The 72089-nt window shown below is 31.5% G+C and overlaps 3 protein-coding genes and 1 non-coding gene across 5 annotated transcripts; 2 read left to right on the forward strand and 2 right to left on the reverse strand.

The window, feature by feature from the left end:
• Positions 1–2025: 2025 nt before the first annotated feature.
• On the forward strand, positions 2026–2098 carry Trnaf-aaa (transfer RNA phenylalanine (anticodon AAA)). Its single transcript has one exon. It is a non-coding gene; the product is annotated as a tRNA-Phe (tRNA).
• A 9780-nt stretch (positions 2099–11878) lies between these two features.
• LOC139516559 (transmembrane protein 151B-like) lies at positions 11879–40033 on the reverse strand. The gene is made up of 2 exons (XM_071306738.1): positions 39889–40033; positions 11879–13592 (listed from the first exon to the last, which is right to left on the reverse strand). Exons 1-2 carry the CDS (start codon positions 39919–39921, stop codon positions 12006–12008), a joined length of 1620 nt encoding a protein of 539 aa, XP_071162839.1. The 5' UTR covers positions 39922–40033; the 3' UTR covers positions 11879–12005.
• A 6241-nt stretch (positions 40034–46274) lies between these two features.
• On the reverse strand, positions 46275–48957 carry LOC139515266 (uncharacterized). Its single transcript, XM_071304831.1, has 2 exons — positions 48430–48957; positions 46275–47798 (listed from the first exon to the last, which is right to left on the reverse strand). The coding sequence occupies exons 1-2, from the start codon at positions 48955–48957 to the stop codon at positions 46275–46277; spliced, it is 2052 nt and encodes a 683-aa protein (XP_071160932.1).
• An 812-nt stretch (positions 48958–49769) lies between these two features.
• On the forward strand, positions 49770–58492 carry LOC139516534 (arpin-like). 2 transcript variants are annotated; one of them, XM_071306702.1, is made up of 6 exons: positions 49770–49929; positions 51378–51453; positions 55106–55235; positions 55573–55788; positions 56478–56626; positions 58203–58492. In XM_071306702.1, exons 1-6 carry the CDS (start codon positions 49841–49843, stop codon positions 58209–58211), a joined length of 669 nt encoding a protein of 222 aa, XP_071162803.1. In that variant the 5' UTR covers positions 49770–49840; the 3' UTR covers positions 58212–58492. The 2 variants fall into 2 exon arrangements, with proteins under 2 accessions (XP_071162803.1, XP_071162804.1); XM_071306703.1 differs by having other exon boundaries at positions 56529–56626.
• Positions 58493–72089: the final 13597 nt, after the last annotated feature.

The raw sequence follows: 72089 nt of genomic DNA on the forward strand, positions 1-72089 counted from the left end.
ATAAAACTAACTCTGAATTTTTGAAGCTACGGGTCGTACGAAATTGCCCAAATTTGCTTAGATTGTTCATGAAAAAACAAAGGTTTTATAATATGCTTTAATAAAAATTAAAAAAAAATTGGTGTCACCGAACTTGTTTTCTTGCTACAAATAAAAAATTGAAATTTCCCTATCAGTCACGTATAAATCTTTTACTAAAAGAGTTATCTCCCCTTAAATAGCCAAGTTGAAAAAATTATTCTAAAAACACAAATATTTGGTATTTATTTAAATATTATGAATAATGCAATAATTCACCAAGTTTTCTTTCTATAAATAAGCAGTCTAACCTATAAATTGCCAATTTGTCTCAAAATTTGCAGATTTGGGCAAAGATCTTGACCGATTGTGTACTGTGATTGTACAATCCAAGATGGCGGTATACCATGAATGTACCTTAAATTTTGTAAAATTTGCAAAGAAAGAAAAATGGATATGAAAATGGCACAACATAATGAATGTAAGCATTGTCATTTAAAATCACCAAAAAATTCATTTTCAGCAGAATAATAAGGGAGCAACCATTTAGCTTCAAAGGGGGGAGGTATGTTTTTGTTTTGTTTGAGTCAGATTTTTTTCATGGAAGCGCTTCAATGCTATCAATCAAAATTATTTGGTCAAAATTCAACACTAGAAGTTATGGGGAAAATCTGGATTCAGAATATATCTTTTTGTCCTCTGCTTGAACAGAATATTTTTCTTCTCATTAATTTGGGAATCAGAATATTTTTTTAAGAAAAATACCATACCACCTCCTGCCTTTTGAAGTTCAATGATCGTTCCCTAAACATTTTCTATCTGAATTTATAATTTTATTTTAGACAAAAACAATATGTAGGACATTCGTCCTGAACATACATGAGATAATTGCCACTGGACGTTAAGCAACCAACAATCAATCAATATATAGGACATAGTCTTGGTATAAAGCGGGCATTTAAGGTAGCGCCTTTCTCATATTTATATCTATCGTACATTGTAGTCCTTAAGGTGGTATGGGAGTATAAAATAAAAATGATAGAATTTGTTCATACTTTGCCAAAACGTAGTATCTATTGATATATGTTGAAAAATATAATAAAAATGATAGGTCTCCGCGCATTTTTTCAAGCTACAGAACGTGACAAAATGACACATTTTGTATGGATTATTCAGGGAAAAACACCATTTTGTTATTAGAAACTAAACAAAATGATAGAATTGTTAAATACTTAAGGAAAAGATATCTTTCAGACAATGCTTTGAGAATATCAAAAGAAAAAATAGGGTCACCGTACGTTTTTTCCGGCTAAAATACAAAATAGGAAAAGTCCATGTAGAATCCTTCAGAAAATGCACTGTTTAAGAGTTACTTTCCCTTAAAATGCAAATTTTAAAAAAAATAAAAACTCCCAAAAATAATCAATATTTGCAGAGATATTTAATAATTATAAGTTATATTCTTATAAATTGGTTCTTTTAAATCAACAATCAATTTAAAAACTTCATTCCTGCATCAAATTTTGCTTACTTGATAGAAAATCTGGACCTTTGGTTTTCTATATTTTACAATCCAAGATCGAGGAAGACACCCATACCACCTTAATGTAACATTAATAACGCAATGTAACCGTAGACACAAATTATTGTTACATTCGTAATAAATCGGTTCCTTACCCAACCATGTCATCCGGTAATTAGTCTCCAATGTAACAATATTTGTTTATTATTTTTACATTAACATGTAACCGTAGCCAGGATCTAATTTTTTTACCTTATATTGGAAAATGTGACGTGGATGTATTGATGAGACCTCGATTGTAAACAAAAATAACCTTTTTGCACTTAACTGGGTGGTGCAAAATTGGTCGTATAAAAAGAAAGTGAAATCCAATATGGCAGACGATTCCATGCAATTGGTTAAATTTTGAAATTTGTATGATCTTTTTTCACTTTAAGCAAAAAACCATAGCTTTATGAATTGAAATTTCACATTTCCAAACATGAGCCTCCATAGCTCAGTGGTTAGAGCACTGGTTTAAAAAATCAGGGGTCGTGAGTTCGATCATCACTGAGGGCTTCTAGCTAAGCTTTCGTTGATTAACGGACATCAATGAAGTTTAGTTTTTTTTTAATCGGTGAATATGATTTTGTTTACATCCCCTAAGTTTTAGTATGATGCCAAGGTTTGACATACAACATTGGGAGCTGAGTGAAATACATTAACACAAAATATTGGAGGTTATAAAACGTGACTTAATTATGGCAAGCCGTTGTGAAATTTATTACCTATTTATTAATATTATTAAATCGATTTTTTAATATTAAAAAATACTTTCATTTTTTAATATTAATAAATGAATATTTAATATTAAAACATCATTTATTAATATTAAAATATCATTTTTTTATATTAAATATTCAGTCTGATTTTTTAATATTAAATATTCAGTCTGATTTTTAAATATTAAATATTCAGTCGGATTTTTTAATATCAATAAATGAATTTTTAATTTTATTAAAAAATCAGCATCAATGTTACCTTTGGCGTTAAGGCAAACCAATCATTATCTGTCAAACGCTTAAATGATGATTATTGGACAAGTCGGTCCGGAGAAATTTTTGACCGACAATGTTAGGTCAACTCGGACCATCTTATATCGACCCAGATAAGTAATTAAGGAAAGTTCGAACTATTTAATGATTATAAACCATTAAATATTAAATTTTGAATTAAATTTTCTTTTAAAATCGTGCATTAAATTTGCCAAAATAATTTATAATTTATAATTTACCACTGAATGTATTTTTTTTACTCTAATGGTGATAGGCATGTGGTTAAATATTCTGCATTGCCCCTATCAGAGCTTTGAAAAGATCCATTCACATCAATATTTAAGTTTATGAAAAAATCAAAACATGGTGTCACATTCATGTTTACCACTGACTAAATTCTCGATCGATTTATTTACTTGGGCCAACATAAGCGATGTGTAGGTATTTTTTTGTTAGTCAAATAGGACACGGAATTTCAACCCTTCCATTTTTTACATTTCAAATATCTGTAATACTATTTCCGTAACCTGGAGTCTTGACTAATCAAACATACAAACTATTAGTCCCATGCATACAGTTGCCTTGTTGCTTCTATCAACAATTTGACGTGTCTAGGTTAAACTAAAAGTACAGTGACACGATATTTCTTTATAGCAATATAAAGAATAAGGAGGTGTTATGTGATTGCCAATAAGACTATTCCACCAAAGTTCAAATGAATTGGGTGTAAGCAATTATAGACAACTGTTCGTCCATCAACAATAAGAAAAACATAGGGACATAGTTAAAAAAATAAAATGGGCACATTTGTTTCGAAGTTGAACTTTTGACATGTCAAATCTAAAAATTACGACTTTAACTCAAATTCTTCACTTTATAAATCTCGAAATGTTGACTGTAATGGGGCCCCAGCTTGTCTGGCAAAACAGTCGATGGACGTCAGAGTAATCTCTGACTATAACATCCGGTGATCTGGTTGACCATGACTACTATTATTTATCTGCTACAGAATTCCCAATATCAAGTTACAGTGATAATGACGTTGGTTATACTGTTGAATTTGATCACGGTTATTCCTGTAGCTAACAGACAAATGCAGGTGAAATTCAAAATTTAACAAAAGTTTTAAACCAAATAAATTTATTTAAATTCACAATCTTTTAATTCTGTAGACTGTACTTCCTTTGACAAACTCTCAACAAATCTTGTCATTAATTATCACACATATTTACCTTATACAGTCCTATAGGACCTAAGTTTACTCATAAAGGAGACTTGAGTCCGAGTGATACATTTAGGTATATATTGTATGCTCCCATATTGTCCAACATGTGATTTTATGGGAAGATGGAGTTATGATAACCCATGATAATGCCATGACTTTTTATAGGTATAGAGCATGTTACTTGGAAGTATGTGGGCTACATACTTTGAAATTCAAGCTGCTGACACATTATTTGGATGCAATATAACTAACTAACTTTTTATTACTGAAAGTTTCAAAGAATGACAAGTATTTCATTCACCAAATAACTCGTGCGTTTCTACGAAATATCAATGTGCAATTTTGTGAATTAAAGGGAAAGAAGATCCTTTTGCGGTGAACTCGCCCATGTCTTCTTTGTCATGACCAGTCCACTGATACTGACGCCGACATTATCAAGGAGTACACATAAAAGGAAAAATGCACAAATATCCAATAAAATAATTTACACACCGTTTCTTGTGTATTTCCTGCCATATCAGTAGTTGCATTTATATATAAATGAGAAATAATGTAAAAATGGTAGATTTTTGGAGAAAAACTCAAAAAGTATGGAAAAAACAAACCCAAAAATGTTGTTTTTGGCCCCTGACTCCTAAACTGTTGGTACCATAACCCCCAAAATCAATTTTAACCTTCCTTTTGTGTATTGAACCTTCTGGTAAAATTTCATAGAGATCCATTCACTTAAACTGAAGTTAATGTTCGGAAACCAAATGTGTCTTCGGACAACAACGACGACATGATAGCAATACTTAAAAGCAAATTTTTGACATGTTCCCCATTTCCATTCTCAATTTTATTTTGCCGTAGTTTAAAAACTTGAAAAGTAAGCTAATAAAACAAAACGCACGAAATGACATAAAAATTACTCTGAATTAGTACATGAAATTGATGTAGAAACCCAAAAATAGAAGATGATCAGGAATACATTTATACTGCTGAGCAGTGATCTCCCATCAAATTTTAAATAGCATCCTAGAAAATTGCAAAATCTTTAGATTTTCAACTTAACAATCCTATTTATGGTTCCTTAGGCTGAGATGAAAATGAAAAACCTGATCAAAACATTATTCTAAAAAGGCTCACTGTAAATTCGAACTCTTCTTTTAACAATCAGAATGATTCTCTTGCTAATCACATATATATGAGATGCAGGAAACTGGGAATATAATATGAACATCCAGCTAATTTAGAAAGTAAAAATAATTCAACAATACAAAATAAAATAATAAAAACAGCTACAACTTTTAAATATTGAGGAAAAAGATATTTCAAATCATTCACCTTTTCATGAAAAACAACAAAAAAATAATTTAATAAAGTTATGGATTGTATATTAGTATTCATAGTTTTGAAATTAAACAAATGTTTTATTGTTTTAAGGTAGATCATAGGTATATATTTCATCAGATAGATTTTTTTTTTATACTTAATGCTTTTTCCAAAAAAGTATGGGTCCCCGTGCTATTTGTCAAGCTACGGGTCGTACGAAATTGTCCAAATTTGCTTAGATTGTTCATGAAAAACAAATTTTTGGGCATAAAAAGAAATCTATGAGATTATAATATATGATATAATTTTGAAATAAAATATGAGAAGATAGGTTTTATAATGTGCTTTAATAAAATAAAAAGAAAAAAAGGTGTCACCGAACTTGTTTTCTTGCTACAAGTAAAAAATTAAAATTTCCCTATCAGTCCAGTATAAATCTTTTCCTAAAAGAATTATCTCCCCTTTGATGGCCAAGTTGAAAAAATTATTCTAAAAACACAAATATGTGGTATTTATTTAAACATTTTGAATAATGCAATTATTCACCAAGTTTTCTTTCTATAAATAAGCAGCCTAACCTGTAAATTGCCAATCTGTCTCCCAATTTGCAGATTTGGGCGAAGATCTAGACCGATTGTGTACTGTGATTGTACAATCCAAGATGGCGGTATACCATGAATCTACCTTAAATTTGGTAAAATTTGCAAAGAAAGAAAAGTGGATATGAAAATGGCACAAGAAAATTAATGTAAGCATTGTCATTTAAATCACCAATAAATTTATTTTCAGCAGAAAACAATAAGGGAGCAACCATTTAGCTTTGAAAAGATTCAAAATCACCAATATATGCATGCAATTTATCAAGTACTTCCAACGAGTTTTTGACGCTCCAAAAGTAATTAATGTCACTAATTTCAAAGGCCTTATTTGAACAATTTATTATCAGATTTTTTATTGTACCATGGGAACAAGTAAGTAGAATGGACAATTTAGTAGTGGAACAATGGCTTGGAGATGAAATGAATCTATATTTGTAAGGTTTTTGTGTAGCTTCGGAAGCCAGTACATAGTTAGGACTTTCATTATATTTGGTTCTGCTTGTAAAGAAGTAGCTCAAAGTTTGTGTTTGTTACAGATGTCGTTTTCTGGAAATAAAGTCGTTGGAATGTTGGTGAATTCGTGAATCCTTTTGCAGAACCTCAATATAAAATTTACGTCAAACAATAATTATATTATTATTAGCAGCTTTATCAGCCGGGACAAACACAATTTCCTTGGCTAGATCGTTTAGTTTATGTTTGATTATTAATCAGTACGTTTATCAAACTGTAAGTTTTATTTGTTCAAACGATTTTACCGGAAGTCAAGCACTTCCAAGAGCAAAGAAGCAAGGTCATTTAATTTCACATTTAGATATAAATTGATGATAACCCTTCAATTAACAATCCAAACTTTACTGATTGAGTACCATATATATATCCATCAGAACTAAAAATTAAAGAAACAACAGACACGACTTCCCCCGCCATGTTTTAGACTTATATCTCGAAATTGACATACATTGTCATCTCAGTACCAGAATCTATGACACACGAGACGATTTTAAATTTTGAAATATCAATTTCCCCCATCTTAGAAGCAATATGCCTACTTATTCTGCATATGGGATATACATTTCCTAACTTATTCAGTATAAAAGAACATGCAGCAACTACTCTGACTTTGTAAAACGTCGACAGTGTCTGAGCAGAAAGTTGATTAACCAGGGGTGTGTCATAGAGAACCTCGTCTTTTTTTGTGTAAAATAAGTTCATTGGAAGGTACCAAGATCTTGTTGATTAATATTCCGTATCAACTTAACAAATAATACACGATGCCTTGAAGTACAGATTATGGGAACTGACGTTGTTTATCATCTTAATAACTTATTATAGTATTCTTTTATTTGTCTTTGCAAATGTTACTTTCACTTTTAAGTCTATTTTGAGTGGTATCCATTTGATGTGGCTCTGTACTTATAATTATTGTCATATCATAATTGTTTTATTCTTTTCTTTCATTTTTGCTTATATGCTGTGTCTATAGGCCTTTTTGTGTTTCTTTGTTACATTTGACGTGGCTCTGTACTTATACATCCCGTCATTGTGTTATTGTGCCATGGTAAATGTTTGCTTAAAGTATCATTTAAAGCGTTTTTAGGCAGATGCTCAAATACTGATATGAATAAATGTAAATTTCAGTTATACTTGTATATAATGTAAAGGATAAAAGCTTAAGTTGACAATAAATGATTTGACTGCTCTTTGTTAACACTTATTTTTCTAAAATGTTTTGTGTTCTTAGTAAGCACAAGTCTTTAAAATGTTAACCATTTTGATTTTCCAACAAATAGGGCTTAATTGTTAGTGTCTTTCGTGTGCATATGTTTGAAATAAGTACATTTCCTTGATTTGACGTCCAGCAGTAATGCTGTGTAATATGTTATCTATTTTCTATATATCCATGGCACCATTCTGCATTTATTTGCAATAAAATATTACTAAAACAGGCATGAAAATGTTACATTTGTTCTCAAAATATGACCAAAAGTAGAATTTCAATCCAATAAAGTATACAGAAGATAACATTGATGTTCCCATATAAACCCGTTTTGAAGGTTTTATTTTTCGTTTTCTATGTAAAAAGGAATTTTATTGCATTGTAGTGTTCATATTTTAGGAAACACATTTGAGTTAAAATGCGCAACTACAGACCTTTTGAAGTGTTAGCTTAGATTCCTAAACCTCTAATTCCGGGCTTACCAGACGACGATTATTCCCGCGGTTATTCCAGACACACGTTTCGTGTGCACCAGATTCCGTATCAAACGTTAATACCAACCATTCTCCTCATAAATTAGTAGTTAATTACTATCAGAGTCAAGTTTATTATCCTATTCTTGTTTTGGCCATAATCTATACATATTTTGTATAAGAAGCTTAGAATTCCATTAGGGACATTTTGTACGTTAATATAAAGTAATGGGAAGACACGATACAAGGAAGATACATTAAGCTGATTAAAATAAATTGTTATTAAGATGCCTTTGTGTAAGTAATTGATCGGCACTTTCCAACAGCTGTCTTTTGTTATATACATTCCTGTCTTCACGAGAAGTATATGCATAGAATAAAGTAAAATCACAAAAATACTGAATTCCAAGTAAAATACAAAACGGAAAGTCCCCATTCAAATGGTAAAATCAAACGATAAATCACATCAAACTGTCATATTCTTGACTTGGTACAGGCATTTTCCAATGTAGAAAATGGTGGATTGAACATGGTTTTAGAGCGGTAAACCTCTAACTTGTATGACAGTCGCATCAAATTCCATTATATTTACAACGATGCGTGAACAAAACAGACATAATAGGTAAAATTGTTAAAATAGGGTTACAGCATGTTCAAGATTCTAAAAGAATAATGGTAAAGCATGAGAATTAACTACAAACATGAATCAACAGTAAAAATGACAATATCAGGTATTAAAGAATTGGTTTAAGACTAATAGATACATTTTATATAAACCATGTAGCTCATATCTTTCATCACAAAAAAGTGATTCTTTTGAACGTTCTCGAGCATTTTCGAGTTAACATTTCTAGTAATCCCAATTTTAATTTGACTAGTCTCCCATAAACGTAAATAGAATATGAGCTAATTAGACAAGTCCATATCATTAAAATAAAATATGCATTTATTACCGGTTAAAGCAACAATGTTATAGCCTCTGACCGTATCAATTAAACACTATTATAGTAAGATTTTTGGATGTATGAACCGCAATATGTTTTCCCTGTAGGGACGAATATTCACTATTATATTGTTACTTTCTGGTTTTTGTCAGCTAAATATTCTTTGTTGTCTAGAATCATGCTGTTGGAAGAAATTTAGGAGAATGACAAAGTGGTAAACTTAGGCAACATTAGTTTTTACCGATGCTAAAATCTAATAAATCAATTCTTACAATACTGTTCTAGGTAACAAACAAAAACTGACTGAATGAGACCTGGTACGTCGACAGTGTCAACTCGGTTTAAAAAATTTGCGATTTTATCAATAGTCATATATTGATTGGATGTTGACATGTTTTTTCGTTTGGTTATTTTTGTTTGCGTTGTTAAGAATCACATGTAATGGCAAAACTCAATAATGATTCGTCTAAGTTTTTGATATTTTTTCTTTATATTTCTTTGACCCTTCTTGGAAGTTGCGGCGTGTATAGTTCGTGTCTGTATTGGGTCGAAAGTTTCAATACACATAATCTTTAGATATTTTGTAAATTATGAAATTAAGGATCTCGATACCACAGATAAGTTTAGACCTCTACTAAATTTTGTCATAGATTCAATATTTGATTACATACAGAAACATTGTTACGAAATACCAATAATTATTGCGATGTTCTTTATAAGCCCTTTCATCTGGATAGGTTCAGGTAATGCTATTAATCCTTTTATTAAAATTTGTTCTTAAAGAGTATCCTTTAAATAATTCATTAATATCTTTGAGTATTATATTCATTGGTTCTAACATTGGTAATGCATTTAATAAATGATCTCTTAACCAAACATATATAAAAGCGCGAGGTTTTGCTAGCCACAAAACATGGTTCAACTCACCATTTTTTCTGAAAATGTCCCGTACCAAGTCAGGAAAATAGCAGTTGTTATCTTATAGTTCGTTTCTGTGTGTGTTACAGTGTCGTTTTTTGTTTGTTTCACTTCAGTGTTTCTGTTGTTTCGTTGTTTTCCTCTTATAGTTGATGTGTGTTCCCTCAGTTTTAGTTTGTAACCCGGATTTGTTTTCTGTCAACCGATTTAAGGCTTTCGAACAGCGGTATACTACTGGTAAAGTAAATCACTTGCATTCTTACATCAATATTATAGTAAGGCAATGTCAAGATCATGCTTGTCTGTGATACTTTAAAACCTCTTATACTGAATCCTTCAAATGTGTTCTGATGGATATTTAAGTCTAGAAACACGGACTATGACGGTTTATCTATATGTTTCAGCTACTGCGAGAACTTTTACTTCGTTGTTGTTTTGGTGTATTTAGGGGGAAATGTATGTTTATGAAAAGTCTTTGCTTTGTTCTAATGAGTCTAGGCCTTTCTCGTTGATATTTGCAATTGTCTTTTGTTGCTGTTGCTGTGCTGAAATACTACTGTTCAAGGCATGATGGATGTTTACTCCCGCCGTATCATCATGTAAATGTCCCAAGTTTTTTTTTTTTACTACATCGGTCAGATTTTTAATCTGTAAGAACATTTTTCCAGGCTTCGTTTTGATTGATTCGAGCAATTCGGCCATGGTCGGAAACATGGAGAAAAAAATCTAGAAATGCAGATTTTACAAAATATAAAGAGAATCAAGGATAAAAACTAGGTGAAAGATATCATTGACAATCAAACATGAGTCAAATACGAACTGACATTGCATATCAAAAACCGAGAAAAAAATAAAAGACAAAATTACATGTATACAAAACACATCATAGAATGTCTAGTGAGAAAATTCTCGGATTTGACATGACATCATTGTTCCGAAAATCCAAAGGATGCTAGCAGAATACTTTGGAAACAATAGGGTTTTGAAACTTCATGTCCAGCCAATACGCAAATGAATTTATAAAAAAAGCATTGCAATACTTAAATAATAATCAAAAGGGTAACATAAAAATTCAATACCATAACAGGATAAACACAAAGATTTCGCTGTTTTCCGATGCTAGACTAATAGTCTCCAAAGTATTCGTTAAGACTGATGAACCACTTAATCAATGATATCAGATATATCTTCAATAAAGAAATCTGCAATTAATAATGATATATTATTTTAACTGTAGCTGTCATTTGTGATAAATTGCCGTTTTATACTATCCTTTTGGAAATCTACGTATTTTCTTTGAAGGCAATTGTAACCATTTTAATCTTTTCCCATATAGCAGACAAAACTACAGATTTTTTCATTGAATTGAATTGTGTCTGAAAGTATGCCAACATGTTACATCATTGTGTCATTTGCTATATGTATAAGCCAGACGAACAAGCACTAATCAAAGGTTTGGCTGTGGGCGAGCGCCTGATGGATAATAATGATAGGGTATTGATACAGTCACGGTATGATAATGCTATATTAACCAATGAAGCACCAATAAACGATCCAAATTATAGACATGCATCAGGCTGCCAAAAAGGGCAAAGTTTAACTCTATATTGTATGTTCACAGAAAACAATTAACAATTAAAGAAACTTTTCAACAGCCTAGCAAATGGCTTTAAGGTATGCTGAACTTGAAAAATCAAATGTACTTTTGCAAGGAGCTTGTTTTACCTATTGGTTTCTAGTGGGTATTTTGTTTCTCAGTCATTTATGTTTTTCTACGTTGTGTTTTTAATAACCGAGTTGTTTGAATTCTGTGCGATTGTCACACTAGCGACAGGTTAAGTTAGCTATAAAACCAGTTTTAATCCACCACTTTCTACATAATGAAAAATACAAGTACCAAGTCAGGAATATGACAGTAGATTTCCATTTGTTTGATGTGTTCGGGCTCTTGATTTTGTCAATTTATACCGTACTTGCAACTTTGAATTTCCCTTGGAGTTCGGAGTATTTGTTATTTTACTTTTTTTTTAATAGATCGCGTACGGAGTGGTTTTTTGAATTATTTTCATAATTATATAAATGTGCAATCTGTGAAGAAGAGAAACAGAGCGTGACAGTGTTAAATATATTAACATATATTAAATATTATTAAACATTGTAATCATGTTTGCATAAAAAATGTTAAATAAAACCTAATTTGGCACGGAATTAAAAAAATATAAAAGATTTATATCAAAATCAAAGTGATGTTTCCATGATAGTTATGTACGGTACGCTTTCAGACTGGGGTGTAGGCAGTCTTTCCATTTCGTGTAAAGGAGATTTCACTTTTGGCAATGGACGAGTCATCACTAATGCTTCATTGTATGGCGGCGGTTCCGGAAGTGAAATATTAGCAGGTAATTCAGATATGCTTGATGTTGACCTGTAGAAGTTGTTGTTATTACCTGTTCGTGTTAACCGAGCTGAAGAAGTCGCTGGATTTAGTCGGACAAAAAAATCTTGCGGTGATTGTGGTGAGGAAATATTACTCTGTGTACCGTCGTCCCTCCGAAATAATGTAAACATTCTTCGAGGTTTATATCTTGATGTATTCGAACTAAAAGTTGCATAGTTTGAATCCATATGCATACAATTTTGTAAAACAAGGCCTTTGTTTACAATAGAATAACTCTTGCATCGTTTTATAAAAGGAGACGTATCAGACAGATTTCCATCAACTTTATCTGTCTTCGTCAAGGCAGACAAAGAAGTGAATGTTAAACTTCGAGGAGTTCTTTTATATTGTGAATTGTTAATATCATAAGACATGTCTGGTGCTATCAATAAGGCTTCCGAATAACTAGGTATCATTGCATAATTTTTTTGTATAGTATGTTCTAATTCTACACTTCCCATGGTATTAACTCGTGTCATTCGACCGGTTGTTGTAACTGGATCAATGTAATGTGTACCAAACAATTTATGAACATGATAATGCATATAAGCCGTTTTGTATTCAATAACAACACGAAGTGGCCAGGATAATAGCAGAATCGATGCGATCCAAAATAAAACTTGTGACACGTACCAAGGAAGATTATCTGGATCAGAAAAAGCGATCATATATTCCCTAAAATTGACATTCAATAAATCCATTCCTTCACGCGTTTCCATAAAATCATCCCGTCTTTCGTTGTCGTTGAAAAATCGACTCCTTTGTTCGTCGAATTCATTTTCTGATTCTGAACATGTATAAGAGTATCCTTTTGATAACCTTATTTTCGTTGCAGGATAGGTTTCTAATTTTGACAATACTGGTGAAATATCTTTCACACCACACCGTGAGAAATTAAAAGCAGAACCAGCTGTGTGAGTGTTTACTCTCTCATAATAGACCTGAGTACTTGTATAGGAATCTCCATTTCTGTATCGGGTTATGTGTCGTGTTTTCCTAACATAATGATAACAGAGAGCTTTCCACCATAAAATCGGAACGGCATCTCGCATGCTATTTATCTTGTCATAAACAGTGTTAACATCCACTTTATATTGTAATTCTATTCTAGTGTGACAATGATAGCACTCAACCAAATATACAAAGTAAAGCATAATAACAAAAGCCACCGGGATGTAAATGTAACCGGCGTCACATGGGCTAGTCTGTTTTGTTCTGGTATCCGGTATGTAAGAAGTATAAAAGTTGACAACAAAGGTAGTTACGGTAGCCAGTCTACAATACACTATCGCTATGAGGCATCCGAACATCAACACAGTCAGAATCAAACATTTCCAATGTGCATCTCGTCTAAGGGAACCACAAAAGGACTGTCTGATTGGTTCTAGCTGAAAATATACAGATTAAATTTGAGTTAATATTAACTATAATTGGTATGTAAAAACAAAGAAGTGTCAAAGAGATAATATATGTTAACAAAAAGGCGGAAGATACAAAGAAAAGACGACGAAAAGACGTACAAGTCAGCAAATTAACTACTCATAGAAAATCAAAGACTGAGCAACACGAACAATACCAAAAAATGAGAGTGAACTCCAACCAAATGAATATCAAGCGTTAAACCAAACGTCCTCGTTTTTCGGTTTCCAGGAAGGATCATGGAAGATAAATGATAATACCAGTTAATATCTTGACCTCCTTATAAGTTGTGCACTGAATTTACATCAGTTTTCGTTCAATCTTGTATTGCTGTACATCAGTTGGCAGAAACACGTTTAATATGGTAACTAATGGTTGTTTACATCTACATCCTTTGGTCTCTGGTGGATAGTTGACTCATTGGTAATCATACCACATTTCCATGGTAACTAATGGTTGTTTACATCCACGTCCTTTGGTCTCTGGTGGATAGTTGACTCATTGGTAATCATACCTCATTTCCATGGTGACTAATGGTTGTTTACATCTACGTCCTTTGGTCTCTGGTGGATAGTTGACTCATTGGTAATCATACCTCATTTCCATGGTAACTAATGGTTATTTACATCTACGTCCTTTGGTCTCTGGTGGATAGTTGACTCATTTGTAATCATACCACATTTCCTTATCTTTATATTAATTGGAATGCTTAAGGTATGTACCAAATGAGAGACACCCTTTTACACTCCCGACGTGATTGCGGTATATTCTAAGAGTATATATTTAGACATTTGTTTATATTTAATAATCTTAACATCTCAATCAGATAAAGAAATATTTCCTATTCATCAAAAGAATAGTTCCGAAAGCATTATGCATGTAAAGACGATACGTAGGGATTAAATGGAATATATAGATGATTGTTTCTAAAACAAAAACCAGTGGAATGACAATCAATAGGAATTCCCTAGCTTACATCAACCTGAATGACATCTCCTGATTTGTGCAAAAACAGAATTGACTAATGTTACAGTCGCTTATTTGTTAATTGAAAACGTTCAGGTTAAATTTTTTACCGTTCCGAATGAAGGTCTTCCTGGTATAAGCTTTGAAAGCATTGAATTGACAGCATAAGTGAAAACATCGACCTTATGGATGACACTGATGCTTGTAGTTCTTTCCATGAAAATATAAATCGCCAGTAGCCTGAGCAAGTTTTTTTTCGCAGTAGAATGGCTTTATGATATTGAATTATTAGCTTATAAATTATAAATTAGGTTGCATCTCAATCAGAATGGTTGACCTTGGACTTCCGGTTCCTTTGAAATCCCTTTTGCTTCTAATCTTCACAATAGTAGTGGTTTGTAACCAGAGCTTAATATTGCAGCGATACGTTTTCAAGGGAATACACTAAAATTGTTCTGATGTATTTCTATCATAAAAAGTATGCAAATTAATGCGATTTGATCACGAATTTCCATTTTCTTGTTAACATTTTAGAATATATATCAAGATGAATTCACGTTTAGATGGTTGAATATTTTCCCCAAAGTAAAAGCGTAGTTTTATTCCATAAACTCGATTAATGTGAGATTGATAGAAATGTAAGAGAACCTGACACCTCAATGAACATCATTAAAACTACGTGAATATTTTGTATCTGAATTCCCTAAACATTAATTTTGTATATTTGAAATTGATGTTCTAAGAATCACATAATCATTTTTACAGATATTCATTCAATGTAAATAAAAAATCCAGACTTTTTCTAGGTCTATCAAATAGTAGGTTATTGAGAATTTTGTGCATTGTTAATTTGTTTTGTTCTTGAACTACTGTGATTACAAACCGGCATGGAATTAGGGTTACTTTCATTTAGAAAAACTGAAATATCTTCATCAAGAAGATAACATGTATTTCTCTACTCTATACTACTAAGTATTTCAAGCTCTTACTCGATCTAGCTAGACAAATTGTAAATAAATTCAAAAGAGACTGCCAACAATCTGACAAAAAAAAAAATATGTGAAGGGAATAATAAATCAATTACATAAGTTTGTTTGAGTTTTAAATATTTACTGACAAACCGTTTCGTTACAAATCAAGACAAAATTGAAGATTTTCTACTATGCAGATGGTACTGAGTGGATATGGAAAGAAAAAAAGAAAACAACGCGCTATTGTCAGTTTGAAGCGCTTTTCATAATTTACTTTCAACCGGAACGCGCAAAGAAAAATATTCGAAAGCCAAAATGTGATAAGAACCGAATAGTAGAAGGGCTTCAAGAAAAAAAGTACTTAGAAAATAGCTAAATCATCTAAGATCAACTTTTCCCGAAGAAGGTAAAACCAGTCTCCACTTCTATATGATACAGCAATGCCAATCAGAAAAAAAGTAATTGACAGTCAATAAAATATTTGTTTGGATCAAATATGAAAGGCAAATATATGTTTAGTTTAAAGATATTTTATTTGCGTAAATGTGCAAAAGGGATGAGACACATTTCCGTAAATAAAATATGTTTAAACTAAACATATATTTGCCTTTCATATTTGACCCAAACAAATATTATATATATATATGTACCATCTAATAAAAGATTTACACTTGCATGGAAAACACAGAAAGGTACAGAAGGATTACAAGCCAAATAAACGAACGTCTGATTAGGCCTAGTTCTATATCAATTACTGAAAAATATGAATGAATTAAAGAGTATTACAATTGAAGAAACAAATCAGATCGTCAAAAGAGGTAGGCAATACAAAAGGACAATCAAATTAAAAAAAATTAGAGAGCGACCGTCTGACACACAACAAAAACATGATTTTATTTTGGTAAATTAGCCAAGCATGATTCGTAAAAGATCAATTATAACAACGATATGAAAAAGAAAACACGTGTAGTATTATTTCATTTTAAAATTACAATCGAAAAAAAACTGAATGTATTCGTTTTCCCAAACTAAATCTACACAGAAATAGGACACAATCGGTAAACTCACAGGCCAGACGACTTAAATGGTATCCTAAGATCTAAACAATTGAAAATATGTATCTTGTAAGTTGAAACACCGAAACACAAGTACACGGACCATTTCAGTGATTGTTTGATATATTGATGACACGTTGCATCACGAAGTTCTTACTTTTTCTTTTAAGAAATAATACACAACGTTCATCATTCAAAGCAGAATATTATGTAAAATGATAATGCAGTTGACAAATGAGCACGACAGTTCGTGGTAGGGGTAAATCTAGAGACGCGAGTCTGATGCATGAAATTAATGGCATGTTGTTTTAAGTATTGTCTTCATTTAAGAATGCTACCATAAATGACAGAAATTAATTGCTTATGAAACAAATATCATTAATTTTCCTTACTATGCAAAAGTGCACTCTATGTTATATTAATGCGATGAAATGTTATCTATGAAACATGAAGGAATTGTTACTTAATGCATCTGATTTCCAATCGTTTGATGTGTTTGAACTTTTGATTTTGCCATTTGAGAAGAGTCTCTACGTTTTGAATGGTCCTTGGAGTTCGGTATTTTTGTTATTTTACCTTTTTCCAAAAGCATTCTCCAATGACTGTTTCATTGCATTTGATAAAGATTATATTAAAGAGAAAATTAAAATTTACTTTGAGAAATAATTTGTTACTTAAAAATCGTTCTTTCAAATTCCAAAGTGTATACACAATTCGCTCTGCATGCGATAAACCGTGAAATATAAATAGTTTTCGCATTATAAAAATCCGAAACAATCTTTGATTGTAAAATACTTTCTTCGAAACTAATGTTCGTGTTAAGATTTATAACTTTACACGAGATTGGAAGCGAAAAGCAGACGTTGAATAATCGAAGTAGACCGAAAGCTTTAAACACTTCACAGCTTTCCATCAACTTTAAATTACAATAAATTAAAGTTGATTGATAATTGATTAACATCCCCGGTGAATATTACCGTCAAAACGAATCAATATCCAAACATTATTACACGAAAGGCGATAATGAAATGCTTTTTTAATTATCAACATGGAGTCTCGGTAGACACTAAGTCACCTTCACTACCAGTATTACAGTTTGCTTATAGAAAGTGACAATTATCTAGGGTATTCGATTGTATTGACAATGTATGAACAAATGTTCATATTCGGAGAAATCTGTAACTGGCAATTTCATTACTAACAACACTGTCAGCTGTCATGGATGACAAGCTGACAATATTAATCATTGTCTACTTATCAATCTTTGTCAAAACCTTAGACTACGAATACAAAGACACTTTACAGAATTCGTTGTACCTCAATTCAATAATCTAATTGTTAACAGGTTTTGTACAAAGTCTAACAGTTGGGGGTTTTAGAACCATGTCAATACCATGAAAACCACTTTCCCTTCTCTTTGCGGTAAATAGATGAGAAATAAGTTGAATTAAAAAAAAACACACACACAAAACCAGCAAAATGTAATTCGCAATAATCTGTTTTCTTTAATGGATTTACCATATGAAAAAAACTTTGAATTTCAAAATATCATAATCCAATTATGTTGATATAACCTGTTGTTAAACTAAATAATTTGTATTTGATGTTAAAAAAGCGGTTCGGTTTATAGATAATTGATTGTCGATTTTTAACGAAAAATTTGTACTCAATGCATGAAGGCCTTGGCAAAATATTTTCCAACAGATAAACTATAATATACTGAAATTTTATATCACCTTAGCATACTTATATTGATGGAATTCCCTGAAAGGCAGATTTAAGAGTTCTAGGGTACTCAACCAATACTTTTAGGCGAATCATCATTGTATATAAAACATATAAAACATCATATCGATCAAACAACAAATATTATCAGATTTTGTTGATTCTCAGCTTGAAAACTTTTGAAACCTTGACCTCAACTCCGCGTTCTGGCAAATACTTATAACGTCATTTTAGATGAGTATACGTGTACCTGATAATCAACGAAAACATTATGTTTAGCTTTTGAACGCATAAGTACGAAAGCCTGAACAATTCTAAAAAATATTTCCATGGCTAAATTGAAATTGTTTAAAGATACTGAGGGAAAATTGCTAAATGAAAAAAACCTCTATGGCAATCAAATATTGGAAATATTATTGAACATTTTATGAAACAGAAAAAATAAATGCACTTTATATTTTTATTGAGTCATAAACTAGACCAGACGTCAAAATTTCTAGTAGAAACGATCATAACATTATATATACCGTTCTGTTAAACAGCAGTTAATTCTGGCTTACTCAATGAATAATTTTGTTTGCTGTAGCTAGGAATTAGAAAAACAAACATTAAATCTCGGTAATTCAATTTACCTCATGATATCACGCTATTTGTGTAAAGTCGGATTTCTATTTTCCGGAAAGATTGTAGAATTCAATCAATAATAATAGTTTTTAATCTTGAAATTGAAAACAGAAATTATCCAGGTGTTAGTATGTTGTTAAATTGATGATTTATAGAAAGAATGACTGATTCAACAACATTTTTTAATCACTGCAAAAAAGAAAATCTTTATTTTTCCGACATTTTGTTAATCTTGGAATTGAAAACAGGAATTAGCCAGGTGTAAGAATCTGTTTACATCAGTGATAGAAAAAGTCGAATTCTTGAATGTCTGTATAATTTTTAATCACTGAAAAATAGAAAATTAATACAACATTTTTTTACAACTTTCTTTAGGATAAAATAAAAATTACTGGAAGAAGAAGTGTTTAATTTTATGCAGTACTTGCATGCTCTAGACATTTCTGCGTAGTCGTTCGGTTTTGGCTAATTCTGTGTAGACTACATACTATTCACATGAAGCTGCTATTATTTTAGAGAATGTGTATAAAGCTTAATGATAACGTCAGTGGTAACAATTTTAATATTGAACTGGTTACTTATTGCCCTATGCTATAACCTCCAATTTTCGGTTAGGATCGATTTAGTGAATATTTAGTTATTTATATTGTGTTTTGGTTGTTTTATCTATAGCTATATCAGTTTATTTTCGACTCATGACTTTGAATGTCCGTTTGATATCTTTCGTTTCTGTTTAAATAGTAAAGTCTTACAAATTTTATAATTGCTACAAATTTAAAAGGGAAGTTTATATAATCAAAAAGTTAAAATAGTCCTATTGGTTCTGTCAAACAAAAACAAAAATCGTTGAATGGTTGTAATCATAACTTTGGCATTACGTTAGTTAAGAGTTTACATTCCAACAGAAACCAATGAAAAACTGGATATATACGATAACTTATATTCAATATTATGTATTCCTATGACAATAACCCCAGTTCAAAATCCCAGAAAAATAGAACAATTGCATTACAGTCATAGAAGAAGATGAAAAATTTCAAATTAAAAGATGAAAGATCTTATATTTTTCTTTGACAAGAAAAAAAAGTGTATATCTCAGCTATGGAAAATATGCAGTTATTGTCGATCTCATTGTAATTTCAAGAAAAGCTATGCATTTAATTCATAATAAGTAAAAAAAAATATCATCATGAAATGTTCAGAATAAATACTCATTCATGTTTTTCAAATGTCATTTACTTTTACAGGACGTTTTACAAAACTTCAAAAATAAAAATAAGATATTTCATAAGTGATTTTATACTTCTGATGTCAAGATATTTCTAACTTACAATATTATCATATGTGATGTTAAGCAGAGACGGTTTTTGTTGCTAGACCTCTTCTTGACATTCACATTGGTTAATTTATTTCTCATTTGGTACGCGATCTCATCATTGCCCTCCAGAAATTAAAAAAAAAACCACACAATAAATGATTCCATGCCACCATATTAGAATCCCTCTCTAAACAGTGAAAACAAAATCAGAATTATAATCAGCAGATATAATAATAAAGTTTAGAACGACAACCATACTCCGTTGAAAGGGAGATAGCTGTCGACATTAGAAAAGAATTAAGACGTTATGGGCTACAAATTTCAAAATGGAATCACCAATTTTATCTTTGTTCAAACAAGCAGCGATTTTCAGTATCCAACAAAAGTAATGAACCGGATTAAACCTTATCTAATGCACTCCATATTCTGCAGCTTTGATTTGAATGACAGTTTGAGAGATTGTAATTCCAACTGTGGAAATAAATGTTTTAATGTTTATTAGTTCGACTATCAGTTTTTGATAGAATTGATCTAAATTTACAACGGTTTATATTACGGTAATGTTTAAATGGCTTTTTCTTGTTTAGGTAGCATTTTCTTTTATTTTTAACAAAGAAACGGAAAGATTGTATCACATTGAACAGCTTCGGGTGGAATCGAACAATTGCAGAAAATCGAAATACATTTGAATTCATTATTGATTAAAATTTCAGCATTGACAACCACCATGAAGGAGCAATATTTTTCTTTAAAAACAATTGCATACAATGTATTATGTTGTTTAAATTATTTGCAATAGTGAAAAAACTATTCTTAAATGCTTTACAGCTAAAAGTTATTAAATGTTTCCAGATTAATAACACGTAGAAAAACACTAATATCACAAATTTTGATAGCAATCATCGAGATGATTGTTATCATCAAGTAAGACTAGTACATTGGAAGTGAAATAAAATCAGGAATTAAATTAAAATTAAGGTTCTTTAACAAAATTAATTGATACAATGTCCTTCAATTTTTTAATCCTTTTATACTTATTGTTTTCTCTTTTACATTTTTTTTTAATACATTTGTAAATTTGACGGTTGTAATTGGATAGACATAATCGGATCGCCTATTCTGGGCATCTTATAAAAATGAGATGAGGTATGATTGTCAATGAGACAACTATCGTCCAAAGGTTAATTTAAGTAAATGTTAGCAATTATACGCAATCGTACAGCCTCCAGCATTAAGAAAAAAACTCCTATCGTTTATTTGGCTAAAAAATATCCGACATGTGAAGTATAAAACCATTCAATTAAGAAAACCAACAAAACAATTTGCGATAAACGAATATGACAGATACGAAAAAACAACCATTGAGCTACAGGCTACTGACTTGAAACAGGCATATATAAAACATGGCGGGTTTTAAACTAGTTTAAACCAGTGCAAAAAAATGTGAGTCTAAATAACAAAGATTATCTGAGTGATATATTGTTTTGAAGAAAATGATTGTTTAAACATAATGTTACGAAAAAGTCCTATGAAATTATCATTTATTGAATAACTATTATTTTTGAAAATTTGGTACAATAAACAATTTAGTCAAGATGACATTTATCTGACATAGAAACACTCATTAATTTTAATCAAAAATATAATCGTGTAGCTTTCTTAACATCTGTTTGCATGCACATGGTATGAATCTCAAAATCCTACAGAGTTTCAATTAGTCAAGAAAAACTTCTCTGTGGTAAGTCCTGCATTACTCCCGATTTAAGTATTGATTTAAGTTATAAGTCGAATGAGCCAATTAAAAAATATAATCACGCTGTGCAAGCATTTTAGGGATATAAAATAAAAGAGATCAACAGAGGATATTTCCTGTGTTATTTTTTAGAGTTATTTTAGAATAAAGCATTAACCATAATTGGTAAAAACAACTTAGAGTAAGCTGGGTTTCAAATAGAAAAAAAACGTTCTGTTACAATATATGATTTTTACCGACAAATATAGAGTTTTCTTTTAATAACGTCGATCGAATGTCTGAAAAATGATTTTATAAAATCAATGTAACATTAGTATATCGTCTTCAATCACCGCACATCTTCTGCTTGATATAAAGTTATCAAAAAGTATCATTTACAATCAATGGTTAAACGTCAATCACACTGTTTATAACAATATCATAAGATCACAAGATCGATTGTGGATCATTAGAGATAATACTTTCCCTTATACAGACACTAACTACACCCTACACGTATCAAAAGCTTCCTTTACTACCTCTGACTACAAAACACTATAATTTAAAATAATGTTCTACACGAATTTGTCTATTGATCTCTTCAATCCAAATTATCTGCTCCATAGATTAAGGCAGTTAGGGCAATGGCTACTATTACGATGATGGCAACGTTGCTAGTTATGTAGACGTGAAAAACACCTTTAAATTGACATCATGTTTGAAATTCAAGATATCGCCACTAAAATACCAAGCGGCGTTAAACTTTAACATTTGTTCCTGTCATTCTTAACGTATATTTTATTTTTGCTTTTGATTTCCAGCTTTTTTGATTCAATCGCAAATGATGTAGACTAAATGTGCGTCTACTGTAACAAATTATAAGCCTAGTATTTTTTAAGAGATTTTACTCTTGATTTGTGTTCTAAGGTATTTGTCTTTATTTGTTTAAGCATAAACTCAAAACGATACGAGATTGGGTGCGACGATAGAGAAAGCATATATATTACTCACGATGTGAATCAACACTCAATAATTATGATACACATGAGAAAGGGTACAATCGGTGTTATTAAGCAGACTACCTTTCTGGTACATTCAGATTAAAGTCCGTGAAAACATGTCAATTTTGAATTGAGACACAGACACATTGTATAGGTCAACTGATATCGTGACATTCGCAATTCACAAAATCCATAAACTGGAATAGGATACAAATAGTTATCAAGGTACAAGGCTTATAATTTGATACGCATGACGCGCGTTTCGTCTACATAAAACCCACCAGTGACGCTACAAACAGTTAAACTACAGATCAGACGATTTTTTTTCCGATATCGTAAGATCTAAGACCTAAAAAAATAATTAATAAGTATTTTCGATCTAGTATATAACATTGTCATTACTCTCTGCTTCACGGTTCTATTTTGACTTATTCTTACCGACTGCCTCTAAAATACTAACAGAGAAAAATGTTCGGTATTTTTTTCAAATGAAATCTAACATTTTACATGACTTTTGCATAATATGCTTTATGATGTTTAAACACCACCATACCAGTATCAAATAAGTAAAATAGATTGCTTTTTATTATCATTTAACATAAAGAACTCTGTCCACAACTAGTTCTTTTAAATGGTGGGGGACAATTTCGAGCAGCTGTTCAATAACTAATATGATCTTCAATGTGAAAATCTCGAGTCGTCTTTAAGACAGTTTAACAATATTGGTCAAAGATTGTTTTTTTACCAGTACACTATCTTACAAGAAAATAATGTAACATGACACAACATATCTAACAATAGTAGTGTTGCAAAATTAAAAACATGTGCAACTTAATGTGTTCACTGGGATAGGCTAAAAGAAGGCAATAGACACCCACGTGTGGTTAGACAAAACTGTACTTCAGTAATTTCTGTTCAAGGGAAAACCCGATTGAAATACACTTTGTCAGAGGATTTCCCACGTCGACCTTTCTTTTATGTTTTAAATGATTGCGATGTTTTCCCTTTACTTTTTGTTCTCTTTGCAGAAAATACAAGAACATTAAGTTAATGTCAGAGATTGAATCATATGGGACTGTACAAGGGATGAGTAATAAAAATAAATCATGGAAATGGAAGCATTTGTGTCAATATGTCCTTGTCATTCTGTGATGAATGAATGTATTTAACGTAATTTGAAAATTGAATTAAAATAAAACATTACACATATCAAGAAGTTATTTGACATTGCCGTATGGAAATGGAAAATATATCAACCATTGTTATATATTACTTTAAAATGTTATCAAAATCGATTGCATGCTAAATCATGAGCCTTATATTGAAAAATATCTTGAGTTATAGACTGTGGCTGACGGATAAAATAGCATATCTCCGGGTAACGGTACCATGACTGACAAGTAACGTTTTGTTTTTACAATGTGAACGAGTACAATGATGTAAAGTTTTCTTGATTGCTACTTGGACCATTGAATAACATATTGAAATAGTAGCAATTAATAACATAAATATCTATATAAGTTGTATATCATTTTGGATTTCAATATATGTTGTTTGTTCAGTCAATCAAAAAATTATACAGATAAGATCAGATAACAAATGGTTGACTAAAATATCTTCCATTATATTTATGATAATTTAAAAAAATGTATAGTTCATCTTACAAACATGCAAGATTTAAATATATTCCTTCGAATCGCCAGCTCAAATAGGTCAGTCAAACTTAACTTTCAAAATCAATTCTTAAGTCGGTATTAAAAACCTTGACTAAAATCAATTTGGCCCTTTTAATTTTTATAACATTTTAACAATGTATTTGCTTTGACCCTTTGACAAAAATGTAAAAATTTCAAAACATTTGAATCACATACTTTATCGGATTTTTTTTTTTTTTTTTTTTATCTCAGCTGATTTGAACAGAGTTATCTCCCTGTAGTGGTATGTACCACCTTAAGGTTCATGTCTATGTCGGGTACTGTAAAAAAAATAGAACTCTATAGAATATAAAAAAAATATATCGGAAAAAACTTAACAGTACAAATGGCACTTGAAAAAAGAACATAAAAACATTAATTGAAAAATTGTGAATGATAAACAAACGCTTAAAGAAATATTTGACATCTAAGATTATACAACAATAAAGTATGCTGAAAAAAAATACTGTCTATATATTTTCAGGCAATTTTTTTTCGTACGATTTCATGCACAAGATATTCGAAATACAAAAATGTGAAAGTAGCAATGTTTCGATCAAGTCAATCAATAATTGCCTATTTACTGTATTAGACCAAACGATGAAATTATCATATAAATGTATTGCTAAAATTTGATATTACTAATCATGTGTTCTGATTCATTCGTGGTTAGTGCCATCACATTTTCGATTAATAAGTAAACAACAACTATTCTGCGTTATTTATGACAACTGACATTGGCGAAAAAGTAAATCTTTTCCATTTTTTGTAATTGAAGCACGATCTTTTTTAGTTTGCCTGCATGTATCATGTATCTAATTCTATTTCAAAGCTTGAAAGAAAACGTATTTCTAAGTCACGATGTGAATATATGTCTGGACACATTGAGTAAGGTTATTCTGATCAATCAGCTCATTGTTCTATTCAGTTACACGTCATAAAACAATGCATGTAAGCATTAATATAATCATCTTTGAATTACTGTTAACCCTTTTTTCATCGTATATTATTTGTTTTTTGGCGTGGCTCGGTATTTTTATATGCCGCCACTGTGTTATTGTGCTATGGTCATTTTTTTTGTAAACATGTCTATCATTTTATCTTATGTATTTGTCCATAAAATGTCTATATATATGCAATTTTGTTTTTCTTTGTTACAAGAGTTATTTGTTTTGTTTATAGTGATTAAGATTATGATTAAACTTATCATAGATATACCATGATTAAAATTTTGTATGTGTGCAAGACGCGCGTTTCGTCTACAAAGGACTCATCAGTTACTCTCGAATAATAAATGTTAAAAATGCCAACTAAAGTACTAAGTTGGAGAGCATTCAGGACAAAAAATCCTAAAAGTTTTACCAAATACAGCTTAGGTAACCTATTCCGGAGGTAGAATAGCTTTAGTATTCAAAAAAGGAAAAGATTCGAAAACAGTTAATTTATAATTATGGTCAAACCAGTGATAATTCATGTATACACAGAAATGCTGACTACTGGGCTGGTGATACGCTCGGAGAATGAAAACTCCACCAGCAGTGGCATCGATCCCAGTGGTTGAAATTATTATCATCATAGATACAAGGATTAAAATTTTGTATATGCGTCAGATGCGTGTTTCGTCTACAAAAGGCGCAATATTGACTGCTGTAGCTCAGTTATTTACAATTTTACCTATTATGTTTTGCTCACACATTGTTGTCAATAAAATGAAATTCTATACAACTTTCATACAAGTGAGAGGTTTAGCTGGGTATAAAATCAGGTTTAATCCACCATTTTCTACATAGGGAAATGCCTGTGCTAATTCAAGAATATGACAATTGTTCTCCCTTCGTGTAATGTGTTAGAGCTCTTAGTTTTGAATTTTCCTTAGAATACGTTTTTTTTTCTATTTTACTTTTTCCTACATAAAAAAGCATTACCAGAGTGTGAAAGAAGAACCACGGAAATCGATAATAAGTACGATTTGCGATCACATTGTTTGACCGATTCTAAGTGTCGGTGCCTCATCTCAAAGGCGACATGTTTCTGCCTAAGATCTTTAGATACCATTATAGTCGTCTTATTTTGAAATTTAGAAAAATGTATTATATTACCGATTAGGACATTTTGACTGAGTGTGAATTCGCAAAATGGATGATCCATGCATAGCAGGAGATGATAAGCTGTTGACGTACCGCTCTCTTCCCTTTTAGAGTCCATGTAATTCCGTAAAGTTATGTTTGTTAGCTTGATAAGTCTCTTTCCATTCGATTTAATAGGTTTTAGCATCGGTAAATTACTGTCGCCTTAAATCATAGGTATGGGCAGACGTTGAATACATCTTTTAGTTCTAAATTTCACCAGAAAGAATCATGTTCACGTTGGCATTATTAGTATCATTGAAGATTGATACATTGATTCTACATTACCTTATGCCATAAGAAATTTTCGAAATGACAATAAAGATAATCATCAATGTAACCATTGATGCAACAAAATGTTACATATATATTCTTAGGTGCATCTACATTATATTAGTTTAAACATGTTTAAAAGCACGTTTTTTATAATATTATCCGTCGATTTATGACTTGTATGAAACTACTAATAAACTAAGATTGCAAATCCCTGTCGCAAAATTTACCTTAACTGAATGAGCTTATCCTTTAAGTTTTAATAATATAAAGCTCAGAAATTTGCTACGTATTTATCCATCTCCGGCTTTCAAAGCTAAGGGTTGGAATATTCCTGATGAAGACAAACCAAGAAAACGCCTAGAACGCGGGAAATTGTTTACGTGTTATTCTATACTTCCCAATTTCAGTAAAGTTAGATATATGATTTTCCAATTCTAGAGAACAATCAATCGACCACTCAAATTTTGTTTTAGATTTATTTACCCTATCGACCACTCAAATTTTGTTTTAGATTTAATTACCCTTTGTTTGCTTCTTTTCGGTCGCTTGGTATTATATCAATTCATTCAAATTGACAAAAGTCTCATTGCATTTAAGAAGGTCTAGATACAACTTTTTCACCTTTAGCGAACCTGATATAGGTTAATATTGAAACAAATATACTCCGAATAGAAAGTAAGTAATACGTATAAAAAATAAACCACAAAGGAATTGATATTTACATTTTTTTTAATTACAACGTTCTTCTGATTGCGTTTGAGTATAAAGTCGAACAATTATCTCTATCTCGGAAAGCTGAAAATCAAATGATGTACGCATAATGCTTTATATTGATCTGTTTTACCTTTTTATTGTAGCAAAGGAACTTGTTTTCATATGAAGCTTCCAGGTTGTCACATAAACAACTATTAAATACAGAAAATCAGCTGTTTTTAATATTTTTCAATTTAGCGCTAAAAGACAATTATTTGATCACGACAAGACGGAAATTTGAGCACCTATTTAACGACTAGAGATACACAAATAAGTCGGCCCTATGAAAGCAATGATTAATTGAATGGTGTCATGTTACAAAAAATATCTTGTTGGAAACAATTGGTTTTCAGAATAGTAGGCAATTTAAGGTTTGCAACACGTAGAATTTAATCATAGATCGGGTGACTAAACACATTCTCAGCTACTCAATTTGTCATTTCAACAAATCATCATTGGCTTAATATACATTTACCATCAATTCATATATATTACTCAGAGAATAAACTGTTCGATCATTGACCACAAGTATACGACTGAAAACAGTAAATCTATTTTGAGATTTAATTTTTAAAAGGCAAAAAGCGGTTTCCCAAAGTGAACCATTTAAAGTAAAACAATAAAACATAATATCAGCGTTTTTCAGCGCGTCTTCGTTTTATATTTATAAGCTCATTTTTTTCATGTAGTCCATTTTAAGCCTGGTATTTTTACTTTTACGAATATTAAATCAAATCATAACAACGTATTAGGGATTTAGATAAAACATACATATACAGTTAACCTTTCTAATGCACCGGATTTATTTAATCAATTGTTGGTGTTGTGTTTGTGTTTTCATCTTTCTCCACCTTATTTGTGATCTTTTCTAATTCTACATAAAAAATCCCTGTACCAAGTCCGGAAAATGACAGTTGTTATCCATTCGTTTGATATGTATGAGCTTTTGATTTTGCCATTTGATTAGGGAGTTTTCCACGGAGTTCAGTATTTTTGTGATTTTACCTTTTTAGTCCTTATCTGACTTATGGATTTGTTTGTCTACTATTTATTTTCGAACCTGGTTTGTTTTTTCATGAGTTTTACTGCCTTAAAAATATAAAAACAACAACATGTTATTGCAACATCGTGCAGATATTTCACGAAGCCTTTATCGACAATAACACACAGTAAAGCAGACATCTTTACTTTGGGAAAATACTTTGCTGTTGATTGTTTTATCAACCACATAAAGTAGCAGTTTATTGATAATCTTTGAAATCTTTCGCACATAACCAGACGATCGCATTACGATACATAAAACAGTGGTTTTATGGGAAAATGTTTGACTCATTGTTAAGTAAAACCCAAATATATATAATGTTAATAATAATGAAAGAGAAACGCGTTTTCATTCATATTTTCGTCTAGAAATTAACATACGGGAGTAAATATACAACTTAATGTCACGACATGTTTGAACGCTGAATCTCAACTAGCACAATACAGAGAATTAAGAAAACTCTATAAAGTCGAGTGCAGAAATATATAGAAACAAGTTCAAAACTCATGTACACGTAAAAGAATAATATGAATTCAAAACTATGATTGAAATAAAACATACTGAATTCCTTGATTTCAATACATTTCGTGATGTATCCTATTTAAGAGATATAAAAAACGAAACGGTCGGGAAAACAGATGAATGTAAAGATATATGACCAAAAGGTGAACAAGTAAAATAACAAAAAAAAAACACCTAATATCGACTTTGCATGATTTAATTGCAATCTTGTCTTTTGTGAAATGTGTTTATTTATCAGATGGGTGTACCATATCGAAGTTCCTGAGTCACAGGTGTTTTGCTCGATTTCGTCCTGCTTAACCTCAAGTTTTCTATGTAGTGTTTCTTTTTAAAAAAAAATTGTATCCATGGTTTTGTCTATTTTTGTTCGAACTTGTCAAATTTGTGTCAAATGTCATTGCCACTGCCAAATCATTAAGTACTGCCAATGATACTATATGACATGATCACAGCCAGGGGCGTAGCTACCCGGAGGCACGACAGCACGTGCATCCACGTCGTTTTCACAAAAAAAAAAAAAAAAAAAAAAAGCAGAAGAGAGAGAGATGAGTTGACAAATCGAAATCGGAGACTTTTGGTGTCTTTTTCGTCTATCCCAGATATTAGTTTGACAACCTAGTTACAAGTGTTGATGAAGCTGTTCATTCAGAAAAAAATCGTAGCTCCGAAGTTGCGTGCACATTGATTCGGCATGCAAAAAAAGAAATGGCAAAATAAAAATTTATAAATTGAATGTTAAAGGAAACAACTATGTTGTCACTTTTTTTAATTGATGAAATATCATTAAATAACGACATTTGGTTTCAAAATAATTGGGTTTTTTTTGGAGATTATGACAAAATCGGAAGGTTACTTGTATCTTTTACAAGATTTTTACTTTTGAATTTGTAATACTCAGTCTAAGATATGTAGTTTTGGAGCACATTTTACAGTGTACAGTTCATCAGTTGGGAATGAGATGTACCAAACGGCATTAGAATTATCAGATCCCTTCGATATCGTTGAAAATATGCCGAGGCGATGTGGTTGACAGACTACCGGAGCCAATCACCCTGCAACCACGCCAAAACAGTATTGGAAAGTCTCATTATTTTTTGCGTTCATAGACCATATGATAAGGCAACTGGAGAGTGGGGTCTCGTGAAGTTATCAGAAAATCGCTTCTTTGTGCTGTATCTGCTTCATCGTGTTGTAGGAAATATCACAAAAGAACAAATCTCAATATTGTCTGAAACATACGAAACTGACCTAGCATGTAATTTTGACGAATTCAATTGGGAGGTCGCTCGATGCCGAACACGTACACTGGTTTATAACATCTCGCGAGTGCTACCATGCCATGATGGCCCTGAGATCTACCAGTCACGGTACTACGTATGTAATTGAAAACAAATGTACGATCAACAATGAACAACGAAAGTTGCATAGCATTACTGCATATTCATCGGGATTTCAGTGTGAATGTTGACAAAGTAATAGAGAAGTGTGTTTCTGCCCAGACCCGAAGAGCAGATTTTGGACAATTTTGAGTAAATTATGTATCACAAATATGTGTTGTTTATGTATTACTATATTCAGAAGATTTATTAATAGTTTTACATTCATAAATTTTTATCTACAAATAGCTCCTCTTTTAACCGTCCTATGACCGAAAACCGAAAAAAAATAAATTTGCTGCATAATAGGGTCCCAAAAATTTGTAGTAGTTGCTTCCACATCGTTTCTTTCTAGCTACGCCTGACAGCCCATTACTAATGAGACAAGGCAAAATATTATAAATTGCCTGTCTCTTTCAAAATCTAACTTGATTCATTTATACTGTAGGGATGTCAACTCGGTGAGTATTTACTAATCGATTACTCGCTGGATTAACCGAGCGATACTCGAGTACTCGCTCGGTGAAACATTTACAAAATGGAAATACAAAATTATACTATTTTATGTATTGTAGGTCGTTGTCTTATGATCGCAAAACCCTCAAGATTATAACCTAGGACTAGATTATAGTCCTAGGAATTTTATACCATAATTGATAGCTCATTTACTATCTGTACTAATTATGTAAACGGGTAATTCTAATCAAGTTATTAATTAATGTCTATAGAGAAATTATTACTCAAACAACAGTATTTGAAAACCGTAAAAAAACACATCTATTAATCAACAAAGGGTGATAGTTATAACTTACTGATGCCATTAGTCATTTCTGAGGGTCGATACAGGATGCAACGAAATTGTTCTTATTTAAAAATATTATCTTGTCAACTTTTTCCAGGACGTAGCGATTTCTCAACAGTCAGGTTGATGAAAATATTTGCCCTGCCGGTACAGAGGTGGGGAGTGACTTAGATTAGCTAAAAGTGTTCTTGCTCATATATCCTACATATACCTCTGATTTGAAGAATTTTAAATGATAGTTAGATGCAAACATTCGAATTGTATTCAATTTTTTTTTTTAATTTTGAAGAATATATAATGTCCCGGGAGGTGCTCTAAATAAAAATATTTTTTGTTTAAACTTAAGAAAGAAACAACATTCTAACAGGAAACCGATTAGTCGAGTATCATTTTGGTAATCGATACTCGGTACTACTGAACGATACTCGAGTACTCGAATACTCGTTGACATCCCTAATTTATAACATAGAATTTATATCGACTATTCATATAATGATAAGACAGTTAACGTCTTCTTACAAGACATTATATAGATATCAGAAGATGTAGTATGAGTAACTAAAAAGTGCATTCGATGAAACTCTAAGATATCATTAGTTTAATTTAAACATATCTTATTATCCAAAACATTGACAAAAGGATCAGACACAAGTTTTGCAACTTAAAACGTCTTCTCCGATACATCATTGTGTATAGTGATAAAACCGTATTCAGTTCAAGCCAACAACTGCAATCAGATTGAACCAAGCTTTGCCAGGATAAAAAAAAAATACTTTATGATTATGTGTAATTTCTTATATGTACTGTGATCGACCTTAAGTCTGGATACATGCAAATACTTGCAGAAAAAGATAACACTACAAATAATTATAGGTTTCATAACGAATGAGAATTAGATATCGATTGATATCAACTCGAGTTATCTAATTTCAATAATAATAAACGAGCCTATGGCGAGTTTATTATTATTGAAATTAAATAACGAGAGTTGATATCAAGCGATATCTAATTCTCACAAGTTGTTAAACCTATTTCTCTTATGGCAAAAAGTTGAATGTGCGTGGCCTATTTGTTGCGAGTTGTGTTGCTACGGCCGTTTTTCTTTGCAACGCGTACTGATCTTTCTCTTATGGTTGGGGCCTGTTATCTAATTTGTAACAAGTGTATTGACACGTTATTTCTACAATAATTAACAAATAACTCACTTATTGCGCCTTAAAATCTTCTTTTTATCAAATTTTATTACATTCCGAAGCGGCACAGAAGCCAGAAAATGCCCGGTGTTTATGTATGACACCGGAAGCAAACCTATGACGTCACGTAGTGTAGGGACCAAAGAAGATAACAGCTTTTCGCGGAATTTTCTTTAATGAAGATTTTACACTGAAATTGTGATTGAAATTTAATTATGAACTTGTTTTGCATTAGAATAGAGATAACTGTATTGTATTTGAAGCTTTGCGGACGTCCATCGGTAGTTTTACTGTCGCATACAGAAGGAAATTGAAATTGGAAGTTGTACCAGTTATAATGCCCTTTGCTCCGTTACATAACCGTACACGGGTTCCTTTCTTTATTTCTTCGTCCATGATAAGATTTATACGAAAATCGCGAAAACCGGAAGTAAACAATCAGTTGTCAAGAAAAAAAGTAGTCCCGTCATGACCTTTTCCAGTGAATAATGACCTGATCAACGGCCAATGAAAATATTGGAAATTTACGAGATAAGCCAATCAAATTAACGTAATTTTGATATCACTTTTTCATATCACACTCCGTACGGTGTGATACGAAAAATATCTATTCACGTGGGAGTTAGATAACAGGCCCCAACCATAAGAGAATACTCATCGAAGACACCAATATAATGCTATAATTGGTTTCGTCTACATAAAACTCAACAGTTGTGAGGTCAAATCTAATACGAAGTTAAAAAGCAATACAATCCAAAAAATTTGCGAAAGGATGTGCCAAATATTGCGAAGTAAACTATACATGCATAACTGGAAATTTACAGATTTGTCATGATGCAAGAACTTCTAGACTGATGGTACCATTGGAGACGAAACATTCACCTACAGTGACATCGAGCCAATTGTTGTAAAAATTTATCAAAGATCCTGTTGCGGTCGATTAAACAATTGGCAGGCCAGATCAAGTACGAAGAGCATCTGTTTGTCAATTTACGACATAATGCTTATGCGAAAAACAGTAAACAGTGGATTATATTTGAAAAAGAAAAATGAAAAATGAAACTTTGATGAGGGATGTGTAATGGACAAAACCAATACAGTTAACAAGAATGTTATCATTTTATCAAAGGAATTGTACTTTGAATGCAATTCCTGATCTTGACCTACATTAACCATGAGCATAAGATATAAAACCTTAAAACAAAGCTAATGGATTATCTGGTCTCGACCTGAATTGTTTCTCTTTCATGAACGTCGATATGAAGTGGTAAAACTTTGATGGAATATATCTGGAAGTATTGAAATGTTGCATTAAGAAACCCTAAATACTTCCTTGAAATCTATTATTTATATTGAAATAAATAACAATACAAATGGAACTTGAAAACATGCAAACAAGCAGACATATTACCACAAAGACATTTGCAAGGCATCTTTAAGGATAAGTTGACACAGAAAAAAGGCTTCAATCGACAATCAAAACGAATTTGATGGTAATAACTGGGGTTTTTTTTTCTGTGACAAAATTGTAAACTATATTTAGAACAAGAACAAGTTGACATAATTCATTAAAGCTAATATGTAGGATCTGAAAAGTTGTTGGATCGAAGATAATAGCAGGAAACTTGAACCAGCACTAAAAAAGGTGGTAAACATTAATTGTTGAAATTTGCTTCTGGTGCATTCAAATTGGTACAATTTATGTTATTACGATAACCGTGTCGATCCCTCTGCTTGTGAGCTGTTATATCCTTGGCGTATTTCAAGTCTAGTAACCAGTACTTCTAACTACGCATAGAAAACGGATATCGTGTTATAAAAATTTGCTATTATATAAAAATTTATACAATTTAAATTGTGAAATATATCTGCTTCATGCTAAACTCTGATTTTGAATGTTTTGACTTCAACTACTAGTATCACTGAAAAGACACTTAATTATTGTTGAAATGAGCATCAAGTGCAGTAAAAATTAGTACCAATAAAATTATTGTTATGTTGGGCAGAAATTACGAGTAACAACAGGCCATCCAATTGATATTTCAAAAAGTTGCTAGAAAAGGTCTTTAACGTACAATGAGTGTGACAGTCAACCAACAAAATGCACCGGATTTACAGTCTCCATTCCGACCAGAGATGACTATACATGATCATTACATGGACATCCTGAAATGCCTTGAACAGACGCCTCATTCAAGGCACCGATTTAATGACTAATTTGAAATACTTCATTTGACCACATTTCTATATCGCAATTAAACTATTTTTAATCAAGTGTAAGGGATAGACATGGAGTTTGATTTCTGAAGTACAGATATATCTAAACTGAAAGGTGAAGTATTCAAACAATGACAAAGTGCCACATCAACAAACACTGGAAAATGATAAGGAACATATACATAAGACACAGAAACATGTTTAATGTCTAAACATAGTATTTCTTAGCAAATTTAGACTGTAAAAATATTTCTTTACAACGTCAGTTTTTATGATATGTTTAACGTTAAAATACCCATTTCAGTTGTCCAAAATCAACATAAAGGCACTAGTGATTTTACAAATCTGAAATTGCTAGTCATGACTATTTTTGATATTTTGTAAATTGGATAAAAAAAAGTATAACAAAAATACCGAACTCCAAGGGAAACTCAAAAAGGAGGAGTCCGAAAAAACTGACCAAATAAAACGTTTAATTGAATTATATTGCAATCATACACAGACTTACATATTAAGAAGAATCTATAACAAATGTAAAATATTTGATTTTTTCAGGTTAACAATACCGTTAATCTTAGCCTCTAGCTTCTTTTGTCATTTCATTTGCAATTAAACCCTGCTGACATTACATCTTAGATTTATATTGATAAACTGATGACTAACATGATAAACAAAATACCTGATTTCTGTAATAATGCTTTAGGACAGACTTCATTTGAAATGAATTATAGATGAGCATTCAATTTCATCAAAACGAGTGTTGTCTTATTCAAATTACAATTGGAAAAAAAAGTAATACGACATATATAAGGATATTCTCATTCATTTAGATTTATGTTTCTATAATTAGTTTAAAATGAAAAATAAGCAATAAGTATCATCTTCTATTTGAAGTACTAGCTAGAGTTCGTTCTTTAAAAATAAAAGATATTAGTTTTACTATGCATAGATACACGTTGTATACAGTACTTACATTGATTTTGACCTTGGTCTATCGATTTTTAAAAAAAATTGTTCAACTGTCATGGTCTGCTGCGTGAATTAAGTTATTTGCTTACCTTTCGAAGATCTGTTTTTGGAGGGAATGAAGTAGCTCAGTCTTTAGTTTTATATGTTGCACGTGGTTTGCGTATTGATGTTTGTTTGTCTTCATCTTTTTGTGTCTTTTCGTTGTCAGTTTAGTTCTGACTTATGATTTTGAATGTTCTTTGGTATCTTTGGTAGAAATGACAATGAGACGGAGAAAATTGTTGGATACTCAAGGTGTACTTGGGAGAAAGACAAAAATTGAAAAAAATCTTTTAATGTACACTTTTGAAATAATTTTGGTATATTACAATAGGGGTTTTGATTGGTTCATTACAGACTATTCAAATATTTGAGTTGCAAGAAGTTTAATAGAGGCCCACTCGTACGCACCGTTTTTGTTAAGTGGAGTTTTGATGGGACTTGACCAGCATAATGGATGACGATTTTCGGGTGGAGTACAGTTTGTGTCTCTTCTAAGAACGCCCATGGCAAAAGAAATCGTTGGAAACATAAAAACCCATGAAAATCGATTGGTAGTCTGTAATAAACCTTTTGCTATTTTTTTACTTAAGTTTTGACAATAAATATTCCGTCTTAAAACAATTTATTGCTTATGCAGTGTATATATTTATAGGTATAAGTTAAGTATCTGCCTGAGACCATATTTTTACATCTCAATTTATCCCAATAACTAAATATTTCATGCATTTCAATATACTTAGGATTGATAGATATAAATGCATTTTTTAATTAAGACTTTAACATTCTATTTGACATTTTAGAAATATCCAATATATAGTGAACATGAGAAATCATGTTTATTTGAGTTTTGAAGAAAATTCATTTATTTTAGTAAGATTTGTAATCGACGAAAAAGGTATCATATAACCAATATATATTCTATATTGCTATATTTTATTCCCTCTAATATCCCTCAAATATTAAAAAAAAAAAAAAAAAAAATTCCTTCGAGGTAAGATATTTGGAAATGTAAAACGTTTAAGTAATCCGAAATATTGTCGGCCATAGCAAAAGAATATAACGAATAGCTACGTTAGCAATTCCAAAATGTCTCTTCAGTGATGCTCGAGGTTTGAAATATTTTAGTTTACGACTAGCGATTTTTGCTTGAAAAATTACTTATTTCTTAAATATACCTCACAGTTTTCTAGTAAATAAAACCTTTAAAAAAGAACATTTTATCATTGCCTGTCAATTTTAAATTAAGGAAGATGGTCGTGGTGGGATGCCCAATATATATTCATATTTTTTTTAACTTTACATCATATCGCACAATCAAAATGTTTTATTCCTTCTTTTTTTTTTGCACTTTTATGTTTTTGTACCAAAAACTGAAATCACCAAAAATACTGAACTCCGAGGAAAATTCAAAACAGAAAGTCCCTAATCAAATGGCAAAATCAAAAGCTCAAAAAAATCAAACGAATGGATAACAAATGTCATACTCCTGACTTGGTACAGTCTCAACATTCTTTTTTAGCAATTGAGAAATATTTTAGATACTATAACGACTACTTTTTGTATCTTATCATTTTGTTTTTAGTTTTTGATAGATGTTGTCAATATCGATATCATAATTGTTCTTTATAAGACCTTTAAAGACCGTCTATTCTCTTTCTTAATGATAAAAAGAAAAGACATCAACATTTGTATTACGTACTAAGTGGTAATAACCTCAATGAAATTATAGGAGTCTTATACAATAAGTAGGTTTAGTAATTTGTTTTGTTGATGGAATTTCTTATCATCAATGGTAAATTATTTCTTGATTTCATTCAATTTGTCGATTTCTATTTACTATTATATGATAACGACAATTGTCCGATACATATTGTATTCCTGTAGAAAATTAATGTTAGAATTGTATAAACTTAGAATAGTGATATTGCCGTCATTGTAAACGATCAACCTCTAGTCAAAAATCGAAATCAGCCAGGGCAGAACGGAGAAAATCGGGTAAAGTCAACTCTTTTGGTAGAAAATGAAGTAACAAAAATACTGAACTCCAAAGAAAAATTCAAAACGAAAAGTGCGGAATCAAAAGGCAAAATCATAAGCTCAAAATACATCAAACGAATGGATAATAACTTTCATATTCCTGGCTTGGTATAGACATTTAGGGTTGCAATCTAGATTTTTATTGGGTTCGTATTGCTCAGTCCTTAGTTTATGTGGTTTGTTCTCGAAACTGTTGTTTGTTTGCTTGTTTGTTTTTTCGTTTTCCGTTTTCTCTTTACCATGTTTTTGTCGGTTTAATTTCGGCTTGAGCTTATTTATAACTTTGGTCTTTTTCGTCTCTCTTTGCTGACGTGAATTATCATTGATGTGTATTTATAAATTAACTGTTTACAAATTTTTGAATTATTGAAATACTAAGGCTTTTCTACCTCAGGCATAGATTACCTTAGCTGAATTTGGCAAAACTTTTAGGAATTTTGGTCCTCAATGCTCTTCAACTTCGTACTTTATTTGGCTTTTTATAACTTTTTTGGATTCGAGCGTCACTGATGAATTTTTTGTGGACGAAACGCGCGTCTGGCGTAGATATAAAATTTAGTCCTGGTATCTATGATGAGTTTATTTACATAGATCTTGTATAAATTGTTAACTTTTCATATTGTTTATGGTCAATACAGGTGTTGTCAATTCCCCCTGAATTTATTACTCAGATGTTCAGACTCAACATGTTCATGAAAATAAATGAAAAATTATATTTTTTTTTGCAATATCCTAGATTCTATTAACCACTTTAAAAAGTTTCTTCCTAAAAAACTCACGCCCATCCAACAAATGAAAAAGTTCAGTTCTATTCATTTCCTCAGACAGATAATTTGTATACTACATTGTAATTTATATATATATATGTTCATGTGATTTTGCATTGTTGGAATCAAAATTGATTCATTTTTTATATTGAAAATCCGTTTATAGCTTTACATCCAATCGTCAGGAATTTGGGATAGATTAGGAGTGGCTATTTCAATATCACATTTTTAGATAAACAATTGTTATGTCCAATAAAGGTTCAACGTTGAAATTTTCAGTCATAGAACATATGATTTCAAGATGATATGACACTAGAAATTTAAGTTTTTACTGAAATAGTACTACTGCAAAAACAAAATCGAAAAAATATATTTAAAAGTTGAAATAGTTATCAAAGGTACTTGATAGGCCAGACATTCGTTTCGTCTACATAATACTCATAACTGACAATCAGATCAAAATAGTTAGAAAGCCAAACAAGTATAAAGTTAAAGAGCTAGAGGACCCAAAATTCAAAAAAAAAATATGCCAAAAACACCACTTTCATAAATTTACCAAGTTGATTGACTACAACGATAGAGAAGTATGATGAACTTTAATCTCATTAATTATGGAATGTGCACAATTCTTAAATTTTACTAAAAGACCAAGCAGATGATTTCACGGCGATCCTTAAGCCACTAGTATTCCTTAAACCGCTATATAAGAATAGTTGTTTCTTTGATGACAGACAAATAAACCCATCATAGATATCAGGAGTAAGTTTAAAAAGTTGATTTAACAAACCAAGTTGATCAGTCAGTTTTGATATTCAAAGTAAGCGAACAGAACTGAAGATAAAATAAAACTCATACACACCACTTGTTGTTGAACTTAAAAGTACAAACACAAGACGAAGTTAAGGCTAGCAACGGCAAAACAAATAAAAGTTAAAATGACATCACAATTCATCAATTCTTAATGCTGTTTATAGTTCTCTATCCTCAAACTAATAAATAAATAACAAGACATTTTTCATGAGTATGAATAAAATATTTAGTAGAGTTAAATATTTACCTGTTCTTCAACGGGTGTGTTCTGATATCTCATAATGACACGTAAAATTCCATTGACATTTCACAAGCTAATTCCGCCTTGTTTTTCCTTTATATGTTACGTAAGCCTGTACATGGACATTGTAACTATTCTAAACTATTCTATTTCAAAATGGATAACGTTGTAAATGTTCAAAAGCCAATAGTCCCGATGGATTCTTTAGGCTATAGAAAAATCAATGTAAAGGTTGTCAGTATTCATGAATTATTTCAGTGTAATAAAGACTGTTTCCCGGAGTAATATGCTAACTTTCCTATAAAATAATTAACCTGTGGCAAGTCTGATTAGGATGTTTATAACACACGGGAATTATATTTTTTATAAAAAAAAAATAAGCGTGATTTATAAAACTTAAATAATAATTTGCCGACGTTTGTATATTATACCATTTATAACAGACATCAGTTATATTGAAAATGTAATGCTTTATTAGTTCCATCAAATAAATAAATGTCTGTTATCTACTGGGACGATCGGCTAACAACAATAATTTGTCTTTAAATTTAATGTGTCCTATCAGTCAAGAAGTAAACGGACGAATCGATCACTTTCGCCGATGCCATTTAAAGTTCAGTGATCGTGCACAGTCTAAGACAAAGTAATAGTACAGCTATGTGTGCAACAAGTTTTGGTTCAATGAACGATAAAAGGAGATGTCTGATTATATTGTTATTACAAGATTTGTAGCCCTATCTATATCAGATCAATTTTAACGAGTATGATTATTCCATACAGCAAATCATATAGCAACATTAGAAATCATATAGATTATGTTACAGATGAATAGAAAGGTGCGAGTTTATGCCATTTGATACGACAAAATATATGTATTGTAACAAAGAAAACAAAATAGTGGGTGATAAATAAGGTCAATCGTAACGAGTATGAATTGTTTCATTATCCAAAACAGCAAATCATATCAACATAAGAATCAAACATATAATATTTCAAATAGTAGAAAGGTGCGAGTTAATGCTATTTGGTACGACAAAATACATATAGTATATATGAAAAATAAACGTGGTAAAATATAAGATTAGAGGTTAAAGTTAGATGTTGGGTAAAAAGGGATAAAGTGAGCATTCAAAAATTGCAAAATAGCAAATTAGAGAACGTCCAAATATCATTTCGGTTAGTTTTCAACCGCTTTGAATGTTGTCTTACTTTAAACCACCCATCATACCCTTTTATTGTGGAGTTCCAAAGATTAAGATATAAAAAAAATTCATTTAATATCAAAATACCACAATTAATAACGTGATGAGAAAACAATAAAACAAAAAGACTCGAAAAGTTAAGGAGATGAATAAGTTAATGAAACTATTAATAGGATTGTGATCTATATCGCAAACATTTTCAAGGTCAGCGACACGCTATGAATAAAGACAAATGATAAGCAATGCATAATAGGCAATAATTCATGAATTTTGAGACTCTGAAGATTTTTGTAGAAAAATTACAAAAAAGGAGGTTAATCAAAACTTTAGAAAGTTTAAATACTTGGCTTATATAGAGTCCTAAATTTTATATTTGTTACATCTATTTAAAGTCAGTATTGCAAACAAAAACACCTTTAAATTAAAACATGTATAATTTTTACGACACGAATTCAGACTGTGTTTCGTTAACCATGTAGGTACATAAATGAACGATCAGTTGGTACTGTGAAATTGTGCAACTGTAAATTTAGAGCTTCATCTGATAAAAAAAAATGTATTTCATTAGAAACACATGACGCAATGGATAATTTTTCAAGAGCGAATTGAGTCTTCATATTATTTGGGTTAGTTTTAACAGTATGGCTTGTTAACCACCCATACCCATTTATTGCTGAGTTATAAGATAAAAAACCTTAATATCAAAATACAACAATAACGCGACCATGAAATAAAACAACCAGCAGACTCGAAAACCTTAGGAGATGAGCAATCAAATGAAGCTAATTGGATTGTGATTTATGTCGCAAACTTTTCAAGGTCAGTTATAAAGACAATTGATAGCAATGCATAATAGGCAATAATTCATGAATTTTGAGACAAGATTTTTTGAAGAAAAATTACAATAAAGGAGGTTAAACAAAACTTTAGAAAGTTAAAATACTTGGCTTATTTAGAGTACTAAATTTTGTATTTGTTACATCTATTTTAAGTCGGTAATGCAAACAGTAAGGCAATACCTATAATTTAAAACATGTACAATTTTTACGACACGAATACAGCCTATGTCTGGTCATAGATGTAATACCCATCTATGGTCTGGTTAACCATGATAGGAGGTACGTAAATGAACGATCGGATGGTACTCTGAATTTGTGCAACAGTAGCTTTAGAGCTGCATCTGAAAAAAAGTAGTTCATAAAGCGCAAGGGCTATTTACTGCAAGAGTGCGAGCATTTTGTTTTCTCATTTTTTAAGTAAGAAAATAATAAAAGTATATTGAACGATGTAACTAATAGAAAGAAATAGAAAGTAAATCAACAAAACAAATACAAGTTTACACAAAATAAGGAGTGATGTCAGCTGTTCTCGAATGGTAAACGTGACTAGCGTCCAAGAGGTTAAAAAGAATCTTAACTTGGCGTCGACCCTAACGGCATTCTTTTCATTTTCTTCTTCTTCTCTATTTAGATTTTCTCATAAAGTAGTTTTCTACATGAACATCCTGTAAATGATCTGGGTTAGAATAATTAGTTTATAATTACATTTTAGCGTAGATGAAATAATTAGCATTTCTTTATTGTTTTAGGAATATTGCATTACCTTTTCCGCATATTACGCCTAGGAAAACTGTCAACTTATGGCAAGAAGATGACTGTAAAGTCTACTGCTTGGTGTTTTGTAAAGTAATTCTATATTCCCACTGCACTTATTAAAATGTATCTTACTGCAACTAAGTTCCTGGAAGTTCCTTTATTAGTGTTTTTCGCCTGAGTCTTTAAAAAAAAAAATCGTCAACGACATTTCATAGGTCTTAATTAGTATTCGTGTGTTGGTGCTTTGTTCATCATTTTAATCAGATTAACATTAGATTTTTTACTATCAAGTGGTGCATTGAACTAGATTTGAACATCGGTACACTACTGTTACCATTAATAATATCACTAATAAATTTATGGTATATGAAGATACTGACAAAGCTAAAAACAAAAAAATAGAGACCATCTCATGATCTCCAAAGGGAGCTGAACGTGTTCGTAAAAAGGATAAGCAATTGCTTCTATGCACACACCACTCGTCATGCAAATCAACACTCCGACAAAAAGTCACATATCTTTCATTTTCTCTATATATCTGCGTTTACTGTCACAGATGCCAGATTCAGTGCAGTGTAGTTAATTGTAGAGTTGAAATTGTGCTCGACCTAGCTTTTAGAGGGAGGTTTTAATAGCTACAAAACCAGGTTTAACTAAACATTTTCTTCTTAAAAATGTCTTTACCACGTCAGGAATATGACAGTTGTTTTTCATTCGTTTCGTTGATTGATTAACGTTTGATTTTGCTAGTTTTTTTTTGTATGCATTTCTTCTTTTTGAATAAACCTTGGAGTTCGGTATTTTTGGTATACATTTTGTTAGTAACTACGAGTACTTTTATGTCCATATCTTCTATCTCTCGCGCTTTATTGTTGTTAGCTTTTGACCTTAGTACTCATCTGATGTCGCAAGTACAGGCCAACAATATTTTTAGAGTTGTTTGTGTAACATTATGGCATTCTAGAGTGTTCAATAGCTTACTATGCGAAGTGTGTCTAGGTCGTTTTCGATGTACAAGTATTCACATCCTTGTTCAATAGTAGTCTTATTAGCAATCATACAACATCCTTACTTTAAAGAGTGCTAATATCATTGTGCATAAATTTGAAATTCTGAAATACATGTAAATATCATTAAGCTACTATTGTGTAAACAGTTTAACGCAAACCTCTAATTTGTTTAACTTATAATGCGTAATATAAGTTTTAAAACTTTGGTCTTGATGTTAGACAAAAAACACCAATCATACGCACTTATATTTGTATCAATAAAATAAATTAAAAAAAGATTTTACGGGAATTACTAAAAAATATTGAACAATTATACCCTCGAGTAGCAGCCAAAAACTCTTCTTTCGCTTCCTCTTCTCCTAAAAGTTGCTGAAATCTGCTCATTTGGACCCTTTTGAATAGTTGTTACAATGACAATAATATTTCCTTATTATATATACATATATATGTGCATTCGCCAACAAGGCATTAGAGCGCAAAAGTAAAATATCCATAATGAAATGAGCTATACTTTTCTGAGTACGGTTGAATCAGCTGAATGCAACTAACAGCTATTATCTCCTCTCATCGTGGCCCTTAAAAATGTGAATTCATCGAGCAGGCATCAATAATGTACAACAAGACATCAAAAGAAACGTTAAGCGTTGATACTAGCCAAATATACACTGACATAATGAACAATAAATGAGAGAAAAAAAATCTAAATATTTCGCATAACCAAATCAATGGTTCGTGTAAACTAATGTACATGTACCTAATAATGCCTTACTGCATAAGTTTAATTTTATAAAATACAAAAGCGATCATGGCCGGCAAAAGAGTAATTTTCAAAAATATTTGAAAAACATGTCGCAAAACATTTTTATCTATATCTGTCAAAATATAAAGTATTACATGAGGCACAATCTGGATTTCGATCTAACCACTCATGTCAGACAGCCCTTACCAAATTAATTGACACCTGGCTCAAATGTATTGATAATGGTAATGTTGTAGGAACAGTCTTTCTAGATTTAAAAAAAGGCATTTGATCTCGTTAATCACACCATTCTCTGCCATAAATTACATTTATACAAAGTCTCTTATCATTCAATAAAATGGTTCGAGTCGTACCTGTCCAATAGAAAACAAAAAGTGTGCTCTGGTAATACAGCCTCAGAATCTAAATGTATCAAATATGGGGTTCCCCAAGGGTCCATCTTAGGTCCCCTTTTGTTTGTCTTATTCATAAATGACATGACTTTAGAAGCCACTCATACAGCCATTGATATTTATGCTGATGATACAACACTTCATACATATGGAACAAATAAGGAAGAGATAGAAAGGAAACTAAATTATGATGCCAACACCATAAATAACTGGTGTCTGAACAATAGGATGGTTATAAATCCCTTAAAAACTACTTCTATGTTGATTGGAACAAATAAGAAACGGACTTTACTAGGAAATGATATGAATATATGTATACAAGATAGCCAAATCACACCCGTTAAAATACAGAAACTTTTGGGTGTATATATTGACAAAAATTTGGACTGGAAATTTCAAATTGACTATGTATGTAAAAACTTAAGTTCTCGTATCGCACTGCTATCTAGAATTAAGAAATTTTTGGATATAAGTAGTAGAAAGCTGTTTTATAATGCTTATATTCTGCCCATATTTGATTTTTGTTGCTCAATATGGGGAAATTGCTATGAGGATGGATATAAAAAAATCCGTAAAATGCAGAAAAGAGCTGCAAGGATTATACTTGATGCACCAATACTAACACCTAGTATAAATTTATTTAAAGAGCTAAAGTGGTTGAATTTCAAATCTCAAATTTCATATCATAAACTTATTCTTGTTCATAAAATTCTAAACGATAAAGCACCTGATTACTTAAAGGAACTCTGTTGTCCAATTGTTAACCTACATAGTAGAAATCTAAGGTCATCTGCAAATAACAATTTAGCTGTTGTACGACCGAACACAAATTCAATGAAGAAATCTTTTGCATATAGCTCATCTATACTTTGGAATAAACTACCAAATGAAATAAAATGTTGTGAAAACCTGGACACTTTTAAACAAAAATGTGTTGATTTCTTGTCTATAAATGATTTATAACAACTTACTCAAATATTCTAATGATTTGAATGTTATGTATATATATATATCAATGAATTTAGTTTTCTCTTGTTCTACAGACAGTTTAAAGTTAGTATGAATAGTGCATTTACATAATATGTTAGAAACTGTAAGCTTTGTAATATTTGTACTGTTTGTTCTTTGTGAGGGCCTCAAGGTAGATTAGCGAAAGCTAATTGAGTCACCCTCTGTAAATAAAGTCATTACTTACTTACTTACTTACTTATTTGTAGTTTAAGTTTAAACATATTTTATTGTCTAAATATACAATAGGATTGGATACAAGTTATAACAACTTAAGAAAATCCTCTCCATATAAGTACAATATACAAAATTTCAAGATGACAGCAATTAAATATTTTAGTACAATATGAAAAATATATACAATTTTATATTATGTTTAAACAGTATAACAGTTGGATACGAGTACATTTTAAGATACAGCAATATTAATCAAAGAATCTTTTTGTATGGCGTATATAACTATGTACATTTCTGAAAAAGATTGTGTTTTGTTCAACAGTAATTTCGTCTGTTCCAAATAAAATATGTTCTATAGATATATCAGCTAAGTGTTGAATGTTTTTAAAGAGCTGATTTCTAAAGTTTATGTAGAGTGGACATTCTAAGAAAAAATGAATCGAATCTTCTAATGGACACCCACATTCACAACTGGGGTCATTTACTAAATTAACCCTGTATAAATCAGCTTTTAAAGGACTACATCTGTGTCGTAATTTTGTATGTAGTATATTTTCTATCCTGTTTCCAATGAAATAATATTTAGGTACCAAAAAAGAAATATCATTTCTCCGGATAGTGTTTTTGAAATTTGGAGATGATTGTATGGATCTAATATCTAATGGTAATAAATTCCATGTTCGAATTGAAGAAGGGAAAAAAGATTTAGAAAATATGTCCAATCTACATCTTGGTACTCTATAGTGAGAACGGTTTCTAGTATTATAATAATTATCATCTGTATAATTCGAAATACAATCCATAAGATATTCTGGAACATTATTGTTGTGTATTTTATGCAATAAACATAATTTACGTCTATTTCTTCTAGAACTCAAAGTTTCCAATCCAGTTTCAAAAAGTAGGGATTCTATACTTGCAAATTGCGGAAGTCCAGTAATAATTCTGGCTGCCTCAAACTGCAAGCGCTCAATTTTTTCAGAATCTCTAACACAACATCCATCCCATAGCTCACATGCATATTCTAAAAGTGGAAGTATGTATGCAAGATATATCTTATTAAGATTGTTTCTGTTAAGAATATATTTCAATTTTCTTAGAACAAAAATTTGTTTAGTGGCACTACAGCAAATGTTATCTATATGTACTGACCACTTACAATTATCAGAAAAAGTAACACCCAAATGTTTATGGTCATCAACCTTTTTAATCAATTCTCCATTAAATTTCAAATAAATAGGCTGTGCATTCTTACGGAAATTAAAAACCATATATTCTGTTTTCTGAGGATTAAAATCTACAAGCCATTGTTTTGACCAATCATTTAATGTTTGTAGATCCTCATTTAATCTCCTTTCTATATCTAAAGCATTGATTGAAGAATACACAAGTGAACTATCATCGGCAAAAAGTCTAACTAAACACTGAATTTCATCTGCTATGTCATTTATAAACATCAGAAATAATAAAGGCCCAAGTACTGAGCCTTGGTGCACACCTGCTTTTAATGTTCCAAATGCAGATTCTGAATTTTTTAGAAGTACTTTCTGTCTCCTATTACTCAAATAATTTTCAATCCAACCCAATAAGTTGCCTTTTATGCCATAAGTTTTGATTTTTTCTAATAGACCTTTATGCCAAAGTCGGTCAAAAGCCTTTGATATATCACAAAAAATCATACACATAATTTCTTTATCTTCCATAGCTAAACAAATTCTGTGATAAATCTCAATCATTTGATGAAATGTTGAATGACCAGGAACGAAACCTGACTGGAATTTATACAATAGCTTATGTTCAAAAATGAAATTAAAAATATGTTTATAAACTATTCTTTCAAAAACTTTACCCACACAACTTAACAATGCAATAGGACGATAGTTTGAAACCATCGATTTATCCCCTTTTTTGAAAAAAGCTAAAACATTAGCATCTTTCCAGCAACTTGGAAATTTGGAGGTTCTCATTGAACAATTAAATATAAATAATAAAGGTACACACACACTATTAGCAGTATATTTCAGCATTTGATGACTAATACAATCTTCACCGGATGCTTTACCAATTTCCAAAGATTTGAGTATGTCTTAGGGGGAGGGTTGAGATCTCACAAACATGTTTAACCCCGCCGCATTTTTGCGCCTGTCCCAAGTCAGGAGCCTCTGGCCTTTGTTAGTCTTGTATTATTTTAATTTTAGTTTCTTGTGTACAATTTGGAAATTAGTATGGCGTTCATTATCACTGGACTAGTATATATTTGTTTAGGGGCCAGCTGAAGGACGCCTCCGGGTGCGGGAATTTCTCGCTACATTGAAGACCTGTTGGTGACCCTCTGCTGTTGTTTTTTATTTGGGCGGGTTGTTGTCTCTTTGACACATTCCCCATTTCCATTCTCAATTTTACTTTAATCTCATCCTCCGTTATTTCATCAATATCTAAGCTATGTTGGGTACGAAGTGGTAAATCTGGAGGTGTAACTCCATCATCCGAAGATGTAGAAATATTACAAAAATATGAGTTAAGCAAATCTGCTTTTTCTTTTTCACCAACAGAAATTTCATTAGTATTTGGATTTATCAACGGAGGAATCGACGTAGAACGACATTTACCCATAACTTTTTTAACGAGAGACCAGAATGCTTTCGGGTTTTTGTTTGACTTTTCGTCCAAGAGACCATTAGCGTTTAAGTAAAACTGTTCCTTTGCATGAATAATCATGTTATTTACTTTGTTACGTTGAACTTTGAATTTTATAGTATTTTGTACAGTTCTAAATTTCCGTAATTTTTTATGAAGTCTATCACGTAGTCTAATCTCTTTTCGAATTTCCGAGTTAAACCACGGTTTATCTGATGATCGAATAGTGACAGTTTTAGTAGGTATAGAATTTCTAGCAATTTCTAAATATTTATCTGTGAAAAAAACTGCCATTCCGTCTATATCGTCTCCAAAAGCAGTCAAAGTAGTTTGCCAATCAAAATTCTGAATATCATGATTAAATCTAGTAAAATCTGCATGTTTATACAACCAAATAGTTCGTGTAAATTTTTTTTCGCTAAAATTCGGAATTTTTAAATATACTTTTGTAGCATTATGGTCACTCATTTGTCTATTTATATCAATAACTTCAGTAAAGGTAGCACAACAATCTTCAGAAATTAAAATTGGATCTAATAAAGTAGCTCTCCCAGATCTGTGATCAAATCTGGTCGCTTCTTTAACAACATTTTGTAAACAAAAAATATTCATTAAATCATTTAAAACATGATTGTGTTCAGTAAATAAGTCAACATTTAAATCACCTGTAATTATAATCTTAGTTGTATAATTATATGCTTGTTCAATTGAATGTTTAAAATTTTGCCAGAAGGGATGACTTGAACCTGGTGATCGATAAATAGCACAAAGTAAAATTTTGTGTTGAGGAAAATCAATTTCTAGCCATATAAGTTCACCGTTTTCGAATTCTAAATCGAATCGTCTCTTAGTTTTTAGTATTTCCGATACATAAACCAAAACACCCCCGCCAAAACTTATTTGTAAGACAGCGTGCAACATAATCACATCTCAAATCTTTTATACTATAACCATTTTGTAGAACATTTTTTATTCTCTGTAAGAAATAAAATTTGTAAATTAATAATATTGATCGACTTTACTTAACCTAAGAAATCAATAAAATAAACAAAATTTGCAAGAATTTATTTGAAAACACGGAAGCAATTATACTTGTCCGGCATAGGTTTTGTATTTAAAACATCACAGCTGTTTCCGGGTTTATTGTTTGTAAACATTGACCAGGTTGTTGAAAAACATGAGTAGAATTTATAATGATAAACCTTTATCAAACTTACCACTAATCACAGTTGAACATACAGAATGGAACGTTGAAGGGAAATCAGGGTAAGTCAATTAAATACACTAGATGCTTTTGTAAATCCCAATAAAATATATTCATCTTTTGTAATGCCACTTATTTCCAGGTCACCTTATTGTGATATGTCGAACACTATAAAAGGAAACTTTTAACTTGTCATTTTGTTTGGCATGGAAAGACCTTTAAGTGCAACTTAGTGTTTGTGCTGGGGTCTTAGGATGTGTTATTCTCCACTCAAATTTAAGATGATGGGTATGTGTGCTGGGGTTCGAGCCCTTTTTTCTACATACATGTAATACATGTAGTATATGGTACCATGATACTATTAAACTGTCAATATATTATGTCCCAGCTCACTTATCATTAATTTTTATGTATTTTGAAGAACTGTATGATGCATTTTGAAGCAGTTTAAAGTTTTCTAGTGGCAATTAAGAAAACGTACACCTCGTCCTAAGTCACTGCGGAATCTGAGGTTCAACTTAAAGTCATAAGAAACCTCAAATTAAAAAAAATCATGCATATGTTTTTTATAACTAAATGGATAGTTTTCATTATACAACTTATGTACATATACTTTTTTCTGAGGAAAATTCTTTAATTTGTCCACATGTAGAAGAAGTTTACTTATTTTTAATTGCTTGCTTCCAGGAAGCAATTCACCGGACATATTTTCCGTATGCATAGTGACCTGAGCGTAACCCTCCTCGTAAAAATTCGGTGATCGCAATACGCATGGGTCTGTCATTAAAATAAACAATTATCTGATTGTAAATGTTAAACACGTGCTCAATATCCATGCTTTTTGTTATGTGTTTACTATAAGGTGACAATCGGTAAACTTCGGCTTTAAAACACGGCATTTAATGAGCAGTCATATTTTTTAAATCATAACAGACAGAGAGAAAAAAAATTTGACGATTATACGATATATTTGCGTAAAAAATGACAAAATCGTGCTCAGAGTTCTAAGTTTATGATATATACATGCATTGGTTCAAGAATTGGATAAACATTATTTTTCACCACTCACTGGTTTCATATGACTTTAACAAATAACCCTGGCTACATGTATGATCCTATTTACCATGTCAACACCTTTCCGATACTATAAATTTATTTGTCTTTATTTATTTTGGGGGTCATATTTAAGTTCACATGCATGTTTAAGTTCTTTGGCTGATATATACAGCACTCGCATTAGACTCATCTTGCTTGTCATGATTGATTGAATTTCATATCCTATTCCATGTTTTCAATGATAATCAAGCTGAATAGTTTATAAATGTTAAATATGTGTATTACCTATACAGATTATTGTTGTAGAATTTTAAGTCTGCTATCTACATGATCTATATCTCATTTATATTCTAATAGTAAATATCCACACATTCTGATTTTTTCAAAATGTATATTTTTTTCCCATTCAGACGATTAGTCATTTCGGAATATAAAATGTCTAAATATCATTTAGGGGTACTGGTGTTTTGATTGAAGGAAATGTACGGCGAAGATCAAGGGTGTCAGTCAATACAAAAGACGGAAACAAGGTATGTATATCATGATGGTTTTGTCATAAGAAAAGTTCGTGCTCCGCGTGTTGCACCCCTCGCCACTCGTGTTGCTCGTGTAAGAAAAATAACCCATTGAGTAATTCTAATTCGGTAGGTCACATGAGGAAAATAGGACGGAATTGTGGTTACGGTGATTGTAACATATCCGTCGTCATCTGTGAAACAGATATTCCATAACGAGCAATCAAATCGTGATGGCTTCCTCTAAAAATTCTAAAGAATGATGTAAACTTCAAATAGATCTTCACATACTTTACAGAGATCTTTTGTTGTAGACACAAGTAAGAATGTGTGACGACCTGCAGATGTCCTGAAAATGGTTTTTGTGTCGTCGAGTTAAAAAAAAGTAAATCACAAAAAGCATAACTCCGAGAAAAATTCAAACGAAAATCAAATGACAAAATCCAAAGCTCAAACACATCGAACGGATGGATAACAAATTTCATATACCTGACTTGCTACAGGCAATTTATTATGCATAGAATGGTGGATTAAACTTGGTTTTATAGCTACATGTAGCTAGGTTAAACTCTCAGTTGTATGACAGTCGCCTCAATCCATTTTATTGACAACGATGTGTGAATTGACATTTTATACATGAAATATGTATTGAATTGAAAATAATTTGAAATATTTTCGCTCCATTTATACAAACAATAAAGTACTTGGAAGTGGATAAATATTAAAAAATGTTCTTTTATTCAATTCTCTTGAATCAATACATACTCATACAAGGTTTTATACTTATTTTTATGACTGGACTGACGCTTCGAACAGAGTTATTTTTGTATCAAGGAATGCGATTATAGTGCTTTTAATTAACAATTCGCAGTGTAAGATACCTTTTTTTTAAGTTAAGGTAATAGTTTACAGAGAAGGTTCAAGAATATGTATTATATGTTGATGCTGCCAAATCCATCGAATTGACTCATATATCGATTTTTGTACTCATAGGTCTATTTTATGTTTCATGAAAACACGTTGTTCGATTTAAAATAATAATAGTAGACAATGTTTGACGTATTCTCTTCAACGGATGAAAATCGTGTCTTCTTGCTTCTGTAATTGCTTACTTTTTTAGGATTCTTCATTTATATAAAAAAATAAGGAGATGTGGTATTGATGTCAATGCTACAATATCCACCAAAGTTCAAAGAGTGTCACAGATGGAGGCAATTATAAAAAACCTGTAAGACCTTCAACAACGAGAAAACACTTCATTGAGTGGAGTGCATAAGTAGCGAATATGTTATATATAATTAACGCTACTGTGTCTATTTCCCTGGGGGTATATAGCAAATGCATTAATCAGGAAATGGTGTTAAAGGTGTAATCACTCTTTGGTAATGTCGTATATAAGGACAATTGCCAGATAGTCTGGAGTCTTGTATTAGCTCTTTATTTTATGTCTACATGAATCTATGAAATTCAAAATCATTGTAAGCATTATTTGTCTTCATTATTACTTTGGAATGAGCTTTCCACTATAGATTTACTAGATTTGCAGTACATTGTATAAAGGCTTTCACAATAAATTTCAATCCTAATATATGTTTTTATTTCCACTTAAGTGACAACAAAAGTCTTCTTTTCCGATTGAATAAGTTCTGTCTTAGAGACTATAGAAAAACAATCTCTCATTGCCTTTGTTCATCGATTGATAAAAGCAGAGATGAAATAAAATTTGTCAAATGATATACCAAAACGTGTCATTTTCGCTTCACCTCATACCAATAATTCGATACAAATGATTTGTCTAAGGAAATGATAGACCACAAATATGTCATTACTATTTTTTACATTGGCCAACAAAGTAGGTAATAAGTATTGAATCTTATTGGTCACCCCTGTAATGTCTTCTTATATCGCAATTGCAGAAGGTATGATTTGTAATAGTAGTGGGCTAATACTAATCAGCTGCTATCTTGTGATCTACAGTCATTAAAGAATAGAGACACATAGATGTTAGGCAAATTAGTAAATGGATAGACACTTTAGTGGTTTTAATTACCAATAAAGAATTCATGATGGTCCGTTAGAACATTTACACAAAACTGACTTGGCTTTTGAAATAATGAGTTGCTTAATTGCCTTCCTGTCCCTACAATGCGATAGATAATGCAGGGGAAATTTAATCAAGCAAGAGAAAGCAAATGGCCATATTCCTTTCTTCATTTAAGGAATAATCTTGAAAAACATTTAGTTTCAACAAAATAGAACAGAAGTAAGCCATGATAATGCAAAAATCACACATAGCATCGTTTATAACAAAGTTTCCAGAAGAACTTCTCTTTGGCGGAACAAATATACGTTAATTTTGGTACCATACGATTTGCTAAATGCACAAAAAGAGTTCTTCTCTTGAAAATTTCATTTATAATGTAACATGCTTTGTGTTTACATTTGGAAAAAAATTAACGTACATGTAATATTTAGGCCAATTTGCAAACTTAAGCAACAAATAGTGATGAATGTAAGTTGTCATATTAAAAACATGGTCGAAAGAATATTCCAGCTTAGTTACATTGCATCCTTGTACCGTTATTTGCATTGTTCTCTTTCGTAGTGCCTTTGACTTATTCTGACCTTCTCGTACAATAAAACGCTATAAGATGTTGTTTTTGTGTTTTATAAGATTAAAGACTTGTGTTTTTATATTGTAAGTATTAGTGTATAATCTTGACTATAAAATGTGAAGTTAGTTGTACGGGGAGTATCTTTTTATATTCTGAGGAGGGGTAGGGGTTCAAGTTTTGTTCGTCTAATTTTGGAACAAGAGGATTTTTTCAGTTCAAACGATTACAGCACGGTTAACTATAGCAGCAGGTGAGGTAATTTTTCTGACTACTGCTTCGTATAGACTGCATTTCTTTTTTACATTTAAAGGGTCATGGTTTTAACTGTCTCTTTTCGAGTAAAGGAACGTCGATCAGAAGATGAAAAATTGGTTCCCTTTAGAATGCAAACGTGATAATATACTATAAACAGATTCTAATATGACGTTCTTCTTTAATTTGGGTACAAAGCCATGCTCTAATTCGAATAGAACATGGGCTGCACGTAATGAACGTCACAATTGAAATTGTAACGTCAGATGAATTTTGAACAAAGCCAGAGATGAACATGGACATTTTTGTTGGTGTTGCTCGCTAGGAAATTAATAAAAACATTCTAAAAGTAAGTTTAAATGTTTCTGGTTTTTTTTTATTGATAAACTGTTGATTTTTCCATAACGTTTTTGTTCATGAAATCAAAATGGCAACATTTGTAGCGTCTATTTTAGGTCCGCTTCGAAGTACAAAAGTTCAAAATATTCCTATTAGAATCGAAATAATTCGATCATGGCATGCTCTATGCTCATTTTAACATGGTTAGGCATTATATTTGTAAACATTTAATACCTCGCTTACGCTCGGTGTTAAGATATTAACAAATATAATGCCTACCCATGTTAAAATGAGCATAGAGCATGGCATGAAAGAATTATTTCTCAAGTCAGCCTTATGATGGTGACAATTACGTCAGAAAAGAAAACAAAGAGTAAAGCGAATCAAAAGTCAGATATTAAACGCATTTCTTTGTTTCTAGTCAGAGTGTTGTGGTAATACCATTTCGTTCTTTATTTCAGAAAAGATATTTTGTTCTTCATGTTGATGTACAGAAAGCACACAAAAGAACATTTGACAGTTCTGGAAAAGAAATAAACCCAAATTTCAGTGAAACACAGAAGGTTGGAACAGGATATCTTAATAAATACAGTAAGCATTTGTATCATTGGGGAATATTTAACAAAACATATCTGAAAAAAATATTTCTTTTTAAAATTTGTACCTGATTAAAGTAACTCTGAAAATTTTAAATGGCAGAACGGGTCTTTTATGGTGACAATTACTGCTGTAAAATCAGAATGTGTTGATGATGAGCTAAATATTGCTTATTCAACAATGTTTTAACGTACAAAACACGTAAACAAATAAAACATTTTATTAGAAACCATTCCTAACACCACTCCTCACCACCAAAAAAAACCCAACAAACTGTTTTATACAATTTTATACGTTTGTAGCTTAATATGTGTGTTTGTTTGTATTCCAGAAGTGGAAGCTAAAGGTGAAACTGATAATATAAATAAACAAGAAGTACAGAAACTTCTACAAAATGATGAAATGGACCAGATATATCGGAAATCTTCTGCACTTATTTCGCAAGGATGCTTATCGTTTTGGCTACCAGAATCCAAGTTAGAGGATATAGAGATTTTAGATGGAGATTCATTACGGATAACAACAAAGAAGAACAGTCCTTTAATAGGTTTATTTATTAGGGAAAAGACAGGTCTTGGGTTAAATACGCATAAACTATATCACATTCAAAGCGTCAACGAACTAACAATGCCATAACAACAACAAATAAACGACAAAAATACAAAATAAAACAGTCTACACAACCCAATAAAAACACTTAAAGACTGAGCACCACAAACACCACTAATTCCAACGGGTATTTGATACACCCATGTTGTCAACGAGGGTCAGAGCCAAATAAATTAAGGACAGGGTATCAGTCTAATCTAGATCATGACATGGATTAACAGTGCTTCATAATAAAGCTTGACAAGACGATTTTAAATACCTCCAAATTATATATTTGATCGATAACGGTATAGGACAATGGCGAATTTATTTACTGCCGTTTTTTTGTACTATTATCTGAACTTTGTAATTGCTACTCAGCTAATCAAAATGCTGTTTTATGCACACGCAAAAAAGGAAAAAAATGGTATGATTACCAATAAGACAATTAACCACCAGAGTTCAAATATCAAATGACTTGGATATAAGCAATTTAGCAATTTCAATTAAGCTATATGCATTTAACAAAAAAATATAACTGATTTCTGAAAACAATCAGCCTAAGTATAAAAAATGTTTTCTTCAAATATATAAATAAATACATTGATTGTATAACATAAGTAGAATTATTAAGGATTTTATTTTCAGAAAACTTAACGAAAGTGGAAATTGATTCGTCAACTGTGTCAAATTTTGCAGGAGAAGAAGTTGGCGCAATTTGGACTGATAAAATTATGTCTATGAAATCTAATGAAAGAGAAACGACTCCAGCTGACGATAACAACGACGACGAATGGGTATTTATTTATCAGGAACTACCTTATTTAGGGAACGGCCATTTAACTTCAAGGAGATGGATGGACGTTAAACAACCAACAATCAATCAAGGGGAGGGGGATTATGTTTGTTTTTTAAAATATTTTGAATCCAGATTTTCCAAATATCTTATATATAGTATTAAGTTTCTGAAAAAAAATGATCGATAGCATTTTAAAACTAAATAAAATGGTTCGTGACTTGTGCAAAAAAATAATTATGACTAAAAAAATCAATCCCCCCTTTTTTGAAGTTAAATGGTTGCTCCCTTAGCGTTCCTAAAATGATGTAGCATTAAACTGCTTGGTTCTACCACGTGATTGAGAAAGGAAACTAAACATTGAACTAATAATTGGATGAGAAAACTCATTTACAAGGTCGATTTTTAAGACCATTTGTAAATAGACCACAACAAAAATATAAAAAACAATCAAACCATTTTTATAAAAGGAAGGACATACTTTCCAGACAAAAGATGAACTCAGTCGCTAATGACAGAGACATATAATACCATTTATTATATCTTCGTATTTACTGAGCAAAATGATCTTTGTTGACTGTTATTGTAGAATCAGTTTAGTGATTAAAGATTGCATCTTCAAGCTACTAACACGATAAGTCTGGGAAAATATGTTTGCCAATGGTGTCCGTATTGATCCTAATTTTAGTTAATACCCTAGATAATTTTATAGGGATTTTCGGTCAAGGCAAACCAAATTGATGTTCTACTTTGTTTTGCGTTCGCTCAGTGCTAGTACGTTCATAATTATTTCAGATCAAGAACAAACTCAGAGGCGGATTTAGGGGGGCAGGGGGCCCGGGCCCCCCCTTTTTGGGAAAAAATTTGGTTGCTTATATAGGGAATCACTGAAGCGTGACTAGAGCGGGCCCCCTCTTAGATCAGTCAGTGGGCCCCCACTGATGAAAATTTCTGGATCCGCCACTGAAACACATAAACATTTCAGATTGTTTTGTTGGATTAAGGAAGATAATGCTTTTGAAGAACTAGATTGAGTTTGTTATAGTTTCATGGGAGTTTTTTTACTTTGTGTATATTTTTCGTCCTGACTGTGACTTGAAGGGCTTGAAATATTAGACTTAACACGAAACAAATGATAAAAAAGACATCGAACATGGCCATGCAATAGTTTGTGCCTTATGTAGTCATAATGAAATGTATTTGAAAATAAAAATTCTGTTTCTGTTACTAACGTAGCTATGACCAAGCATAATTTCAAACATTTCGAAATTTCAAACATGGTCCAATAAGTCATGTACAATCATAGTAAAGCTCGAAAACGATGCTTATTATTAATACTGCCTAATGATGGATAAACAATTATAAGGCTCATTTGTTGTTTAACGTGACCAAGTTTTAATCATTGCGCTAGAGTTTCATGTATTTATATGGGCTTTAGCACAGAAACTGTTAAAGACCATTTTAATAAAGATATATGGTACACTTTCATTGTAAAAAATCACAAAGATCATCGATCTAGGAAAGTGTTTGTTTGTATCTTACATTTTAAAAAATCTACTAATCTTTTTGTTTTTCAGGATGACTAAGTTCTTACTTATGGGAAATGAATCTCAAAGGAAGATAAGAATCTAATGAAATTATACATTCTACACAGACTTCAGTAATAATATGGGTTTTTATATTTCCGTGATGATGGAGATATTTTGACAAATGAGCCATGTAACAGGATTATGTTTCGCTGTTATGTAATAGAACAGGACTGTAAATAGGAACTAGTATTGAATTGTTACAATTCTAGTGTTAACTTACGTCTGTTTAACAGGTTCAAATTGTGCAATAAAATAATTATACACATGCTTTTAAGAAAGAGTATAATGTCTTCCTTTTTTACAGCATATACAGGTATTAATGTTTTTTTTCTGGTAGATAGTTGAATAAGCCTGGTGCATTTGAGATAAAGGGGGTCAACAGTAATCACATAAAAAAAAACGGACAATTGTATGTGTAGAAAAACTATGGAATTTTTCTATATCCTTATATTTAAAAATTTCCTTATTTAGGGAACGGCCGTTTAACTTCAAGAAGATGGATGGACGTTAAAGAACTAACAATCAATCAATCAAGGGGAGGGGGATTATGGTTTTTTTTCAAATATTTTAAATCCGATTTTCCAAATATCTTATATATAGTGTTAAGTTTCTGAAGAAAAAAAAAATGATTGATGGTGTTTTTAAACTGAATAAAATGGTTCGTGACTTGTGCAAAAAATAATTATGACTAAAAAAAATCAATCCCCCCTTTTTTTGAAGTATTTGGTTGCTCCCTCAATGTTCCTAAAATGATGTAGCATTTAACTGCTTGGTTCTACCACTTGATTGAGAAAGGAAACTTAACATTGAACTTATGAATGGATGAGAAAACTCATTTACAAGGTCGATTTTTAAGACCATTTGTAAATAGACCACAACAAAAATATAAAAAACAATCAAACCATTTTTATAAAAGGAAGGACATACTTTCCAGACAAAAGATGAACTCAGTCGCTAATGACAGAGACATATAATACCATTTATTATATCTTCGTATTTACTGAGCAAAATGATCTTTGTTGACTGTTATTGTAGAATCAGTTTAGTGATTAAAGGAAGCTTCTTACACGATAAGTCTGGGAAAATATGTTTGCCAATGGTTTCCGTATTTATCCCAACTTTAGTTAATACCCTAGATGATTTTATAGGGATTTTCGGTCAAGGCAAACCAAATTGGAGTTCTACTTTGTTTTTTTTTGCGTTCGCTCAGTTCTAGTACGTTCATAATTATTTCAGATCAAGAAAATAAATATTTCAGATTGTTTTGTTGGATTAAGGAAGATAATGCTTTTGAAGAACTCGATTGAGTTTGTTATAGTTTCATGGGTGTTTTTTTACTTTGTGTATATTTTTCGACCTGACTGACTTGAAGGGCTTGAAATATTAGACTTAACACGAAACAAATGATAAAAAAGACATCGAACATGGCCATGCAATAGTTTGTGTCTTATGCAGTCATAATGAAATGTATTTGAAAATAAAATCCTGTTTTTGTTACTAACGTAGCTCTGAACAAGCATAATTTCAAACGTTTCGAAATTTCAAACTTGGTCCAATAAGTCATGTACAATCATAGAAAAGCTCGAAAACGATGCTTATGATTAAAACTGCATAATGACGGATGAACAATTATAAGTACAGTGCCTTCATAAATAACCGACTATCGACTTATCTAGACGAGAATGAGGTTCTTGCTGATGAGCAAAATGGATTCAGGAGACATCGTTCTTGCGAAGATCACGTCTTTTCTCTTAGTAGTGTGATTCGGAACAACGCTAATGTAATTGCAACATTTGTGGATCTAAAGAAAGCTTTTTACTTTGTGGACCGAGATATGTTACTTTATAAGCTTTTACTAAACAATATCGACGGCAAAATGTACAAATCTATCAAAAACATTTATTCCTACACAACAGCTAGTATTCGTGTCAATCAGAAGATGTCGGATTGGTTTGTTTGTAACTCTGTTGTGAAACAGGGAGACAATTGTTCGCCAACTTTGTTTTCTATATTCATTAATGACCTTGTGCAAGAAGTGAACAATTTGGATCTTGGTATAAATATCGAAGACACCAAATTGTCTATGTTGTTGTACGCAGATGACATTGTACTACTAGCATACAACGAGACGGATATGCAAAGGATGTTGGATAAACTACACGACTGGTGTAAACGGTGGCGAGTTCTAATAAATACAGATAAATCCAAAGTAGTGCATTTCAGATCTGGCAGACGACAGCGTACATCTTTCCAATTCAAGATTGGAGACAATGAATTAGAGGTTACAAGTCAGTACAAATATTTGGGAGTAATATTCAACGAGAAAAAAGACTGCATCAAACGCAGAAAATCTAGCAAAAGGTGGTGGACGTGCTCTAGGAGCAATTATCTCAAAACTTCACAATCTGAAGGAATTTGGATTTAAGACATTTGAGAAGCTGTATAATTCTTGTGTGGTACCAGTATTAGACTACAACTCCTCAGTTTGGGGATACAAAGACTTCTCCGGAATCGATAATATACAAAACAAAGCAATTAGATATTTTCTTGGAGTACACAAATTTGCACCAAAACTAGCCATAGAGGGGGATATCGGATGGCTACCTTCTAAAGAACGACGATGGCTCAACATGATAAGTTACTGGAATAGACTGCTGTTAATGGATAATTCAAGGATTTGCAAACGTATCTTTCAATGGGACTATAGCATATGCTCAAACAACTGGTCGGCAGAAATAAAAACTATAATGACAAACATTGGAGTTATGGAAACTTTTCACAATAGAAATAGTTGTGATATAAATAATGCAAAATCAGCACTACTTGAACAGCATAGTCTTGATTGGTTAAAAAACTTAGATAGATATCCAAAACTGCGAACATTCAAAACTTTCAAAAATAATTTCTGTGCTGAACCATATGTGAACCTTAACCTACAACGCAACGAACGGTCGATGTTGGCTCAATTTAGATGCGGCATTTTACCTCTAAGAATTGAAACAGGACGGTTTAGTGGCGAACCTGAAGACAGCAGACTTTGTAAAATGTGTAGCAAAAATGAAATTGAAAGTGAAACTCATTTCCTTATTAACTGTGATTTTTATAATGAACTTCGAAATCAACTTTACTCAACCATACCAAGCAAAGAAACATTTTTATCACTGCCACACTGTGAACAATTAATACAATTTTTAATTTATTTTCCAAGAAGAACAGCTAAATATATTTTACAAGCATTTACAAAACGCAGACAATTCATTTATGTAAATAATTGAACTACATGACTCTACTATGAAATGATTTAAAGATTTATATTTTTTAAGTGACTTATAGGTCCAATGGGCCGGGTGTACAAATATTGTATTGACAAATATTATTATTATACTGTATATATACACAATGTCACTATAATAAACAAATTCGTATTCGTATTCGTATAAGGCTCATTTGTTGTTTAACTTGACCAAGTTTTAATCATTGCGCTAGAGTTTCATGTATTTATATGGGCTGTAGCACAGAAACTGTTAAAGACAATTTTAATAAAGATATATGGTACACTTTCATTGTAAAAAATCACAAAGATCATCGATCTAGGAAAGTGTTTGTTTGTATCTTACATTTTAAAAAATCTACTTATCTTTTTGTTTTTCAGGATGACTAAGTTCTTACTTATGGGAAATGAATCTCGAAGGAAGATAAGAATCTAATGAAATTATACATTCTACACAGACTTCAGTAATAATATGGATTTATTTTTTATATTTCCGTGATGATGGAGATGTTTTGACAAATAAGTCATGAAACAGGATTATGTTTCGATGTTATGTAATAGAACAGGACTGTAAATAGGAACTAGTATTGAATTGTTACAATTCTAGTGTTAACTTACGTCTGTATAACAGGTTCAAATTGTGCAATAGAATAATTATACACATGCTTTTAAGAAAGAGTATAATGTCTTCCTTTTTTACAGCATATACAGATATTAATGTTTTTTCGGGTAGATAGTTGAATAAGCCTGGTGCATTTGAGATATAGGGGGTCAACAGTAATCACATTAAAAAAACCGGACAATTGTTTGTGTAGAAAAACTATGGAATTTTTCTATATCCTTTTATTTAAAAATTTCCTTATTTAGGGAACGTCCATTTAACTTCAAGAAGATGGATGGACGTTAAACAACCAACAATCAATCAATCAAGGGGAGGGGGATTATGGTTTTTTTTCAAATATTTTGAATCCAGATTTTCCAAATATCTTATATATAGTGTTACGTTTCTGAAAAAAAATGATTGATGGCGTTTTTAAACTAAATAAAATGGTTCGTGACTTGTGCAAAAAATAATTATGACTAAAAACATCAATCCCCCCTTTTTTTGAAGTATTTGGTTGCTCCCTCAGTGTTCCTAAAATGATGTAGCATTTTACTTCTTAGTTCTACCACTTGATTGAGAAAGGAAACTTAACATTGAACTAATGAATGGATGAGAAAACTCATTTACAAGGTCGATTTTTAAGACCATTTGTAAATAGACCACAACAAAAATATACAAAACAATCGAACCATTTTTATAAAAGGAAGGACATATTTTCCAGACAAAAGATGAACTCAGTCGCTAATGATCACAGAGACATATAATACCATTTATTATATCTTCGTATTTACTGAGCAAAATTATCTTTGTTGACTGTTATTGTAGAATCAGTTTAGTGATTAAAGGAAGCTTCTTACACGATAAGTCTGGAAAATATGTTTGCCAATGGTTTCCGTATTTATCCCAAGTTTAGTAATAATACCCTAGATGATTTTATAGGGATTTTCGGTCAAGGCAAACCAAATTGGAGTTCTACTTTGTTTTTGCGTTCGCTCAGTGCTAGTACGGTCATAATTATTTCAGATCAAGAACAAACACATAAATATTTCAGATTGTTTTGTTGGATTAAGGAAGATAATACTTTTGAAGAACTCGATTGAGTTTGTTATAATTTCATGGGTGTTTTTTTTATTTTGTGTATATTTTTCGTCCTGACTGACTTGAAGGGCATGAAAAATTAGACTTAACACGAAACAAATGATAACAAAGACATTGAACATGGCCATGCAATAGTTTGTGCCTTATGTAGTCATAATGAAATGTATTTGAAAATAAAATTCTGTTTTTGTTTCTAAAGAACCTCTGAACAAGCATAATTTCAAACATTACGAAATTTCAAACATGGTCCAATAAGTCATGTACAATTATAGAAAAGCTCGAAAACGATGCTTATGATTAGTACTGCCTAATGACGGATAAACAATTGTAAGGCTCATTTGTTGTTTAACGTGACCAAGTTTTAATCATTGCGCTTGAGTTTCATGTATTTATATGGGCTGTAGCACAGAAACTGTTAAAGACAATTTTAATAAAGATATATGGTACACTTTCATTGTAAAAAATCACAAAGATCATCGATCTAGGAAAGTGTTTATTTGTATCTTACATTTAAAAAAATCTACTAATCTTTTTGTTTTTCAGGATGACTAAGTTCTTACTTATGGGAAATGAATCTCAAAGGAAGATAAGAATCTAATGAAATTATACATTCTACACAGACTTCAGTAATAATATGGATTTTTATATTTCCGTGATGATGGAGATATTTTGACAAATGAGCCATGTAACAGGATTATGTTTCGCTGTTATGTAATAGAACAGGACTGTAAATAGGAACTAGTATTTAATTCTTACAATTCTAGTGTTACGTCTGTACAACAGGTTCAAATTGTGCAATAAAATAATTATACACATGCTTTTAAGAAAGAGTATAATGTCTTCCTTTTTTACAGCATATACAGGTATTAATGTTTTTTTTCCGGGTAGATAGTTGAATAAGCCTGGTGCATTTGAGATATAGGGGGTCAACAGTAATCACATTAAAAAAAACCGGACAATTGTTTGTGTAGAAAAACTATGGATTTTTTCTATATCCTTATATTTAAAAATTTCCTTATTTAGGAAACGGCCATGTAACTTCAAGAAGATGGATGTACGTTAAACAACCAACAATCAATCAATCAAGGGGAGGGGGACTATGGTTTTTTTCAAATATTTTGAATCCAGATTTTCCAAATATCTTATATATAGTGTTAAGTTTCTGAAAAAAAAATGATTGATGGCGTTTTTAAACTAAATAAAATGGTTCGTGACTTGTGCAAAAAATAATTATGACTAAAAAAATCAATCCCCCCTTTTTAGAGGTTAAATGGTTGCTCCCTTAGTGTTCCTAAATGATGTAGCATTTAACTTCTTAGTTCTACCACGTGATTGAGAAAGGAAACGTAACATTGAACTAATAAATGGATGAGAAAACTCATTTACAAGGTCGATTTTTAAGACCATTTGTAAATAGACCACAACAAAAATATACAAAACAATCAAACCATTTTTATAAAAGGAAGGACATATTTTCCAGACAAAAGATGAACTTAGTCGATAATTACAGAGACATATAATACCATTTATTATATCTTCATATTTACTGAACAAATTGTTGACTGTTATTGTAGAATCAGTTTAATGATTAAAGGTTGCAAAATTTTCAAGCTACTTACATCATAAGTCTGGGAAAATATGTTTGCCAATGGTTTCCGTATTTACCCTAATTTTAGTTAATACCCTAGATAATTTTATAGGGATTTTCGGTCAAGGCAAACCAAATTGGAGTTCTATTTTATTTAGTTTAAAAACGCTATCGATCTTTTTTTTCAGAAACTTAACACTATATATAAGATATTTGGAAAATCTGGATTCAAAATATTTAAAAAAAAAAACATAATCCCCCTCCCCTTGATTGATTGATTGTTGGTTGTTTAACGTCCATACTTTATTTTGCGTTCGCTCAGTGCTAGTACGTTCATAATTATTTCAGATCAAGGACAAACACATAAATATTTCAGATTGTTTTGTTGGATTAAGGAAGATTATGCTTTTAAAGAACTCGATTGAGTTTGTTATAGTTTCATGGGAGTTTTTTTTACTTTGTGCATATTTTCGACCTGACTGTGACTTGAAGGGCTTGAAATATTAGACTGAACACGAAACAAATGATAAAAAAAGACATTGAACATGGCCATGCAATAGTTTGTGCCTTATGTAGTCATAATGAAATGTATTTGAAAATAAAAATTCTGTTTTGTTACTAACGTAGCTCTGAGCAAGCATAATTTCAAACATTTCGAAATTTCAAACATGGCCCAATAAGTAATGTACAATCATAGAAAAGTTTGAAAACGATGCTTATGATTAATACTGCCTAATGACGGATAAACAATTGTAAGGCTCGTTTGTTGTTTAACGTGACCAAGTTTAAATCATTGCGCTAGAGTTACATGTATTTATATGGGCTGTAGCACAGAAACTGTTAAAGACAATTTTAATAAAGATATATGGTACACTTTCATTGTAAAAAATCACAAAGATCATCGATCTAGGAAAGTGTTTGTTTGTGTCTTACATTTTAAAAAATCTACTAATCTTTTTGTTTTTCAGGATGACTAAGTTCTTACTTATGGGAAATGAATCTCAAAGGAGAATAAGAATCTAATGAAATTATTCATTCTACAGACTTCTGTAATTATATGGATTTTTATATTTCCGTGATGATGGAGATATTTTGACAAATGAGCCATGCAACAGGATTGTGTTTCGCTGTTATGTAATATAACAGGACTGTAAATAGGAACTAGTATTGAATTGTTACAATTCTAGTGTTACGTCTCTATAACAAGTTGTGCAATTTGTGCAAATTGTGCAATAAAATAATTATACACATGCTTTTAAGAAAGAGTATGATGTCTTCCTTTTTTACAGCATATACAGGTATTACTGTTTTTTTCGGGTAGATAGTTGAATAAGCTAAAGTCTGGTGCATTTGAGGGGTCAACAGTGATCACTTTAAAAAAAAACCCGAACAATTGTTTGTGTAGAAAAACAATGGAATTTTTCTTTTGAGGAAAATTTATGAAAGGCGTGTGGTTCAAAGACATTGCTGAATAACAAGAGTCGGGATATCCTAAAGGTAATTTAATAAATACTTTTATTGTAAAAATTCACAAAGATTATCGATCTAGGCAGGTGTTTGTTTGTATCTCACATTTAAAAAAAAATCTAATTGCAAATAGCCTTTAACAGTTACTGTGCTACAGCCCATATCAATAAGACCCAACAGTTATCCGTAAAACAACCCTATCATACAAGCAATTATTACATTTGATGATTGATTGTTAGTGTTCAGCGTCACTTTCAACACCCTCTGCTACGTCATGGCGGATTTTTGTTTTTAAATTAAAGGAGTTGGAGTGCACGGAGAGAACCACCGACCTTCGACAAGAAAACTGGCCGATCCTACTCCACTAAGATCGAAATTGAACGCACCAGCCATGCACGATCATCAAACTCCATACTGAGTATCTATCTCAATGTTGACAGGTTAGTGAGTCGAACGCACCAGTTATACACGAGCATCGAGCTCACAACCTACCTCAGTGTTGACAGGTTAGTGATCACTGCTAACGAAACGTTTATTCAGTATTGATGTTGGTCTGTATCCCAAGACAAGGATGGTTAGACCGAGTCGGTGGAATTCCCGCCAATTTATAGAAGTTTTGCTCCTAAAGCCGGGTTTTGAGCGCTACTGTGTAATAGAGTTCAGACGCAAATATTTAAAACAATTCTGAATAACTGTCTTAACTTTATATCAATGTTATTGGCCAATGGGTATATCAAATACCATCCATAAATTTGCAGTTTGAGAGCACATTTTGACGTTTTAACTTGTTCATTATGTCTCCGCCGAAAGATGTAAATTAAGTTTGACCCTTGACCATTCCTACGACGTAATCAAATTTTATTTCCGCAATAAGTAACTGAAACTATACGTATCGACACTTTGATAAGAAAGGATTGTTACAGATGATGGATTTTCTGTAAGGAAATGTTGAAGTTTTTATGGCCATGCCTTCAATCAATTGTAATACAATAAATCATTTCAATTCTAGAGATTGTCCAGATTCTGCTATTATTCACATGCAGTGGTATCGATGAATATCTGAAAAATAAAGAAGAAAGGCACTACTAATACTCGAAGGATAACAACAAACTACAAATCTATAAATTCACCAACAAAAAAAGATTGATCGCACAATATTCCTTGGAACATGCGTTATAAATTCAATAAAATGTAATGTATACATTAAAATATAATACATGCATACATGCTCATTGTTCTCGAGTTGACAAGTCGATTGACGCGTTTAAAGTGAAACATTTTACGTGAAGAATATTTTATATAGACCTGGTCAAAATCAAATGAGAACAAATATTCTATGTCCTTTTTTATATTGGTATCACGTCGTTGTCGTCCGAAGACCCTTAGTTTCCGGATAATAACCTCAGTTTGAGTGAATGAATCTATATGAAATTATAACACAAGGTTTGAAACCACAAGAGGCAGGTTGTGATTGATTTGGGGGTTATGGTCCAAACAGTTTAGGAATTAAGGACATAAAAAGGTGTCCAAATAAGCATTTTTTTCGTTTCCAGACAATAACTTGTGTGTAAGTGTGTGGATCTTTTTGAAATTATACCACAAGGTCCCATACAAAAAAAAAAGAAGTTTGGGATGGATTTTGGGGGTTATGGCCCTAACTGTTTAGGAATTAAGGGCCAAAACAATACTTGTCTAATACTTTGTATGAATTGCTTATTTCTTGATCAATTCCAATGGGATTTTATTCTTGAATAATTGAGGTTCTTAAATATGCTGAATCTAACCATGTATTAGAATGTTGGGTCCTGTTTTTAAATTGGTCCACATTGAGGTCCCAAGGGTCCAAAATTTAACCAAGTTGGATTTTAACAAAAAATGAATTCTTGTGCTTCTTTGGTATGTTGAATCTAAACATGTATTTAGATTGTTGATTATTGGACCAGCTTTTAAATTGGTCCAAATTGGGGTCCATAATTAAACTTTGTTTGATTTCTACAAAAAATGAATGTAAGGGGTTCTTTGATATGCTGAATCTAACTGGCCATCATCATGCAGTGGCGGATCCAGAACTTTTCCTAAAGGGGGGGGGGGGGAGCGCTGACTGCGGACCTAATATGGGGCCCGCTCCAGTCATGCTTCAATGATTCCCTATATAATCAACCAAATTTTTCACACGAAAGGCCCCCCCCCCCCCCCCCTGGATCCGCCTATGTCATGTATTTAGATTTTTGATTTTTGGGCCCCGTTATCAATTGGTCCACAATGAGGTCAAAAGGGCCCAAATATTAACTTTGTTTGATTTCATAAAAAAATGAATTATAGGGGTTCTTTGATATGCCGAATCGGTGTCCAAAATTAAACTTTGATCAAAGGATGTTGGCATTCAAGGAATAAATCTATGTGACATTTTTATAAAGACCAAGTCAAAATCAAAAAAGAACAAAATATTCTAAGTCAATTGTTTTTAGTGATGACACTTTTTCGAGTTAATTTTAACAATAAACAGTTACTGGTCATCTCAAAGCTTTAATCGTAGAGATCTGGTCGTTCTTTAAAACAAAACGACCCTGTAATGAGTCAAATAGGATTTGAATTTGATCTTTTTTTATATGAAGCAATAAGAATCGTTTATTGACTTCTTGACAATATTAGTGTCAAAAAACGTTTGTCCTTGACTTATTTTTATCCTTTTTCATCTTATTTTAAAAGTGATTGATCCTGTGAATTTTTAAATAAAAAAAAAATAATTTCAAATATTTTTATAGTATGCGAGGATGAAAAATTATGTTCTGTTTTTTTAGGTGTAATCTCGGTCCTGTCTTTTATTTTTCACTCTTATTGGTCCTGCCTCTTTTTTTTTTATAGTTTATCCTGACTTTTTATTTTGTAAGTGTCTCGATCATCCTGCTTTTTTGTTACTTAAAAAAACTTAAATATCAAATCGTAGCTCCCTTAGTATCTTTAAAATTTCAACTGTATTTGTACGAAGCTAAGAAACACGGTTGTAGTGCGATAATAAGAGAATCATAAGACTACAGTGCGCCTCGGATGATCAAGCTAGCTAGCTATTACTCCTGTTTTGTGCCAATGAGAATGACTGTCATACTAAATAGCTTTGTGGTACCACCTCCTCATAGTAAGACTTGATTGTTCAGATAGTAATTTAATAATGGCTGACAAATATACAAGTGCTATGGCCGTAGCGACGTAACGTAATAATCAATATCCCGAAGGTTTGTATGGTGTTTTCCCGGAATAATCTAAGATATTACAATATATATATACAATGATTATAAATATGGTCAGATAGATATGTTTGTGTGTAACCAATGTGTATTGTCTTGGTATCAATCCTGTTATTTTCGGTTTAAAAAAAATATCTTATCTTATCAAATTCCGGCAATAAACCGTGAGATATATGCTTCCTGATAGGAGTGCCATTACATCATCATTTCGCCTTTATCATATTCTAAATGTCATATGACTTATAGGATATGACTTAATAATGTTTAGACAGTCACTCTGAGTCTCAACTAAAGTTATAATTTTTAATACTATGGAAAGAGTTTTGGACCATTGTGGTACGTTGTTTGTATTTTTGGTAATTTTCCATTAGACTTTTACTGAGCAAATATCAATAGTTTCTTTCCCCTTCAGGAAAGTCTCCTTGTTAAAAATAAACGACACGACATGAGTTTAGTCTTTGGTCAAACAGAAACGTTGCTTTTGCCAAGTGTTTCGGTGATATTGAGCAAATTCCTAGGTTATCCAGACAGCGAGTTGTCTGAAAAATTGAAATCTGAAACAAGAGTAAAAATTTCTCACCAAAATACTGACAGTGGAGTTTATAATTATGTATTTTTAGGTAGTTTTGTAGACATCATTCGAGCAAATGAAATTATAAATACCTTCATCCAGCATCTTAGTAAAAACGTTAATGATTCTCCTTGTGAAACTTCAACATTGGTCTCAGATTTGAATGAAAAACAAAAGTACTTGCTCTTGCAAAATGCTGATCATGCTGATCCTGGTAATTTCAATGACCAAGAACCAAAACAAGATTCAAATACATGTGTACAAGAAATAAAACTTTCAAAGAAGGCGGAAAAAATCAAAACTATGACAGTAGATAGAAAGAAAGAAACAAAAGAGAATATTACCAAAGAAGACATTTTATTGACAGATACATGTACTGACACTAATATACTTTCAGATTTTGTTTCTGCCAAAGAGAATCAAAGACGAGGGAACAAAGAAGAAAATGCTTCTGCTTCAGCGCTACATAAACATGAAAATCCCCGTTCCCTAAGTGCTCAAAATGCAAAAGTCGAAGTTGACGTAGAGTCCTTGCAGGGCCTAGTTGAAAAAGATCATGTTGAGAAAATTCAAATTCAAGTACCCGACTTTGAATCAGAAAACAATAGCGTCGAGAGGAATGAAGGGAACGGTGAAAAAGAAATAGAACAAAATCCTGATAAAAACAGTGAAAATGTTAAAGACTATCCTTTTTCTGATGATAATACCCCTGAAGAAAATAATATATCAAACCAAGGTATAAAAATAATTCAAAGAAAAAGGAAGGATCAACACACTTGTATAAAAGTTGACTTTGATGATGATCATCCAGATTTTAATCCAGGTTCATTGCCTGATGAGATTAAAGATTTAACTTATGAAGATGGCGAAGAACCAGTTTTTATAATGCATAGAAATGCTGGTAGACTAACTAGGAATAAAGATAATAAAGATATGGCAAAGACAGAGTGTAGATTTTGTCCTTTTGTCAATGTTTCTTTATATGCTCGGTCAAAGAAACAGTTGAAACAGCATTATTGCAGGAATCATGCTTATGTTAAACCTGTTCATGAATGTGGACTATGTAGTGAAAGTTTTTGTACCAAAGCACAGTTATATGAACACAAAAGATCAAAACACATTTTCATCAATTGTGAAACTTGTGGAACATCAATTCGTAAATCAAACTATCTAAAGCGTTCAAAGATTCATGAAGATGGAAGCGATACCTATAAATTGGAAGATGATAAATGTGAAACAAAATTTACTCCAAAGTTAAGTTTGCAACAGCCTGAAAAAAACACATGTACACTTGACATATCTGCAGAAGAGAAAGGATCATTTGAATGTGAAATTTGTAAACAATTCTGGCTTGACAAAACATCATTAGATTTGCACATTAAATTTAAACATGGAAGAGATAGCGAATACCCATGTGAACTTTGTAAAACATTCTGGCCTGACAAAACATCATTAGATTTCCATATCAAATTAAAACATAGCAAACCTCAGGAATACCCTTGTGAAGTTTGCGGTAAAATTTTTCCAAATCTTTCACGAATAAATCAACATAAAAAGATCCACGATGAAATTTTCCCATTCTCTTGTGATGTGTGTCACAAATCTTTTAAAAAGAGGAATTGTTTAAATAGACATAAGAAGACTCACACTGGTGCAAGAGATTATTTATGTAAGGTGTGTGGAAAGACATACACACTGGCAAGCTCCCTAGAACGACATTCACTCGTACACAAAGGTGCACCCCCATTTGTATGTAGTTATAGCCTCTGTCGTGTGGCATTTTACGATCGTTCAACACTACGTAAGCATATGATTCGTAAGCATATGATTCATCACACAACAGAGAATCCAAGAAAGAAACGCAAGATGTGATCATTTAATAGAGTTTACATAGCACAGTCGACGCTTATATTTAGTTGAAAATTAACAGCGGATAGTCATAGACAATTGCAGTGTCAAAAATCAAATTCTTTAAAAGAGTGAAAAAACATTTATTTGCATAATTGGTTATCATTGTTATGAAAGTAATAA

The sequence above is a fragment of the Mytilus edulis genome, chromosome 3 (genome assembly GCF_963676685.1).
Source record: "Mytilus edulis chromosome 3, xbMytEdul2.2, whole genome shotgun sequence".
NCBI classification, from domain to species: domain Eukaryota; kingdom Metazoa; phylum Mollusca; class Bivalvia; order Mytilida; family Mytilidae; genus Mytilus; species Mytilus edulis.

What these genes read in the sequence shown, in the direction of transcription:
- LOC139515266 (XM_071304831.1), bottom strand. Translation starts at nt 48,957, where the DNA reads ATGGCAGTTTTTTTCACAGATAAATATTTAGAAATTGCTAGAAATTCT. An exon ending in TAACGGAGGATGAGATTAAA is followed by an intron (nt 47,799 to 48,429) that starts GTAAAATTGAGA and finishes TATAAATTCCAG; the next exon opens with TCAGGTTTCGTTCCTGGTCA.
- LOC139516559 (XM_071306738.1), bottom strand. Translation starts at nt 39,921, where the DNA reads ATGAGATATCAGAACACACCCGTTGAAGAACAG. An exon ending in ACACACCCGTTGAAGAACAG is followed by an intron (nt 13,593 to 39,888) that starts GTAAATATTTAA and finishes GTATATTTTCAG; the next exon opens with CTAGAACCAATCAGACAGTC.
- LOC139516534 (XM_071306702.1), top strand. Translation starts at nt 49,841, where the DNA reads ATGAGTAGAATTTATAATGATAAACCTTTATCAAACTTACCACTAATC. An exon ending in AACGTTGAAGGGAAATCAGG is followed by an intron (nt 49,930 to 51,377) that starts GTAAGTCAATTA and finishes AATATCATTTAG; the next exon opens with GGGTACTGGTGTTTTGATTG. An exon ending in GAAGAACAGTCCTTTAATAG is followed by an intron (nt 55,789 to 56,477) that starts GTTTATTTATTA and finishes TTTTATTTTCAG; the next exon opens with AAAACTTAACGAAAGTGGAA.